The following is a 72,089-nucleotide window of genomic DNA, read 5'->3' as shown; positions in this document are numbered from 1 at the left end:
GGAACAAAAGGGGAGACATGATGTTTGTGAAGAATCCACATTTTGCAAAAAAATTCACTTTACATACAACCGCAAAGCGTTTTTTCTAGTCAATACTGAACCACGAATGAGAAAAATTTCTTTTGAGCAGAACACATGGTGTGCATCAGTCGTTTCATGTATTCCACTGATGTGTTCCTTCAAAGCAACTCTTCAGTGACTCACAGTTTAGAAAACTTAACTTAATAGAGAAGCTTGAGGTGAAAGCTGGTGGCCCATGTACAGGAAAACAATAATGACTTTAGACCACCCAAGAAAATTTTAGGAAGCTTTATTTTTAGGGCTGTTTTCACATCTGTGCTTTTAGTCAGATTAAAACTCATTTTCCTCTGCTCCTCTTTCCCTGCTGCAATTCGTTTGGGCAGGTGTAAACAGTGATTGCACTTGGGTGCGGACCAAAACAACTGTACAGAGACCCTTTTTGAGGAGGTGGTCTCGGTCTGGTCCCAAACAAGCTCTGCAGTTCATTTGTAATACTCTGCAAGTTTGAGCTAAACGGCTCCTGTAGGCAGGTGTGCTTGCATTCTGTGATGTGGCGGACCCACCCTGACTCATGAGTGAGTGTAAACTAAGGCCGCACTGTAACAACAAAGAAATTAGTTGTTTTCAGTAATGCAGTTTCTGTTTTTTTCTTTTCTCATGAAAGTCGACTACTGTACTTGTTGTTATACAGGAAAATGCAAGTCATTGTTGCTCTACCATTCTGCTCTTACCACCTGCCATCTGCCATGACATATTATGATTTACCATTAGCAACTAACAGGCTGTTATACTATGTTGTTTTTCTTTGCACAGAAATCATTTAAAGTACCCACTAAGTAGTGATTAGTCACAATACTGGTGGTGCCTGACAGGACAAAACACTTACAGTTATAGTGTGACTTGCTAATATTTTCCACATACACCAGCCACTAAAATAGATATATAAACAGTGATTTGAATCAGGCCTGAATCTGGACAACCTGCTGTCTCAGGGTTTCAGTCTCCTTAGAGCGGCTCGCCGTCTTGCAAAGTAACCAGGAGAGCTGCAGATAAAAAGGGTGTGTCCAACAATTAAACAATTGTCACCAGGTGCCAGATTTACACCAATAACTGGGAGGGATCTGAAAGTGTTCTCTAAGTTTTTTCCTTGGTAATTTAAAAAAAACATGCAAGTACAGCAGCGGATAAGTCACAGTGGATAATCTATAAAACTCTGAACGATAAAAAATAACAATATTTCAGAATAAATCAAGTATTTATAAATTTTGAATTTCTAATTTTGATCTCCAGTGTATGATGTGTCCTCTGTTCTAAATGTTTTGGGCATTTTGAATTTTATAGTTTTTTGATTTATTATTTTTTCCACTCAGCTTACGAGAAAGTCCATTACCCTTGAGTAAATATTTCAGTCAGTGTTCCTTATTAAGCTTAGAATTACTCTTTTAATCCATCTGTGTGGAACTAATCTTTAGTCAGTGTCTTCCGTCCACCCATTCGTGCATGTTTCTATCTCTTATTCCAATCATCATCCGTTGGCCAGCTCAGAGGATCTGTCCATCCATTTCATAGCTGCTAGTTTGGCACTTAGATTGTCATGATATGATTAAATGTAAGTGCTTGATGTCACATTTGCCTTTGTAAAAGCAGCAAAAAATGTTGTTCACTTCCCCTCAGCGGACACGTCTACTTAAATCATCTCAGTGATTTAAACCAAGGGCAGCCTAACTGTTGTTTTAAGAATCCATTACATGATACTGAAGACAAGATATAATGACTTCACCCTGACTGGGTCCTCAACATTTGTAACTGACCACAAACATTTACGTGTGGAAAACCCCATTGACAGAAAAATGATAGCAGTTCATGTTCAAAATGGATTTACTGCATCAGTTTTAAGCAAATGCCAAAGAAAGGCGTTTTAGAACTCATGTTTCATGGCTAGTGATGCATGTAGTTCATTTTAATGAGTGCTATCAGTTCAGATTTTAAGCCCAACATAGCTTACTGACAGCATAAGCACCTTTGACCTGAGTGCAGAACTAATGAGAACCACTGCCTAAGTCCATTCATCATAAGGACACCATAAAAAAATGGACTTCATAATTCCTGGTCCCTGCAGACGAGTGTAGACACACACAGGCTGATTAGCAGTAGTGTTTTTCTCAGTGAACTCTCAGTGGGGATTAACCATTTAAGCTTATTAAATCAGGAGGTACCATAATCCATGTCAGTGAAAATGGCCTTAATTCTGCTGAATCTATGACAACATAGAAAAGTATGGCTTTACATTATGAAGTGATGTGTAGGATCACCATAGCAACTACTCTGCTGAAACTGAAACTATTGGAGAAACATTCTGTTTATAAACTTTTTAAAAATAGTTATTTCTAAAATCTTTTCTTCAGTCCAACTAGGCTTGGATGGTTTTTCATCCCTTCATCCCTACAGTGCTGTGCGTTTTTTTTATATGAAATTAGCAAGTCAAGTCTCGCTGAGTTTAAATACTTATGGCCTATAGAATAATGACTGTATGGGAAATAAATACCCTATTTCTATTCATTAATGCTGGGTGTTTAGGTGCGACGGCGGAAGCACCCTATCTGTACTGAAATGAGAGAGAGGGAAGTTGATAGACCAACAGACCGTTAAAGTCACCTATTCCATAAACAACTAAGATTGTCACAATACTAGAATTTCAAAGTCAATAACGATATCCAGGAAAATACTCAATACTCAATACCATTTTCGATACCATGGGGAGAAATTTACAAAAAAGCAAAAAAATTCTAATACAAACAACATCAAAAACAACATTATTGAAAAGTTGTCTGATGTAGTGAAAAGAAAAAAGAAAAGATGTAACTGTAGGGTTTATAAATATGACAAATATGTTCAAATACTCTTGTTGGTTTTCTTGTGTTGTAGAGCTCAGGGATTTCTGTGGACATTAAATTGAAGGCGGTTAAACCTTGGATTCAGTCGGTGAATCAGTTGTTGTTAGTCAGGTTCCTCCACAGTGTAAACAGAGATCTGCTCCATGCTAATGTATTGAGCTACAGTCCTGTTCATCTTCTGTGTTTCTGGTGACTTGGCACCATATTATCTCTGCTGATTAAATAGAGTTGGTATAGCAGCTGCCACTGTTTCTGTCTCGTTGATGGTTGACTTTTTGGACAGGTTATGGTGTCATCCTGTTAAATTAATGTTTCTTAACGTTAAACAGACAAGACTGATGACGTTAGCTGCTTAGCTCCACCATTAACATTACTGTTTATTATCAGACTATTCTCTAGCTTAATGAAAACTTAAAAGACTAACTGTAACTGTTTAATACTTTAATATTGTTAAAACAGGTAGTAGTCTATAAAGTGCTTCACCAACTTTGTTATGCTACTTGACTTCGTCACCACCACTGTCAGCATATCGGCTTGTACATTTGAAGCCTTTCCCTGGTCGTTAGCCTCGTATGCCTAATACTTCCAAACGTTACTTTTTATTAACTCATTTTACACTAAAACTGGTAGCTAAAGTCCCACAGCAGCAGTGCTAGCGTTGTTCAGTCAGCTCAGAGTTGGTTAACTTGACAAACCAGCATTCATGTCTCAAAAAGTATTGATACTTTTGCAAGTTGGTATCATATTTGATAATAATTTTAGTACTGATTTTTTTGACAAATCTATACACAATTGTATTTTCCTCATTATCTATGTGACATTTATCCATGTTATGTCATCGGGATCAGCAGAGCAGAACCGTAATGCACCAAAATTCGGGTTATATCTTCCTAAATATATATATATATATATATATATATAATATAAATATATTTAACGCCATGAAATGCATTCGAAAAAATCTGTGGTATCGCTGATTTCTTTGCTTCGGACGTAATTTCTACAGTAATAAATAAAAGGAATACACAGGAATAACAGTGCCTTACTTTTCGTAGGTATATGTACCTACAGTGAATGAGAACAGACTGAATATTGTAATGCTGTGTTACTGCCCAATTCTATTGCTAACCAAACAAGCCTCATCTGCTGCTCATGTTGCCGGAATTGCCAGAATTCAACTTCTATGTAAAGTGAGGATTGGGCCGTATGTTTTAAATCGATGTCAGGATCTCAGTGGGTTACCACTTCTGTTAAAAAATGACTGACTACTAGTCCCCAGAATATGATAAATATATAAATAGTGGAACAGACTGGGAATAATCAAAAAATAATATCTCTGTTGGTCAGTGAATACAGCCAGGAGCCTCTTATCAACAGAGAACATGCAGTACGCACAGGTACACATAGATAGTAACTAATTAATCACTGTTAATCACTGTTATCCACAAAGCAGGAAAATATTTGTATCTTTGCCCTTTACATGTACACATAAATAATTAGCTCTATCTATAATCCAAAGTGTTGCCCTGCTGACATGAACAGACCTGCACATCAATGGAAACACACTTGTGTTAAGCACACACACCAGCTTACACACACCACCTACTGTCTCCTATGATTATCACCATAATGGTTTCCTGTAAGAATGCGGAGCAGCATGATGACTAGGGGTCATTAGTGGCACAGGTGGGATCATAAATCACATTTAACACTGTTGAACTTTTCATTAATGATAACTGCATACAAAAATCAATACCGAACTGCATGTGTCCACTTATGCAACATGCTGGAAATCTAACAAAGATAACAGCTGAAAATCATCTACCACAGAAGACAGGTTTATTTCTGACCTTTTAATCGCAAATATATGCAAGTGAGATGGGAAAAACGTGCTGCATCGATACTATCCAGTGTTAAAGAAAGAATAACTATATATTCCTCCACCAAAATATGTTGTTTGTTTTTTTTGTAAATTGCAATGTATGTAATCTGCTCTGTTTTCTTAATCATACCCATGAGGCACTTTAAAAGTCAACACGACAATGCTGAATAATCAATAGCACAGATTCAACCCCCAAAAAATTAGACAACTGTCTCTACCTGCTAGAGAATTATAAAAATGTATCTATACATCTACCAGAGGTCTCCACTACATCATGTCTTTGTGCAAGAACCAATGTATTTCTCTTACTGCACTGTTGTTAATGTCATTTATTTGATAGTTTCCCATACAGAGCCAAAGCCATATTAGAATTTTAGACAGTACGCTCAGGTACTGTAATAATAATAATATTCATTTCTCAAACTTTGTACAATCAGGAAAACTATTTTGATGAATGATTACAGTAAAAAGCGAAAACGTCAAATATTTAACTTATCTATTACCTAATTAACTAATTAGATAATGAAAATGATAGTTATTTTCAGCCATATTAACGCACTAGTATTCTCATAACATTGGCAAAAAATGTTAGATGCACATTAAGTAGTGGTATAAGTGGTACAGGAGCATGGTGGCAGTTAAACCAGCTACAGCTATATTTAGCTGTCTGGTGTGATTCCTGTCCTAACTCCGACCTTCTAAATAGAAGGAGGTCAATTAAATGTCAGCTTAATCACTTTAGAATGTAAATAAAAGTATGTGTTTTATTAGTTAATTATGAGCAGTCCACAACATTTGTTTCTTATAAGAACATTTAGGAAGGCTTTTAAAAAAATGCACTTCTGAAGACTTGTATGAATATGAATTGTCTCCATCCTCAGATGTACCCTTTTTTTTTTCAATGAGATTCCAAGGGCATCTTTTTAAATTTGAATTACGATTGAGCCAACCAAGTTCAAATACTCGGTAAGTGGAAGACACTTCTGATTTAATAGCAGCAATCAGAGTGCAGATACTATGAGCATTACACTGAGGACCCTGTTTGATTAATCCTTTAGACTGAAATTTCATGAAGCTTTGTCACATTTACAGCTTGACCACAGTGATTTACGGAGAACATTGTAGTGTGTACATAGTGTGAAGTATGCATTAACTCCAGTACTGTACATGCTATGTTAAAACTCTTACATCAAAACGTGTGTGTTTACTGTTCAACCAAAAACATACAAAGCAGAGAAACATAATAAGAGAGACCCTGTTCTTATAATGACAAATGAAGAGAGCCAGAGTTCACTCATGATGAGAACAGTCCTGATTAGCAAAGCAGCGTGCATATGCATGCGAAAAACTGTCATGAACTCAAAGTGAAGTGGCCCCAGGAAACAATAAAACTAGCGGCAGAATGTTTGTGTGTTTGTATTTGTATGAGTCAGATTCATAGAAATGCGTACAAGAAATGATGTAAATGGTGTGTTTAGGTGCGTGTTGCAGTGCTGTAAATGTGTATGTCAATGTGTTGTGTCAATAAGGCCGAGGGGTGAGTGTGTTGACGTCAGCACGGTGCTTATGAACTTGCGCAGCAGATGATGTCATGGTTTTTAGTATGAAGCGCTCTCACACTGATGTGAGGAAACAGACAAACGTAATGTTTTATTCTAAGTTGTTGGACTTAAATTAAAATACAGCCTGTATTGTTTTTTACAATGTTTCTCAGAGAAAGTGGTATTTCTGTCAATTTGAGTAAATTGATGGTGGAATATTGGCTTGTTGGCTCAATGGTTACTCAGGACAATTGTTATTAGAATGCCACTTCAGGTTAGAGTCGAACATCCTGAACATGGTAATCATGGTGCCAAAACTCATCATGCAAATAGTCCAATAACAGAACCAGCTCTCAACAATTACAACAGAAAGGCCTGGGAGCTATTCTCTCTCTCTCTCTCTCTCTCTCTCTCTCTCTCTCTCTCTCTCTCTCTCTCTCTCTCTCTCTCTCTATCTCTCTCTCTCTCACACACACACACACACACACACACACACACACACACACACACACACACACACACACACACACACACACACACACACACACACACCCTTCTCCTACCTTCCCTTTCAAACTTCTCATTCCTGTCTCTCTGTCTCTCTCTCTCCCTCTCCCTCTCTCTCTCTCTCTCTCACACACACACACACACACACACACACACACACACACACAAACACACACACACACACACACACACACACACACACACACACACACACACATACAGACTCACATAGAGACCAATGTCTCAAACTTGTATATTATAAGATGGAGGATAATAGATCACTGTCTGTGTATATGACTGTTCGAATAAAAGAAGACTGCATGTTCTCATTGAAAAAAGAAAGTGAATAGAAATGTGCACTCAGTAGAGTGCAGATCTCCACCAGAAGGGTCTCCCTTTATATTTGGGTTTCACACGGGACCAGGCCCCAACCACAGCGACTTCCTGGTTGATCCAATACGGAAGTGCCGAAAAATGCAGTTCGCAGTGTGTCCACTAGGATTTTATAATAGAGCAATTTCTTATTGACCCCCATGTTTAACAGGCCGTTTTCACAGCATAATTAAACCTGTTTAAGACCTGGTACAACAAAACATTCTAGGCTGTATGTTAAAGTCATATTTCCATGACGACACTTAGGGGGTGCATTTTTTGTGGCAGGCTAGTTATTATATTATTGGAGGTTAGAGTTTATGAATAATTAGGGGAATGACAGCTAGCCTCTGGCCCTCACTTCTCCTTGAAGGCTAGTTATCAGGATTAGCATGCTAACTCCTTCATCTCAACCTGGACTGTGGTCATTCGTGTGGTGGTGTTACTATAAGTGACAAGATGGTTTGCTCTTCGATCAACTGAACAAACAGATGGTTTAGGAACACAACGTGTTAGCTCTGTTATACACCCAAGACGACTGGGATTGATTAAAAGAAAATACACAGAAGGGAGCTGTTTTTCCTCACTTGTCCCAGAATGTTAACTGTACTCGAGCACTGATATAGTGCTTTGGAGAACGATTTGGCAATGCGAGACTAACAAACAGCAGCAGACAAATGCAGCAACCTGAACACAGTGAAACATTAAGTGGCTTAATTGGCAGCTATTTCCCAAATAGAAGTTGGTGGAGACCAAAATAGAGCTAAAAGAGAGTGAGTATTAGACTGATATACTGTATATTATTATACCTGCAAACATTCTGACATTGTTCACTTCAACACTTACTTGTTGTTACTTATCTCAGGTTATCTGACAGCTCTCTGTATGTTAGATGCATCTCCTGCTATAAATAAGTGTGTGCTGGTCTTGCAGAGTTGTTGTCGGCAGTTGCCCATCAGAGTGGTATGCTCTGATTGGTTACTGCACGCACAATAGAATCTGCACAGGCAAATGCTGCAGTTTTAACCCCAAATATGTTGCGTAAAGACTTCAGACATCAGAGACACATATAGAGCACTATCTTCTGTATTTCCCTTTGCTTTGCCTCTCCTCTCTCATCCATTTTTGTTTCCTTCCCTTTCCTCTGTTGTTGAGCATTACAAGCAACCATAAAGATATTAGGATATAACCACAGGAGATAGGAACCATAAAACACCACACACATGCAGAGAAACATGTGACCCTAATGTGTATTAAGTACACAGATCAGCAGGATCCATCTGATATCCAGATGGCCAGAGAGGATGGCAGATAAGAAAGCCAACAAGCTTGAGTTATTACCACATTAAGTATAGATGGTAGACATGAAAAGCGTGTGTGTTGGTAGTTTAATATACAATAAAAGTATCAAGTTATCATTATTAATTGGTCAAGTTAGGATTTATTGAATGCAATTCAGATGTCACAGAAAATGTATTGCTCCCAATATACAAAATCTGTGATCATTAAAGTTGGTTGTTTGATTATATTGCCTTATGTAACTAAACCAAAACGTATTTTTTGTGTCTAATTTACAATACTTAAAAATGGCAAAAGTGTAGTGGGGACACTGTAATAATTACAGTGTATAATATGAAGATCTAATTAAGGATTTGAAAATTGATAACAAATGAAATATACGGCATCAAGCCACTGCTATTGATTACAACAATTACAACAATAGCATAAATAACAAGAACATTATATGTGGGATCTGTAAATTTTATTGCAGATTTCCCCTCTCCACGGCATTGGTCAGTCAGGGTCCTTGAAGCTTTAAAAGCTGATTCATCAGCACTTTACAAAACTTAAAAATGTCAGAAGTGCAGTGGTGGGGATCCAACCTATCTTCTTTTAATTTTGCACCATATATCCATGCATTTTTTCATCCCTGACAGTTCTTATTTTACACCATGTTGTTTATTTATCTAAAATTCAGTTTATTGATATTTAGGTTAATCGTAATCTCAGTCGTTGACACAGTGGTGATGATGATAAACAATATGAAGCTTTAGTGGTTCCTAAGACCACTTACATTTGCATCTGATGGTGTGAGCGTTGTCAGAAGCTAAATAGACAGCAACAATTTCCATTACTGTGAAACATTATGCACTGTGGGATAATCACAGCCCCTTGAAGTCTAGCAACTAGTGGCATTGGCCATTTAGCAGATGGAAGGTTGTTTTCAGATGAAGCCAAAGGCCTTTAAGATATTAAACTATACCACAATCTGCTCTGCCCTGAGGGTTCATTTGGGATGGTAACCACAATGCCTCTGTTTCTCGATTTTATGACCATCTAGCAGGCAACATCTCAGGAAGTACAGTTGCTAGTAAAAGTATTACACTTTTTTTACATTGTCTTATGCTACCTTCTTCAGTGCTATAGACTTGAGTGCAGCATCTATTAGATGATTTTTGTCTCCTGCTGCCATATCAGACCTGTGTTCCTGTGATCATAATGACTTTAATGCAACCTGGCAGCCCTGCCGTCATACCAGCACAGTCTTAGCACAGATATGGAGACAAATCTAGAAGGAGCTGGGGTTATTACTTAATACGGGAAATTAAATATCTCTCTTTTACCGTTAACACTGATTTACAAAAAAAATACTTACGTTTCTTGATGTGAATCAGTCTTCAGCTATATTAATGTTACAAGTTCCCCTTTTTTCTTCTTTCTTTCCAATGCTTTTGAATTGTGGGCTGCTTGAGAAATGGTGTGGGTGTGGTTGCGCTGGGTGTGTGATAAAGACATTTTGGGGGGTTAGAGAGACAGGTATTCGGATAAACGAGTGAGACTTTAACGCCGCAAGGAGAGGCTAGCTGTGGAAGATTCCACACATACCACCACACAGTTCCACACCGTTCCAGCCCATGGAAGCCTGCACTATTGTTTTTGAGGATCAACAGACCTTAACTGAGCTGAAGTAACAAAAAAGAGGTTGCCGCTCACAAGAGTTGAGATCAGCGCTGGGGGTCATCATCGCAGAGACGAGCAAAGCGCTAATCCAGCAATGGGCCTGCTATCTGGTAACCCTACTCTCTCCCCTGTGTAAAAGCGTCCCTTACAGTATGTGTGTTCTCCTCATTTTCAACTTCTTCAGCTCACTCCAGGTTAGGACTAATGGTAAGAGCCTTTAGCTTTAAACCCCTAGACCAAACTAGTTTTTGACAGCAAATACAAAAATTTGAGTTGAACACACAATAATAACAATAAAACTTTGTAGCTTTAGTATAAAAAAAAGCTCTCATCAAGACAGAAATGCTTTTTCACAAGTTCCAACTGTCCAAGTGTTCACTTACCATTTGTTATAAATGTGTAAACAGGTCTAAACCATGCGTGCTTCCTTCACTGCCAAGAGCATCAGTGGCACATACGGTTTAAGAATAAACAAAAACTTGTGAAATAATGGAACAATTTTGAATGTTACCTGCAGTGTTGGTAAAACAGTTCTCCCTTGATACTGTAACTTGATCATATCTTAAATCATGTAATCAGTATATAACATGTCTAAATACTTAATTGTGACAAACATAATCCCCCTCACACACATCAATAAATAAATAAAAGAAACTTCTACGTTTTCATGTCATGTCATCTTGCTCTGAATCCCTCTGATGACGCAGGTGATACCAGCAGAGACTGCTAAATATAACCTTGCACTGGAAATGTCATCACTGTCACATTCTTAATAAAAAAAATCTTAACACAGCCACACAAATAAACTGGTTACAGGCTGGCAGCCCAAAGTAAACTTTTGGATTTGCAACTGTGCTATGTATTATCAACATTGTCATCTGTTACTTAGTTTCCCCCTTCTACTTTCTATTTCTGATGTGTACTGTTTTATAATTTGTGAAATACAATATTGATGCATCATTATCATTATCAGGGATGGGTGGACCCAAATCCCTTCTGTTTGGAACGGTTCAACTAAAAGAGTGCAAGCACACTAGGGCTATTATGGTCCTCAAGGATTCATCTGCCAATTATTTCCTTAGTCTTTTTACATTTTCTGAAAATAGTAAAACGGGACATTTTCAAATTGTTTAAAACTCAATCAATAAATACAAAATTGCAAAGTGACGCAATTTTGCTTAAAAAATTACTTCAATAATTCAAAGATTCTTCGTTAGTTGCCATTTATAATCTGGCATTACCAGACAACGCTGGAGATAGGTCAGGCCACACAAGTTAACATCCTGGTAAAAGATAGGTAAAAACCACTGAGTTGTCTGCATCGGACTGCACTAAGCCCCAGATTGCAAAATAAATAGCGACAGGAGAATGCCTGATATTCTGACATCACTTAAAGAGATACTCTACCCATTTCAATCCAGGTCTGGCTTTTCATACAGACAGACATAATGCCCACATTGCCATGACACAGAACTGGATTGAAATGGATAAAGTATCTCTTTAAATCAGTCAATGAAAGATTCATGTCATTTTCTATAGGTCTTCAGTTTATTTCCCAGCCCTATCTTGGACTAAATGTAATGAAAAATACATTTTATAAATTAGATATTCTGCTTACTTTGGGCCTACGTTGATGTACTGTAAGTGATGAACAAATCTATGGTCAGGGTTGACAGTTGTATTGTGACCCTGGAACAGAAAAAGACAATGGGAAAAGAAGGATGACTATGTGACAAAAACACTTACACTACTTGCCAACCCTCCGACCTCTCCTGGTTTCCCCCCAGAATTGAAAATCTTTTGTATTTCACCTTCTTTTTAACCTTTTCATTATCACAACCTGTTTCTAGCACTGCACAGCTGTAGAGGCTCTGTGGCTCTAAAAGTTTCCAACAGGACCATATACAGCTATACCGAATGTTGTTTCCTAGTATGCATGTGAAGTGGAAGAGCCCTTCTCTCAACTTGAGAGAAATATGCATGAAAAGTGTACATTATGTCCAGGAGCGAAGACTTTGTCAAAGTCCGCTGTAAGCAACTCTAATTTAACAAAGCATCACATGAACGGCAACATCAACACTAATACCTCCACCACAGATGATAGCTCGCCAATGTCGGACACGGAGCAAAGTCGCACAAGCAGCAAAAGCTACATTTTTCTGCCTCACAACAAAAACCTATGACACAGATGGCAGTCAACCATATGATAGGCAGGAATGTGGTTAAAAATATGTTGCCACTATCGAATGTGGACGCCATGCACAAAGACGTTTGCTAAATACCTAGATGCTGAGTAGGCTAAATTAAACACAGAGTAAAAAAAAGTTTTGAAGAGTTTGACTTTCTGTCTACACTGCAAATATTTGGACTGCGCACAACTGCAGTTACATCAGCATGACTGCCCACTGGATAGATCCACACAGCCTAGAGCGAAAGAAAGCAGCCTCGGCCTACAGATAGTTCCACGGCCGTCATACGCATGAGCGCATTGCTACTGAACTGGACAATATCCACTCAGCCATTGGTATTTCTAACAAAATCACAGCCACAGCTGGTCTGAATACGGCTTTTTTTCTGGTTCACCTTTGTCAAAATCACAAACGGCCGACTTTTGGACAGAATTACGACTGATAAGGTCTTCTTGGTAGTGGCGTTACTTGCTGTTTAAAGGTAACGCTTTATAATTGTTGTTTTTTCCCATTGTTTTTGGCACCGTTGCTTCCTGGTTTATTCTATTTCCGGGTCAAAAGCCACTGCTGCGGAGTGGGGAGCATGCACAGACGTAAAACCGGACAATTATCCGTGTAAGATGTTTACATGCGTGAATAATAGGGGAACTGAAGGAGTTCTCTAGGTCTTTTAACAGGGGTATGAGAACCCCAATTTTAATTGGGGTATGGTGTTTACATGGTGTTTAAGAAACCGGGGTATGCCCTTAACACGAATATAATCAGGGTTTTAAACTGCATGTAAATGCACTGAGGTAGGCTACATGGGTTAGCCGGATACATGACGAATACATGAACAGATGAGTGTTTTGGAAGGACTGCATGAATAGGGAGATGAATATCTAGGACCTAAAGTTCAATCTTTAAAAGCACTCCATGTTGTTAAACTGTTTACTTTTTTTATGAAGAAAATACTTAAAATACAGTAGCCTATGTATGTCTTCCAGACTATTTGTCTCAGGTCGTGACAACACACTTTATATTGTCTAAGTGTTTACTTTTGAAGAAAATACTTAAAGAATGTCTACCAGATCACTTGACTGAGATTGTGAGTTTGATTTATTTAATCAAGACTACAGAGTTAAACACGCTTTTTTACACACTTTTTCTGCTTTTGTTACAAAGATAATACTTGAAGTGCAGGATAATTCTCTTGCTGTCTGTTGATGTGCAATAAACAAATAATAAATAAGTAATAAGTATAAATAAGTACCTGTCATTTCTACTCATTCCAACTGATTTGTGAAAACTGCTCAGAAAAATCCCAATTCTTTGACATATAGCAATTCTTTTTTTTACAGTAACACAAATAGTTACTTTCCCTGGTAACTAGTTACTTTTCTTATAGAGTAATTCAGTAACTTACTTTTTGGAACAAGTAGTGAGTAACTATAAGTAATTACTTACTTGTTGACTGTGCATTTTCCAGCACATGAGAAAAAATGCATGTTTCTGTGTATAATTCAATTATTCTACTGTAGTGGAGGATATATATTGAATTGTTTTATGTTTATAGGTGTTGCGTAATAATTTGCTTATCCTTTAGATTAGTATGAGTTTTTTTTCTCCAAAGCTGTCAGAAAGTGTTACATGGAAAACAAAATAATGTTGCCCTGAGAAGGCTGACAGACAGCCTGGGAGAAATGCAATTCTACTTAATCTGACTTGATTCAATTTGCTGTCTGGCAAATTCTAATAATCTAATGCAAATATGTATTAAAGTTAAAAATGTCACAATGAAAGTGTAATGAGTAGAGCAGGGGAGGAGGGAGGAGGAAGGGTGGAAGATCACACATCTCTCATTCAGAGGCCACAGCAGTAGAAAACATTCACTCTCATTTTGTTGTCCCTTCAGGACCTGCTGCTAATCGCATGAAGGATGTTGCTGCTTAAGTAAATAACAATTAAGATAGTTACCGTGTGCTCATATTATCTCTCAAACAATCACAATATTACAGTGATTACATAAAAGTGTGATAAATGCTCTCTAAAGATGCAAAAGTATGTTATGTTTTGCTTCTCACATAGTACACTGACGCGTAGTATCTTACTCAGGTATTGTTAATGATCAGTGTAGCAAATGAATAAGAACTTCATATCTGTCTGGGCTTGAAATCCCTAGAGGGAAATGTATGCAGGATACTAGTATGACTTTTTGAACTGATTCAATTGATTTGAAAAGCAAAATCTGATTAAAGGGGGATATTTGATGCTGCAAAGCTATACCAAAGAGGTGCTGACATCAGATTGAAACAAAAATCGATAAAGGAAGGTATATATTAGGGATGGGAGTGAGTGATCGATTCCTCGAATAGTCCTCGTTAGAATTTAACTTGGTGGCACTCAAGGTTTTTTGTGTGTGTGCATTTGTGTGCGTGCACAGCGCCTCCTGCAACTGCGTTTAACCCAAGATACAAACACCTTCGATTTTTGGAAACAGCACTTCGCCTCACCATCCGAGAGAAGTTGTATGACCTACATAATGGGGTGTAAGGCCCAGACGACATGAAGGGGGAAAGCAGTGATGTTTGGGATCCAGCGTCGCAAGGACAGAGGCATGGACACCCTCTTCGGGGAGGACTAGTTCGAAAATATGGGTGTCAACGAGCTAGAAGCTTGTTTCAGTGAGCCATGGAAAACCCCCACTGGAGTGATGGAAGTCCAACAGGCACCAGTACAAAAATTTGAGCGTTCTGGCAAAGCAGTACCTGCTGATACCCGCCACCTCTGTGCCAGCGCATGTTCTTTACAGTGGGACTGATCATAAACAGAATGCAAACGCAATTTTTTTTTTTTTACTTTTTATTTATTCCACAGGTAGAACACATGAAGATGTGCAAGAAAATAAAAATAAAATCCACACCTGCCTCAGTCTACAACCCACTTGTATGTGGTTCCAATATGCATATCATATTACCTTCAGTCATCAATACAATCCGCAAAAGCAGATTTATTTAAGTTTTTTTAAGGAAACAATGTTTTGAAGTTGTGGCTGTTTAAAATAAATCCTTAAAGGGTAACTGTGACTGTTTTGATTGAGAATAAGCATTAGTGTTCGGTAGGCTGTATTGCTGTGCATCATTATTCCTGCAGGAAGACGTAAAAATAGATTTGGAAAAACGAGTGGTCTACTCGATTTGCCCTCGAGTAATTGATGCAATCCCTCGATATTGGAATGAACTACTCATGACCATGCCTAGTATAAATAGAGCTATTGTTAAAATATGTCAGTTCTCTGGAGCTTTGAAACACAGAAATAAAAAAACAAATACATTAATATAGGACACTTAGCTAATGGCGTATACCGTGGTGTAGTAATACAGTTAAAGCAACCTCTTTGGCAGTACGATGTAATTGCAGTCCGTCCATCTTGTCAGGTTCACGGTCCCTATGGTTGTTGTTTTTTAAAGTCTTTTTTAAACTTTATTGACATACATTCACCTCTCTACTTTGGGTCCGTCCCCTATATGCTACCCTCTTAAACCCACACGCACATGTTCCTATTACACTTCTGCACTTACTACAAGCCAAACTCAGAAGTTGGAAGTTCTCGATTTCAGAATACAGTTAAAAGCAGAATAACTGACAGTGACAGGATCCACCAGCAGACCAACCGCTGTCATTAGCATCACTAACATGGCGGCCTATTTACATTTCCCAAGGGAATGTCGCCACAGACGCTCAAATTGGAATACTCAGCAAAGAGGAAAGTACAAGCTCTTTCATTAGTGGGTCATCTGATCAATCACCATTGTTTTAACTCACTCTTTGGTAGATATGAACTTAAAAGACAATAAACTAGATGAAAATCTTACAGAGTACAACTTTAAGAGACTAAAATGTCAAAGTGTTAGTTTTTAAAAGAGAAAAAACACGTTCTTGACCAGTTAAATACACTATGGGATTTGTTGTGACAGTCTTATTTGGTCTGGTCTGACCAGTAGCTTGTGGTGGCCAATGTTAGCTGAGGGTACCTAGGGCTGACGTCCTCTGATTGGTTGGTCTATATGCTCTAGTCTTTGGTAAAGCATATTTTGAGTCCATCTTTATTATACAGCCTATGGTGGACACAAAACGCTACCAATTGCACCAATTGCACCATTTTAGCTTATCTAGAGATGCAGATTCATTTATCCCCCATCGACCAATTAATTGCTAGAATTTTAGTAGATTGTTAGAATTTCAAGATTTTCTTTGGTTGACTATCTCCCTATTGTTAACAAACATGATAAGTATAAACTTGCTTTAAGACTATAAAATCTGTTCAGTAGATACTGTAAATATTAGCACGTAAACTCTTGGTTGCATTTCAACAGCCACAAGCCAATTACATGATTATACAGAATAAAAGATGACTGGCACTAACAAAGTGGCAGCCTTGAAGTGTCTTTACAGACAGGACAGTGAATATTCAGCTGACAACTTCAAACTTGTCTGGAGGGCTCTCATTTAACGGGGTTTAGAAAATTTTAAGTTGAAAGACATTGCAGTAAAAACATAAACAAGCTTGTGAATGGAGTAGATCCACCATATTTCAGCAATATAGAGGTACTGTTACCATCATCCTCCTTGGTCTCCTGCATGCTTTTCTGCCCTTATTTTCAATAATTTAATTGAGTTGGTTGTTTGTCAGCTACAGCAAATGGCTGGATAACCCATGGTCTGCTGTGTATTAAAAATGCGTCATGCTGCTGTAACTAATCAAATAACGTGTAATCCACTGCAATATATTCAATAAATGGCTGCCAAAGGGAAAAACCAACTAGGAGTTGAGTCCCTCGAGCTGGAAGAGTTCTGCAGCAAACTTACAGAATGAGACACATAAATATGAATGAGGTAGAGGGTCTGACTGAGGTTAATTAAAATGAGATCTACTACTTCTGGATATGAATAGAAGTAGGTAGTGATTGCAAAAAGAAGCCTTATTAATGCTCTAATCCAGTTCAGTAAAAGTACTGTAAAGTTTATTGCATGTTATGTTTTGAAAATTAACTTATTTGAAATGTGTTATTGTAAAAATCTTAACTATCCGACTTCTTGATATCTGCTTTGACCTCGTGCTTTAATTGACATTTTTGGAATCTGACTGACAGACCTAATCTATAGCAAATCTGAAACAAGACGGAGATAACATGTGACCAAGATTAATAAAAAACTTAAATGTAAACACCTAAATAAAGTCAACAGATTGTTGGTCAATGCTGAAACTTCTTCAACAGCATAGAAAACAATCTTAGCCTACTTGTTTATCCATACTGCAGCTATACAATCATCATTTGATCATAATTTTATACATCACACACATATACACACCTAGTAAAAAACTGACAACCTTTGTGTTAAGTAACATTTTATGTAATCTATTTTAAACTACATACTGAGATTCAGTTTCTTCATACTGTGTTGTAAAAATAAACAATATATTTGCACTGAATCATTTGTATCACTAAAAGAAACTGTGTGTCCAACAGATTTATTACTTCCGGTTGTCATGAGGACATATGTTTCCTACACTATGTTTATACTGTACTAGAAAACCTCTAATGGCTGCACTTTAAACCCTAAAGCTGGTCTGAATGTGCTGTGTGGGGGCGGGGAGCGAGAGTCTCAAAGAGAGACACAAGTCGATTTTCTTTGTAGGCGCGGTGGGTTTTAGCAGAGCTGTGATGGTGCTGCAGGTGTCCCTGCAAAAGGGTCAACATACAGTCTCTGTGTGCTCCACACAGAGAGGGCGAGTTTAGAAGCCTTGTGTCGACCCTGACTCGCTCATCTCAGAATAGATACATTTTCATTTTATTAAATATATTGACCCACACCTGCATTTTCACCCGCTGTATAGGCCTATGTGTTTAACCCATCTACAATGACTGATTCAGTCTGGGTGTCACTTCCCCACACTCGCTGTGCTGGGCGGGGAAATAAAGTCAGTGAATCAGTTAAACACTGTTGTTTCTTACCATGGAGCCGACATGAAAACTATTTTGGTTTAGTAAATTTGTGTCAGTCAGCTGGTAAAGGCAGGTTATACAGCTACTGTCAGTGGGCTCAGGAGCTGCTGACAGACAGCAGAAATCAAAATGTCCTCTTAAATCATCACATACGGAGGCTTTGGGTTTGTCAGGTTGGATGACTGCTTACATGCAAATACTGCGCCTATGTAATGTAACCTGATGTTTAAAGGTGCGAACACACTGGATGTGACAGGCACGACACACGCAACACGATTACATACAAAGTCAATGTACATTAACGCCATTGTACAGGCATTTCGCACGACAAGATGGACGCGATGTCGCTTCACTACAAGTTGCGCGATGATGTGGCGATGTCGTGGCATAACTACAATTGACATGTTCTGGGCCTTAAAACACAGGACAAACACATTCTTCCCCTCCTCCTTGTCATGCAGAAGTTCTATATCTGGACATGCAGCATGTTTACCTCTGAAAAACATACAGAGACATTGTGCATCTCTGCATAAGCATGATTCACTGTATGCCTTGTGATACAAACATGCTCTTTTGTTGCTCTATTCTGTGAAAGAACTATGACTAATGTTATTGTCTTGTTTGCATGCAACTGAAAACCCTGTGATATAAATATGGCACTGCTCCATTCACTCAAATATCTAGTATGACTAAAGGTACTGCTTCATCACTACGTCACATCAGCTGCTGGGACTTTTGTCAGTATAATGATTTTCCCTCTGCACTTAAACCCGACTGTCCTCACATTCTGGGCCTGTCTCTCCAAGCCTTTATTGCATGCATACTAAAGGCAGCCCTTTGCTGTAGGAAAGTCTTTGTATTAAACTCACACGGAAAAGCCAATCTTTTGTCTTTCATCCTCACTGATTGTCTTTTTTCCTCATCATTGACAAATGGCATCCCAGATGGGACCTTGAGTTATGAGGTGCTCCTACTTCTACTTCGCCACAAATTCAGGTGAGACGTGAGGGCCTAACATCCAACAACCAGTGTGTCCCTCTCACTGCCACGGTCCATTAACCTGTGGGAAGATATCTTAATACCTCTGTAAGTTTCTTTTTTTATGATACGGTTTGAGCAATTTCCTAAGGCTGTGTACTGTAAATTATACCAGTTTTTGTATGTTCTAGTGGACTTTCCTGCCCGGCTAAGGATTTGTTCAGTTTTTGCTTTGCCACTTCCACTGTCTGTGTTTGTAACTACTTGTCCAGCTTTCAGCTTAAGTCATTCACAAGCAGTATTTGAGTGTGCTGATGTATGAGGGGGCTTATTGTTATCCTCAGCATCTTCATCATTTGAGGGTGCCTCTTCCACACTTTCATTTACAATGTCATTTTCATAGAGTCCTGTTTCTGGTAATGTAGCATTTTCAGTTCTCATCAACTGATTATCTCTTTCTCTCAACACAGAGCCATCAGCCTTTCGAAGTCTGGATTGATGTACATAAACATAAGTGCCCCTGTGGCGAACAAATATCACCACATCATCTTGGCCGATGACCACACCTGGACCTTTCCACTCTGTAGAATCCACCCATTTGTAGTTCACCTTATCCCCCGTTTCATATCAGTCAGCATAAGGTCGCAGTTGTTTACGGGCTGAAAATCTGGGTAACTGCAGATGTCGCCACATCATTTGCCTGGAAGTGCCAGGTATATACTGGAAAAGATGCTGGTGGAGCTCCGGAAATATGCCAGGGAAAGCGAGTCACCCTATCCTTCAGGATTATGATGCACTCCTCATCAGTATTACCTGAGCAGGTCAGTAGTTTTTTTTTAAGTCTGTCGACTGAGGCATGTCCAAAGTGCTTGTGCAGTTTCAGTAGCACTTTTTGTTTTTCTTGTTTTGTCATGTTTTCCGTCACAATGAGGATGTCGTTTTCATTTTGGATGTCACTTCCACCTGGGGTATTCTTATCTCTAGAGTTCACACAAAAATGTCCTGATGATGTCAGTTCAAGTTTCACAGGTTGCTTGAACATTATTGCTATGTCATTCTCTATATCCAAAAATGTTTTGCTTAGAAGCAAAGGGATATCGGCTGGAAAAACTTCTGTTTCAATTTGACAACCACCGAGGCTTGCTTTTTTTTTTTATCCAAGTCACTAACAGGTCTCCAGATTTTGACTTCATTTTTCCTACCTTCACGCCAGCAGAACTATATAATTACCAGCAACCATCCTCTGCTACCGATGTTAGCTCAATAACTCTGACGACAACTGTCATTTTAATGACTTGACTCCAACTCGTGCACGACAACAACAAAGACTGACCCCGCACTTCCTGACTCAGAACACACAAAACATTTGCATATACACAGTGGTAAAAGTAGCACATAACAACACTGAAGATCCTACTATCCATCCCATCAGTGATTGGCAGAGATGCTGCGCTACATTCCAGCACCCTCCAGCATGGTGCCAGGGCCCAAAATATATGCCGTATCGAGAATCCACGATGCATCATCCTCTTTTGACCTTTTCTTCACTCCTGACATGATCCAGCTGATTGTGCAAATGATAAACCTATACGGGAAGCGTTCAGTTTTAGGATGGAGTAATGTCGATACCCCAGAGATTTTAGCATACATGGGACTTCTCATCCTGGCAGGTGTGTACCAGTTCAAAGGGGAATCTACTTACAGCCCGATTCGATGACTAACCCACCCGTCTGTCTCGATACAAGGAGAACAAGCTTTCTGCTTTCTGGAATATCTGGGACAGGTGGACAGAGCGCCTCCCACTTCTGTTCAATCGAGTGGAGGATATCTGTGTTGATGAGCAGCTCGTACCCTTCAGAGGCCGCTGCAAATTCTGGCAGTACATACCCAGCAAGCCAGCGAAGTACGGGCTGAAAATCTGGGTAACTGCAGACGTCGCCACATCAAATGCACCCACTACGTACAGCAGCTGCTGCTGCCATGGTGGCGGGGTTGCAGACCACTGTTGCTGCCCTGGCAAAAACTTTAAACACGACCACTGCCACTGCTGCCTTATGCCCAGGCCTAAAAAGGAGGTCCGTTGCCTGCTGCACCAAGTGTAACAGCTGCATTTGTAGAGAGCACAAGGTAACATGCTGCAGGACATGCTGGTCTGCTGCTGGAAATTAACTGAACACACGCACACACACACACACACACACGCACACACACACACACACACACACACACAACATTTTTTCTTAGTTTAAGGATCACAGCTAGTGTGGAGTGCCCCACAAAACAATAGGGAAATGTCTCCCACATGCTGCATTCGTTGTAACTAATAGCTCTTTGGTAAACATCTTCAGTTCTGTAAGGCTGTAATTAGCCACAGCTGGGCCCTGACCTAAATGCTAATGTCAGTATCATAGACGGTATTAAAGAGGTAGATGTAGCTTCGCGTTTCCCGGGCCCATATTTCCCGGACCCTTATTTTGAAAAAAAAACGGTCTGATGTTCCCAGCTTGTCACGAATAGATCCTATGTTTTCTTTGTTTGTTGGCTCTGTATCACACATTCTGTACCTGAAATGGACCTTCTTTCCAAGCTGCTGTGGATTACTCCGTGCCTAAGAGTCTCTAGGGTAATCTTGGCTTTGAATAGGAGAGCCAATGGAGAACCAGACATGTCTGTAAGAGGGTCAGACCGTTTGTATGACTCATACTTCATGGATCTGTTGAGGTTAATTGCCTCCGTCAAGTCAAAAGAACTGTACCTTGTCTTCCATGAGATTTGTTCCCTAGTTACGTTTTCTCTGACAATTTCCAAATAATTGATCTGAAGACTGCATCGGCCGAGTGCAGCTTTACCTTTAAGTCTGCTGCATTCTTGTTGCTTTATCTGATCACCTTCCTCCACAGATGACAAGATACAATAGACTGCCCAAATAATAATCTCCACAGAGAAATGACATCACTAGACAAGCTGACCGAGACATGCCAGGGAAACATAGTTCTGTCCTGACTGAATCAACTCTGTTTTCATTTCCCCTGTGGGAACACACACATCTGCTAGACCCCACTAAGCATCAATAGTGTTTTATAACCATTAAGTGCTGCCTTTATCCATCTGGCTTCTCTTCATTTTCATCTCCATAGCCCGTAGTCTTGCTTTCCGTCCTCTGAGTTGCCTCTCTGTCATCTCTCACTTTGTCTCAATGTTTTTGCTGCTTATGGTTTGTGAATCAATTTATTAGGAAAACGGACATAATGGCTATTATCTGATACAGTAGATAACAAAAATGATTAACCAGAGAGCCATAACCTGTTTCCTTTGCATCATTAACATTAGTTTATAGATAAAGACAAGAGAGTGGTAGTGCAGTCAGTGTGGTGTTGTGTCTGATCCTCTTCACTGAGATGCTGTAGGAAAGACAGGATGGAGAAGCCTGAGACAAAGATCTGCTGAGCTTCATTGTGAGGCCAGTTGGGCACATATGAGTTTGCTAGACCAACACTGGGTGCATTTCTTAATCTTCCAGGCTTTCAGTTGGCCGTGGTTTGTGTTTACACCAGCTGTCAGTCCTGTTCTCTGATGCACACTGCCTCCCTGTGGAATGAAGCTTTAACAGGAATCACTAGTGCTACAAAAGTTACTCTGTGTACTGTAGTCTAATGTGCTATTCAGAGGAACCAATAACCCCATCAATATATTGTTTTATGTTCATGAATTGGGAAATTTCGTTAACCACAACAGGAAAAGCAGAAATAAATGCTGTGATTTAGAATGGATAAGGGTGTTGATGGTTTGGGGAAAAAATAGGTGTGAGGGCAAATAATAGAGTGACCGTGAAATGCCTTCATGGTGTGATGCAAATCTATTTTCACTTTGCTCATTTTAGTCACCTGAGACTTGTAATAGGTGTAATCAGTAACTACGCTGCACCAATAGGTTGTTATGATGGGTCCAGTGATAAATGCTGGTCTTGGACCCACCTCTACATGCACACAAGTACAGTACCACCTTGTTCTTCAGGCACAAATTAACAGCCATATGTATCAAAGAGCATACAACATGAAACATTTTCATGGGATCTTGGTGTTATTTGCAGATGAGTCAACAAAGCTGTGGGTGTAACTGTCAGTGGCATGACAGTGGACCCGTTTACCCATTATTTCAGGTTGTCCGCCAGTCCGTCCCATTCTTGTGAACGTGATATTTCAGCAAATTACAAGTACTGATTAGATGTGTTGTTTGACCTCACAAAATGCATTTTTGTCCATAACTCAGTAAGTCCTATGCTAATTATGACATTTCAAACAAATGTCTAATAAGCTAAAATGAGGAAGTGATAACATTTTACGATGATAACGGACACTAATCTTGAAACTGTGGTGAGTGTATAGATGTGTGTGACGCATCCACGTTTCACCAAAAAATACACTTAATACCTTTGCATTCAATTCCTACAAAGTCTTCACTACATATTTTATGTAAGTCTGGATAGTTTGAATGTCAACTGCAACTGGACTGGTTGGTGGAGGAATACAGCATGGAAGCAGTATTTCTAGGTCAGTCTTTGCTTTGTTGTAACCAAAGCGGATTCACTTTCAGAGGAAAAGGAGTGCAATGGTCACGTCGAAGTGTAATGTTAGACAACGTGTTGTAAGTATGAAGGAGTCATTGACCTTTACTGCACTGCATCCTCGAATGCACAGGGAGCCACAATGTGAATGGAGTAATGGAGCGGTGTGTGAAAGCTTGGCATAGTTGAACATTAGAGAGGTCTGGACCAGCTGCAGAGATCTGGGGCAGACACAGAGTTTTAGTAGTCCAGACAGGAGCCAATATTCAGTATTATCCATCGTCTTATAGTGGGATTGCATAGGGATTTCTGAGCATTTGTCATATTGTGTCATATAAACGAAAAACTGTTTTTATTTATGCAATACTGATACTTCCACCATATCATTCAGCTCTACTATTGGGGATTGACTTTTGGGTACTTAATGGCTCATCACCACTACTTAATCCAAGGGCGCACTCACACTGTCAAAGTCGAGTAAAGTTAGATTCACAGTAATTTAATAGATTATAATGGATTGGATTTATGTAGCGCCTTTCTCAGTACCCAAGGTGCTTTACAGAGTCCAGGTTCCATTCATTCACACAGACATACATGATGGTGGTAAACTATGATAGTAGTCACAAGTTGGTCTGTATGCATTTATTTTTATTGACGGTACAGTCTGTTCTGTAGAATAGAACAGCAGTTTCTTTCCCTGTTTACTGAAAATAAACTCCCTGTATTTTTGTTCTACTGTTACAGTTTATCTTGAAAAAAAAGTTAGCATGACTATATGTGTTGCATACATTTACAATGTAATAATAGTTCCCCTTCTGAGTTTAACACAAACCTAATCAACATACTGTACACAAATATATGGCCTTACAGCAGGATGACTGTAATTACTTACATTCAGATGATTCTGTTGCAAAACAAACCCACCAACTGTTTGTAGCTTCAGTCTTAGCACTTGGTATTCTTAAATACAGTAAATAGTTGTTTTTTTCTCAATTAGCAACTGTTATGAAGTAATGGGCAGCTTGTAGAAAGCTAATTGTACTCATTGTGAATGAAGCTAATGTACTAGCGCCACAGAAATGTTTTTCATTTAACCAAAATAAACTGTGCAATGAAAATTGAAGAAAATGTCAGTGCAACCGTTAAAAATATAAATACAATCTGCAAAAGTCCTTCACTTAAACATGTACAGTGGACATTCAGTTATATGCTTGCTTCTAATAATTCAAGAATGACATAAATATTTCATGATTATTTATCTCCCAATAACATTGCTAGTTTAACCCCTTAATCATTAAGGATTTCAACAAATCACTTCCAGCATCAGAGCCAGCCATCCTTTCCATTGTCAGTCAGTGGCCCAGTCCCAATATCCAACTGCAGACTTTAATCGACACCAACATGATCAGCATGAGGGCGCAAGAGATACATCTTAATGGGTATATATTTCCAATACGGGTTAATAAAACTTACTGTTGCTTTCTTTTCAAATATAGCCCAGTGTACAAGATGTCTGGGCGTTCCGAAGGACACTGGAACTGGGTCAGTGAAACCAAAAACTTTCCTTAAGCGACCAACTGTGATAAAAGCTTAGTCTCTTCCTCTTTAAAACCAATATTTGGAAATTTCAAGTCACTCCTTTTACAGTTACATTCAGAAACAGAAATGTTTTATAATGCTTAATATTGCTATTTTTATCCAATAACACACTTGTTTAATTTTGACAAAATAAAGTATAAGGTGCTTCATGTCCCTGTGGGTTATAAATGAATATAAATGATGTAAATGAGCATGTATGGGGACACTCAGCAGGTTCAGATGCAAATGATACATTAATCTGCACAGTTATTCTCATTACTCTCTCTACTGCATGAAAATAATCAAGTAATCAAATAATACAAACCCATACTCCAATGAGATACAGCATGTTAGCTATTTTTAGGCACATAACAGTAAGTCACAGCGAGATCACACATTAAAGTTTCAATCTGGATTGTTTTTGAAAATACAGATGACATACAGAGAAGAAAAAAAACAGAGTTGCTGGTAGAAAATAACCTCTTGTGCCAATGCCCCTGTATGTGACAATATAACTTCAATCCAACTCCAGTGCAATTAAGGGCTTAGAGATACCATAGTGGCCCGAATATAAGATTACAATATTTTTTAATGTGAATGAAAGAAGTTTGTAAGATTAACTATATTTGAATATGTTGCCAGATTAAAATTAAAATACAGACATGACTCACAAAATAGTCACTTTATGAACTTTCAGAAATGTCAAATATTGAATTCAAAGCCAAATACTACAGACGTGTTGTCTATGACGGTCTTCAGTCATTCCTGGAGATTTTTCTGTTGCAGTTCCACAGTAGAAACTTGCTAGCCTAGCGACATTAAGGCTACATACGAGCCATGATCCATCACTATCTTAAAGTGCATTACCAGTAACATCTGCTGAATGAATGCATAACTGTGTAGCCTTGGAATAAACACCCAACCATTTCTTCATAAAAAACAATGTCATATTCGGGCCAGTATAGTACATTTAAAATGCATGTGTTGCCTTGTGGGCTGTGGGAAAACTCTGCAGTATTTCCAAAGTGGGCCTTTAATATTATACTAAATATGACGCAGTATATTGCATATACAATATACGGTTAAAATAGACAGAGAAAGGCAACATACTCCATCACTGGTCTGACAGTATTTGACGTATAACACAGTGTATCAGTGTCAGCCACTACTGGTATATTCACCATCATTTTATTCAGATTACATTTAATACAAATAAATCTGTTGGAGTCGGTTAGGACAGATGATGCTGAGTCTGTAGGTGGACTGTACTGTTCATCACTCTGGCGGTTTGGTCTGGGGATACGCTACAGCTAAAGGTGTACAGCTGTTTATGGTCATGTAGGATATTTGGTTTTGTAAATAAAGTTGTTTGTACACACATGTAGTATGTGTATGGTACTGTAAAATGTAAGTTGCAGTGTGTTGTTATATGAGCTATTACACTGAATATCTGCCATTATGTCCCAGTTTCATCCTCACTGTGTGGGACATGGCTTGCTAAATGCCACAGTCCACCTTTTGGCCTGGTGTGTCTCTGTTTTACCGTCTGTGATGTGACTGTTTCCAGTTCATGTAGTGTCTGTGGTATGTGTATAGCCACTGTGTGATTTGTTTGCATTTTGTCCATTTCCCGTGTGTGCACTGTGTGATGGTTATGTGGGGTTTGCATCGTATGTGGTATGACTATCTCTGCACTGGGGGGGCCTCCTGGGTCTTTCATAGCCATACTGGCACCGACCATTGCAGGATAGCTTCGATTCCTCCTCAGCCCTGCATTCAAACCTGGAAGCCCCCCACCCAGTGCACTGTTCCCCAGTCCAGTAGAGCCAAAGGGGGCTAATAGAGTACTACCAGATGAAACGGAACCAGCATGAGGGGAGAGGGTGCGGAAACGTTTCAGTTTGTCCACAAGTCGCAGGTTTAGCTTCTCTGTTTGGCTGTCATCGTCCATTTGCCCCCCTTGCTCCTTCTCCGCCTCCCCCAGCAATTCCCTAAGAATGGTGCGAGCTGGCTTAGAGGCGAGGAAGGTGTCATAAAATGGTGGGTCCTCAGTGGAAGGGCTGAACTGAAAAACCGGGCGGGTATTTGAGGAAGAAGCAGATTTGGAACGGGGGGAGTTGGGTGGGGTGGAGGGCTGGATGAAGAGGGTGTCTGGGCGCTTCATCAGTCGTCTGGGTTCAGTCTCCTCTGGTGGGTCGGTGATCCTCTGCACGGGTGTTGAGGCTCCACTGGTGTCGAACCCTCGGTCCCAGCTGCGGGGGTCATACACTGAGGCGGAAATCCCATTCTCCAGCAGGAGGCGCACCAGGCCAAGGGAAGTGCTGGTGGTCTTGGTGGAGTCCCTAAGGTTGGTGGAGGACTCAGCGACAGAGAGGCGACGTGGGGTGCAACAGGGGGTATAGGAAGGTGTAGGTGGGGTGGAGAAGGGTAAAGGAGAGGAGGCTGGGTTAGGGGTGCCGATGCAGGGACTGCTCTGACAGGAGGCTAGAGCGGAGCTGGAGATGGGAGAGTAAGGGGAGAGAAGGGGGTGGAGAGAGGGAGGAGAGAGGGAGGAGGGAAGAACGGGAGGGGGGGGCATCGGGTGTGCATGGAGCATGAGAAACAGTATGGGTGATGAGACAGAAACGAGTGGACATGAGTTATTAAGTCTTAATACTTGGCTTTTAGTGACAATTAAGATTCATTAAAAGTCACACAGAGAAGACCTAAAACATAACCATGCAGGTATTAAATCTTTCTTCTATTTGGGAGAGATGTGGAGATCATCCAAGTCTGCATCGAATCACTGGTTATTTGTCAGACAACCCCATGGTTGGTGTCAGTCAACATATTTTAAATGGTAATCAGGATGCAAACAGTCAGGAGCATCAAGGCTGACAGACGCATTTTACACAGTGCAGTTATTAGAGTAGTTACACAGTGAAAAGAAACTAAACACAAAAATACACTTCATCCAGCAAGTGGAGGCGACTCAGTTGCTCACATGACCTTTATTCAGTCCTTGGGTCACTTGGGCAAAGAGGTCATATACAAGGAGAATGTCATTACTTGTCTGTTGATTAAGTCTCTGGTCCTGGGTCCTCACCCTTTTCCCCACAGTAGGACCAGACTTCTTGGTACACCAGCAGAGGTCTTAAAGTGTGGAATGGCTTGTTGTAGATGCTGATTCCCTGACATCCGATGCCAGAGTTACACTCTGCATCCATCTTTACAACAACTAGGGATATGAATCCAGAGCTGGTAACCACTTGGAATTGGTATTGTATGATTTTGATCTTATCAATTCCTTTTACTGATGCTGTCATGTTTTTCTGACAGGCTTAGCTGATTTTTACTTTGACTAAGAAAACCTAAATGAAAACAGATGCTGTACAAATATTCTCTCTTTTCATCTACACTATGTTCAGACTCAGTTTCAGATGCTGCATCCTATGCCGGCCTTTTTTTCCCAGAAAATTGATCAGGGATTAAAAAGGGAATCGATAAAGTATCAGACCAATAAACAGAATTGATCAAATAAAATCATATCAATTCTCACCCCCAACCTGACCAAAGGACCAGATGAAAGTCATGTGATGACAGCTGAGCCAGTTCCTTTCACTGAATTAAGCTGCTAGGTGTAGTTAAATTCTCAAAGTTTAAAGTTTTTAGGACAAGATTGGGCATCATGCTTGTATCCTATCAGAGTGAGATTTGATCAGTGATTGTAGTCACAGCGTAGTGTAAGAAACTGAAATGTTAAGGGAGCATTAGAGGTAAACTCCATGTAGGCCCACCATGATGTGTGGAGTTAGGGCAAACTGCTGATGTTATTTTGGTTTACACACACCAACAGTCTTTAGGAATGCACTCCCATGCATTGCCTCACCCATGTGCACCCCAGTAGGTGCACTCAATGGGTCTGCTCTACTCCGGCCATGACAACCACATGATACAACTCCACTTCCTCTTCCTCCTCACATGACCTGCCAAGGCCAATCAGACAGCAGGGATACAGAGAGTATGAAGTCAGCCAGGTGCTGTGGCATCAAAGACGCCCTGCCTCAAAATCTATTGGAGTGGAACAAGAGGGGAATTGCTGCTTGTCCGAGAAGCAGCTGTTTGATTTACAGTACACAGTGGAGATTTTCTTCATTAACTGCTACTACAGCCGCTCGCCATTCAGATTACAGTAGATTTAGCAGCAGCTCTCTCTCTTGAGTGTACCATTTGGTAAAATGTTGTTGCAAAAATGGAATCCAGCAACACAAATAGCTCTATCTACCGTCATGCGCTCATTATGATACACTACGCTCAACTGTACACACCAAGGACTTAACAATATTGAAGACAATTTAAGAGTGAATACAGTACAACCATATTAAAAAGCACTCTGGTACTGAAGATGTTTACCTTGGGGTCACAGAGGTCAACTGATCAGAAGGGTGGAGAATCCTGCAGGTGGTGAAGGTGTATGTAGAGCTAGTGTGAGACATACACTTTCCTGGGAAATTAACTAGAGAAGAAGGAGAACAGAACAGAGGAGAAGTTCATCAGTACTGAGAAAAGGGTATCAAGCAATACTGCAAAAACACTGTACAACGTGGAGAAGAAAGAGATGATGATTGTACTATGAAACCCAAGAAAATACACCAGCATATTAGCTCCCTAATTTGTAATACAGTGAAGTGATGATAGGATGTGCACTGTGGGCACCCAGAGTTTGCCAACATCGTTTCATGGATATTTTGTTACTTACAATGACCTATTCCTCCTGTTCATACTTGCAATTACAAGCAAGTATAGAAAACACTACAAATTGGGAGATAGCCACTTGAACGGATGAACCCGGACTGATAAAGCTTTATATTAATGTCAGATAATCTTTGGAATGTATTCTTCAATGGAAGAAGGACATCACGTACACTTAAAGCTCAGGAGGAAACTTTAAATGGCCAGTATGAACAAAGGGAATTGATCATAACAAGCAAAAAGTGTTTGACTATTCACCGGAGAAGAACAAGACTGAATGATGATCCAGAAGCAAGAAAATACAGGAAAAAACTGATGCACTGAAATAAAAAGCCCTCCAGTGAGATGGAATAGCAGATTGTGGGAAGGATGAGTAGTAATTAGCAGCTAAATGCTGAAATAAAGTCCTTTTTTTTTCAAGAATGTGTGCTCTAGTGAATTCAAATTCGGTTTGTTTGTAAGAAAGTGTGTGTAGTCCTTGTACGATAAGTGCTTAAATATTGTGGAAGAGTACTGGTAAACTGAAGTTTCCGTTTTACTTTTTGACTTTTCTGTTAAGAGACTTGTGTCTTTGTTGATGGTGTCATTTTGATTACACTTGTTCTGCTTGGTATAGTTGTCTGACAACAGCATCTTAGAAGGTGAAGTAAAACAATATTATTCTGCAATATTAAATACATCTCCTCTAACTCGTGTTGGTAATGATGGATATAGAGGGGAATGACTTGTGCAAGTACCACACAGGATAGAATAACAGAAGCTGCATCATACGTCTCAATGCTTGAGTTCACAGATTTTTTTGATTATTTATACTGGTTTTATGTTGTGAAATGGCTTTTTTTCTAGCATGTAGGAGCCAGGTCAGGAATTATGGGATAGGATTACAGATTAATGGAATTTTCAGACATCAAATTGTTAACTTTTACATACATACAAAAGTGTTATCACTTTAAAATGTTAGCCTTGGATTTAAAAAAAATCCTTAAATAATACCGTATCATATACGGTACACATGAAGGTGACCGTACACCAAAGCTACAAGTCAACTCTTATACGAGTGTTATGGGCTCATGTGACTACGACAGCTGCACTAATAAACCTGATATACACGTACGTGTCCACATACTGGACTTAGGCCACGTATTTCTGCATGCATGTGTTTGTGTAGTACACTGGTGTTTTTAGTGTTGAGTGCTAGAAGAAATTAAATGAATAACATGAGTGCCAAAATATTTTCTAAATCAAATTTCTATGAACTAGACCAGAACATAAAAAACTTACAGGCTGCAGGTCACCACTCAGAGAGATTGAGATTAGAATAAAAAGAGGTGTTGAAGAAGATAGTTATGTTGCAAGATTGAAAAATAAGTGTGATTGATGGAAATAGTGTGGCAGTGAAAGGTGTGAACTGAGAAGGAAGACTATGAAGATGTAAACTGAAGTTGATCTATGAACAAAAAAAACATGTACTCTGTTTTGATGGGGTTCGATGGCTGCACACACAAGGGCTGCTGGAAGGATGGGTGGGCGTGAAGGTGTGTGCACATGAGCGTGATCGTGCAGGGCGGGACGTCACATCGGTGTTGTGAGATGTCCAGTGAATGCCTTCCCCCATCCCTCACCCTCCCACCGCTCGTCTTCACCCCCCCTCCCCTTTATCCCCATGCTCCAGGGTTACAAGGGTGGGTGGATGCAGTGCAGTGAGCTCAGCTAAGTGCTCCCTCACCAGGCAAACGATCCATTGTGGCGGGCTGTAAGGCCTGGAGTTCCTTGGGGTCCACATGCCCATTCATCTCGGAAGAAGAGGGGAGAGGAGGAGAAGAAGGGGGGGAGCTGGAGAAGGAAAGGGGCATGTTTGCAACATGTCCATCTTTTACTTGAAACACTTCTCTAGCCCTGCCCATTTTTCCTTGCAATGTTTCTGTTTGGCCGTTGTCACAGATGTCTCCGTTTTTGTTGCAGCAGACAGAGGGAGTAGAGGTAGAGTGAGGCAGATCAAAGCGAGCGGGGCTCTCTCCTGACAAGCCAGTGAATGAATCACATGAAACTTCGTCCTCCTCTGGTTGGTCCAGGTGCCAGCCGTCTTCCTGTTCCTGCTCGTGTGCTAAAGTGCAGAAGCCCTTTGTGACCACACCGGGCCGATCATCCAGCAGAGCACCCATGTGGGGTTGAGCCAACTGCTGCCATGCATGGAGAGTAGCAGAGCCTGGAAAATAGTGAGAGAAAACCCCATTTATTTAAATCTGTGGCAAGGTTGCATCTCTCATGTATTGCCGTCAGAACTGTTGCAGTGTTGGTGATAATCATGAAAGCTGCCTCAAATGTTGAAAGACTGTTCATACCACTGGTCTACAAATTACTAGCTATTAGCTCAAGCACTTCTACACTGTTCTTAGATTAGATAGAGGTATATCTAAAAATTGGTTTACAATAAGTCAGTCCAGTTACTATGCAACTATAATTGGTTGTTGGGGGGTAAAATACCTTGCTCAAAAGGGCTTTCAGAAAATGAAAAGGAAGGATCACTGCAATACTCACTGAACTAAATCCTGCTATCAAACCCAAATCACATCAGATCACAGGATGATGCATCAGCTAACTGTATAAATATCATAGGATGTATCCAAAAAAGAGCATTATACTGTAGGTAGACATATTTACATAAAGAGAATAGATGAAAATATACTTCAGCTGTTTACTGCCAGACATTACACTGTATATAAATACATACAAGGGCAAGCAGAGAGCAGAGACACACGCGCACACACACACACCTGAGGGGACAGGGTCATGCATATAACAGTCACGCAATCCATGTGACATATACATGTACTCACACAGACAGCACTGACAGGCAAAAGCATATTCTGTGACAGTGAACGTCACAGTAGGCCATGTCTGTTTATTAAGTGTCCTGCCCCTAGTGAACTGATCTAATTTCAAGCCCAGTGAATGGTTGTTTTCTCACGAAACATGAAGGTCATTGGAGAGATGTCAGTAAATAAACTCATAAGACTGCCACAAGAAAGATGAGGAAAAAAAGGAAAGGTGGGGAAATTAGTATGATTTTATTCCAGAAATCATCAGCAAAGAAAACAGACAAGTTGGACAGAAAAAAAGAAGTACAAAGACAAGACAAAATCAAAGTGAAGAACACAAGAGGAGTGAAAGGGGTGGACAGTACAAACCGTAGTATGGCACTAATGTATCAGGGGAATTATTCTACATTAAAGGCTCACAGTAAGACTACTGTCAACACTCAGGATATTAGTTTCTTTTTTAGTTAATTTCTGTGTACCTTTAAGTGACCAGGATTATTATGTGTGATAGAATTATGAAGGCAGAATACTGCCATGTAAATGATCTGAGGTTACAATTCAATACAATTAAAATCTGAGAAAGATTCTAGATTATTTATCCCAACCATCATCATACTTAAAATCTTTCATTCACTCGCATCATGCAAGTGGTGTAAATGAGTTTGAACACTAGGTGGTGCCACAAAACAGGAAATGCCTCTCTGACAGCAGTTTTTCGTAACTGTCCTTGTTTGGACATGAATTCTAGAAAGGATAAAAATTGCACATTACAATTTCAAAAAATATTTCCAGGTTTAGGCTGTCTTTTGGGATTGGATAAGGGGGGAATATCTTAACTTCTCAATTGCAGTTTCCATTACAGCACCATTGTGTAGATAAATATCAGCAAATATATCAACAATTCAAGTCTATAAACTCCACAACCAATACAGTATGGGAATAAATAATCATAGGATAATAAAGATCCTCTATTCATTTTGTGTTAAATGTGCCATTTAGTGTACTACATATTGAAATGTAAAACTCTTAACACTTAAACTGTGCTGACATTATGCCGTTTCAGCCCATATGTCTCCCTTTATGGTATGCTATACACTCTTCCAACGTGAGAAACACAAACACTCAGTTCTGCTTTAAAAAAGGTATACAGCACAATTCTATATGTAAAACATTAAGGGGGGTTGATGACTAACTATAACTAAAAACTATATGCTTCAAACTAGCAGCACACAGCAGGCTGTCTAGTATTCTATATTTCAAACCAGCAGCGTGGCTGTGTGTGTCTGAAGTAAAACGAGTGCTGGGGATTTAAATTGCCTTCCTGTCGTTCCACCACTTCCAGCAGGCCTGTGACTAAAGCCAGCGGCGCTCTGAGGTGACGTTGTGAGCTTGGCAGGCTCCTCAACTCCAACAAACTAGAGCTCCTCTGCAGGGTCTTAGGATCCTGTGAGGCACACTGACTATGGTGATGAAAAATCACATATTGATTCTGCAACTGGTTCTGAAGGGCCTGGCTTTGGCTCTGTGATTGGGTCTGACTTGTCTGCGTGTAATTCTTGGGAGAATGTAGAAATGTACTATTTGGATTTTGTGCCAGGCTGTGGTTTTGATTATGTTGAGAGTTCTGAAAAGGATTATTGTTGTTGTGCGAGGCACTCTCTTTTTCATAATCTGGAGCATTAGAGGACTGGTGTCTCTGAGAGGAATAATCACCTTCTAGCGGCTTTACAATTTGCAGCTTATCCGGCAGGTAGGATCTCGCTGTGAATGAGTACCCCGACCAGGCGCTTCCTAATGAGGGATGCGAGCATAGCGACAACAGGCTCTCCGTCGGTGTCCCTGGGCCTCCACTACTCCCTTCACCTCCTTTTTCTTCCTCTTTGGCCAGGTAAGCCTGCTTTCTCTCCCTCTCATCCTCAAAGAAGCGTTTTTCTGAGAGGTAGTTGTCGCGGCGGAGAGACAGACGTCGCAGGGCCGCCTCCAGGTCCCTGCTGCCCGGGGTCCCTGGGGTTCCAGGGGGCCGCTTGTTAGAGTCCTCTGACCTGAGGAGGGGGACATAGATGACACTGGTCGGTTTCAGTAAAGAATTTTAAAAGCAGTATGTCCCTAGCTCTCAGTTTGTAAAGCTCAGTTGATCCATGTTGTGTTCAGGAGCAAATGACTGAAACCTAAAACATAGGCTGGAGTTACTAGGCACCAAACCGGTAAACACAACAGAAAAACCTAACATAATCCATAGCAACACAAACACACACAAATGTTACTGATAAACAGTTCATAGAATGAGAGGCATCCCCTTAGTTACTAGAGACAGGAAGAAACTAGAAGTAAATGACAAAGAAAGAACTGAACATCAAATAGAGAAAGAGCTAAACAATAATGTCTGTACCCATCGTCTGGACCCTCCAGGATACTGCTAGTCCTGTTGTCCAGGATGAACCCACTTCCTGTCTCGCTACCATAGATGGAGTCGGAGCGCGGCGTGCCCACCCTGCTGGAGCGCCCTGAGGTGAGGCATGATGTCTGATTGGAGCCTGGGATGTTGAGGGGGGAGGGGGCTTGGGATAAACGCTGCTGACGCATCAGGTTCAGGTTTTTCACTGTCTGGAACACTCGCTTTGGTTGCAGTCTGGAGAGACATGATCACAAACATAAGGAGAGTTTTAATATATCAACCCTGAACATTTCATTATGAAGTCAGTAATTAACAACCCTTTATATAGGTTTTTATTGTTTACCTCTGCTCTTCTACATCTGGGTCATCCATCTGTAGCTCCTTCCTCATGGTGCCCTCTATTTCTGCTGCCAGAGAGTCCTGGAGAATAAGGCGAAGAAGGTAAAAATGATTATGTAGCAACTGAGGCCATGGTGATGCTGTGATACTGATGGGCAAGTTAATGAATATAAGCTCACCATTGGGAACAGACCCAGAGAATGGAAACGCCTTGATGTGCTGAGTGGAAGAGTTTTATTTCTCAGGTTTTTCAACTCTTCCTGGGCCTCGTGAAGCATCTCCATGCACTCTGCATACTTATCTTGTATCTCTCGCAACTGGAGAAAGGGAAAAGAAAGATCAAGAGAGACAAGATGGGAAAATATTTAGAAAAACTATGCAAACAAACTGTGCTAAAACATGCCTGTGTAGGCTTGTTTCCATCATGGATTGAATCAAAAGCACTTGGTAATATAGTTATATATCTGGTGTGGAGGTTCATTTTCACTTGTCTAGTTTACACACTGGACCACACAACACTACTGCAATTGTTATATGAAGGTCTGAAATTTGCTTTTAATAATCATGTCATATACAATATTTTTATTTATTTAACCTATATTTATACAGGTAATCTCACTGAGATAGATACTGGTATATCATATATAGTGCTAGAAGGGTCTATCAGGTTATATTGATAGTAGTAGTTGGTAGGTACTATAGTCAGCAGGTTGTGGTTTGCCTTACTTCAGCAGTAAGTTGTCGCTGGGCGTCTTTGGCTGCTCCTAAGTGCTGAGTCAGCTCCTCGTTCTCCATGGCATACTACGAACATCGACAACAAAACAGGATATAAAAGACACTGTACCCAATATATTCAGTCTCTGCTTCACTGCAGTGCACACAGGCCTTAGGGCGCACTAACACTGTCCTTCCGCACCGCGCCCGGGCTTTAGGGTACTTGTACCCCCTCCCTCTTCCCCCGCTTCCCAGGCCTGTTTGTACTCACACTGCCTGGGCCTCGCGCAAATGCTTCTTGCTGTCCATACGTCATCACGCCATAACACGTCACACGCATTGATGACGTCATCGCGATGCGTCGTTTTGTTTACAAATCTTTCCATAGACCTCAGAGTTTTTGTGCGTCTTGTCGACTGTTTTTGAATATTTTCATCCGACCAAATCTGCAGTAAACACTCCACCTCTGCATCACACCAACGTGAACCTTTCGCCGCCATTGTTGTTGTTGTTAAATGTCCTTGCATGGTCCGTCCTTCTATTTTCTATGTCCGAACAGGTGCACACATAAATTACGTCAGAATCGTCGTAGGCCTCGTGCTCGTGCTCGTACATGTGTGCACGCTCGTGCTCGTACATGTGCAAACGCGCTCTACAAAAGCCCACCTCTCTCAGACGGGCCGTGGATGGCCAGGTGGCCGCAGTTATGCGCGGAGCGGTTACACTCACACTGGTCAAACGCACTAGGCTTGACCCGAAAAACCTGTTTTGACCCGGTGCGGAAGGACAGTGTGAGTGCGCCCTTAGTGTTAGACAACATGTAAAAATGTATATGTGAATAATATTCTTCAAATACTAACACCTGATATTTAACATTATCACTATGAGAGTTGTTGGGGAGCGGGTGGGGGTGTGGTAATACCATTTTAGCCTTCTTCTGGAGGTCTACTATCTGAGACAGAAGGTGTGTGATCTCCTCCTGCTGTCTGGAGGCGTCTTCAGTCTTCCTGGCCAGCTCTTCGGCCAGAGAGGAAATCTGCACGTTGGCATCACCTGGAAACATCAACACGTGTTTAATAAAAATGTCAGAACCTACCACAAAAAAAAAAAATTCTATACTGCCTCCTGCCTTTAGAGAGTGAGAAAGTAGCTGGGAATATAACCTTGAGCATATTATGACTTCAGTAAGTCCAATACTCACGTAGTTCTTTGACACAGTCATTGACAAGTTGCAGCTCCTTCTCCTCATAGGAGATTGTTTCTGTTTCCAAATGACTGGCCTGGAAACATAAAACAGACATTACGAATCAATACTACACAGAAGACATAATTAATCACTACAATAAATAGCTTCTCCTAACACATATCCAGAATGGCACTATAGATTGAAGACATCTAATGAGACAAATGAACAGTGAATAAAACAAAATATACTGAGTGTGTTTGCAGGAGCTTAGGTGTGAATGTGTGTGTACCTCAGATCGCAATGATTTGTTTTCTTCCTCCAGATCTTTGAGTTTCTTCTGCAAGGAGTCCAGGGGGAAAAGAATAGGAGTTGACACATTGTTCTCACTGGGACGCACACTGTAAACACACACGAGAGAATCGTCAGCAGGTCAAGCAATCATCCATTAAAATGCTACAAAAAGCATTATATTCAGTATTCACATTTTACACAAGAAGACTTGAATACTACTCAGGGGAGGTGAATGTAGGAGACTTACGGTGTGGAGGTGGCAGACTCCCCCTCACTTTCCTCAGCAGCACTGGTATAGAACTGTAACAGCTCATCTTTCATGGACAAGTCGTGACGCAACTGAGATACCTATATGTGGAAAAGTTGAAGGAGACATGTAGAAAGGAGCCAGTTAGAAAAGAGATGGTTTCAACTCTGATGTTGCACTGCTCCAATCCCATGAAGACCATTCCAATGATTTTGCATGTTTGAAGACATGCCCAACCACCTGTACGGTTCTATAAAAAATGGCAAATGTTTACCTCCTCTCGAATGTGCTCCACTTGCTCCTCCAGCAGTTCATTCCTCTCACTGAGGGCTTTGTTCTTCTTCAGCAGCGACTGTCCAATGCGAGCTGCTAACTCCAAGTCACGCTCTTTCTGCACAGAAATCAAGCTTTGATTAGTTTTCTCACAGCAATACAGTAAAACATATTAAACAAATCATTTGATATTTTGAGAAAATGTGTTTAATTGCTTTCTTGTCGTGATGATTGATACCACTCTTACATTTAGAGCAAAGGTTTCCAGTCTTTATTCTAAGCTATGACTGCTGGCTCTCGTTTCATATTTAACAGACAAATATGACAGTAGTTTTGATCTTTTAATCTTAATAAAAGTGATTCCAAAAATGTTCAAACTATTCCTCTAAAATGATGGCAGTGTAAATGTGTCCTCTAAGAATAATGCATTTGAAGGACATGCAGAAGCAGCAAGTTTAAAACGTGCTGTATTTAATCATTCCTCACCAAGGTGTGAAAAGGTGAAATGAAGCTATAAACAACAGAGGGAGACAGAAACACAACACGATGTCTACACGTAACAAGGACAACTGTGGTGTCTACAAAAAGGACACTCAATACCTCAACCTGTTATTGCCCACAACGTCTCAGTCATTATTGATCATCACTAAGTGCTATGTGCAACTGATCAACACAGAAGCAACTGGCAGGGCCATACCTATTTTGACCATGAGGTTCAGCTTAGTGACAATAGTGAATATTATTATATTAAGGAACCAGAGGAAATTAATACTTTTCACAGCAATGGAGGTCAGTACAATGATCTTTTACAGGGAAAACTGGTTTATTTATGGTAGGATATCTTTGATTACCATGTTTATTGAGTAGTTGGCCTGGATGACGGCCTGTTGAATTTCATTGTTCAGTAACAAGGACAGTTAAATTTTTTGTTTTTTTTACTTATGCAGAGAAAACCGGCTGGGCTCGTCACCAGCAGCTGATGTGGATCACTTAGATTTGAATATCAGCTGCCGGCAGCTACGTGTACTTTTATAATGTGGTTCCATCAAACCTCCTTTGCCATGAACCTCATAAAGAAACCTGTATTTAGACTATCAGACCACATAACAGTTGACCAAAGGGCCTCACAGACTGAATATAAAGCAGCTGTGTTTTTTCTACTTTAACAGATCTTACCTCTTCCAGCAGTCGAGTGACGGCATCAATGTCACTGTAGGTCTTCGTCATCTGGCCAACTCTGTCAGCACACAGCACTGCACAGACACAAAGAGTCAAAGACAGAAAAGGTCTAAATACACAACTCTCAATAGAAGTTGAATTACTCAAAAGTCGATTCACTTAATAATAGATCACGACAGTTAACCATATATTCAATTTGTATCACAACAGCAACTTATATAGACCCCTGTACAGTATTTAAGTGTGACGGCATCCCCTTGTTGTAACCCAGTCAATGTGCTCCAATCAAAAATGTGGTGACTACAGGTGACTGAAAATATGCTGCCTGAGCCGGTGTGTGCAATTATTAATGTCTGTAGCATTGTAGTAACCAAAGGAAGGAGATGTATCTCATTTGTAAAGGGTTAATCTACCTTTTATCCAACAGTACAAAAGGAAAAATTGAAAAAAAAGAAGTAAAAAGTAAAGAAGAGGTCATGGGGGGCTGCCTATCTCTCACCCCATTTCCTGTCTGTCCTACATAACAAAAAATAATCTTGAAAAATAAAAAATAGAAATAAGAGGTCATGGGACAATCACTAAATCATGCCAAATTCACCTATTTTAAAATAGGCGAATAAACACACCACTTTTTCCATCACTTTTCACCCAATGCTTTTTGAAGTCAGAAGTCATCTTTGCCAAAGATGCAAATGTCTAACAATATTATCAAGGACACCAGAAGCACGGCCATTTTCCTCAAGCCAGCACTTAGTGATGGCCTTTTTACTTGCTACCAGCAAAATCTTTAAGAGGAAGGCATCATCTTTACTTAGCTTGTTAGGGAAATAACCAAGACGGAGAGATGTGGAAGTTGTACTAATATGTTTTTGAAATAATTGATGCCACTTCTTTCCAAAAATATGAATAGGTGGGAAAGATTAAAAACATGGGCATGATCGACCAAGGTCTCACCATGGCCCCTCCAGCAACATAGCTGGGTACCAGTTTATTTAGACTTCTGTTTTAAAGTGAAAAAAGCAGATGAAGTTTTTCCAACAGAAGCCTCTCCATGTCTGTTACCTTGAATTCTCTCCCCAGGGAACAAAAAAATAATAATATAAAACTTGTGAAATAATAATAATAATAAAAAAGTGGAGGAATGGAAGAAAGACACACAACAAAAAAAGAGTAATTGATATTATTGGAAAATAAACAGAGCCTGTGCCTGTTCTTCTTGTTTTCTATTGTCCCGTTTTTTTTATTTCATGAGCAATATCATATTCTAAGTACACACCCACATACTGTACAACACACACATACACACCTTACAGGCCACTATTCATCAACCTTCATACCTAGTGATTCAGAAATGATAAGTGGTCAATTTAAGTAACCACGCCCCAGTACTGCTGTTTCAGTTACATGAGCACACGTTATCAACTCTCTGTCTTCATACAAAGCTCTGACTTTTAACAAATCACTTAACAATCCGCAGTGGGAAAATGATTCACCTCAGAGGTCAACATTAAAACAGGATGTGGTTGACAGGATAAATCACATGCACTGCAAAACACCCAACAACTCAACTATTTTCTCTGCTCATCAAGACTGACTGGTTGTATTGGTTCATTAGAAAATGTGTTGAGTTGTTCTGAAGTTACTTTTCAATGTCAATGTAGATACAATGACTGGGTGAAGGTATATCGGAGTATGAGGATGTTTATTTTTGTCTTGTTGGTCACATTTAACACTGTCAGTTGGAGAGAGGTGTGGGATGCTACAGTCTGGAGGTGTAATGCCCAACATCGCATAACGTGTCATACAGTACTTGGAGGCACACCGAGGCAACATGACACACACTATTATCATGAAGAGACGTAACTATTGCAGTTTCCACAACTTCTATTTTAATCCAGTTTAGAAGGACCAACGTCATATCAGGCTCATACACAATAGAGCTAACACAGAGGCCTCCCAGAATGCAAAACACAGTTGGCGAATGCAAACATTATATTTTCATATCCTCATACGTCACAGGTGGTGTACTGCATGGGTGATGGACAAAAGGCTATGATTCAGTTAAGGATATTCCCATCATTATAGTCAATTATTAGATAAGTTACGGATTTACAACCAGACTAGGTCAAAAGAACATGTAGGACACTGATAAACTATACAGAGACATTTTGTTTAATTAAATAAGAGCAACTCTGAATTAACTTGTTGTTGAATTGTGCTAGGGCTTCTGTGGTTCCAGGTTTTCATTCCAACCAAGCAAGAACACACCTGACTAGACATATTCAACCAACTGAATCGCCTTCACACAGTTGATTTGTTGGATCAGGTTTGTTCTTGCTCGGTTGGAATGAAAACCTGCAGCCACAGCGGTCCTTTACTGGATAGTTTGAGGCACCTGTGCTATACAAATAATAATTTCCAAGGATGTCTGGGATTAGAACGGTTTCCCTCTATAAAACGCATCAAACATACTTGTAATGTGTAAGAGAGATTCTATTTAAGTTTACTAGCTGGTCTGAGCCGATACTTGGGCATAACATTACTTTAAGCTAAATGCATGCTAACATGCTGCTTTTTATCAAGTATAATAAGGTTTACCACGTTCACCAACTTAGTTTAGCACATTAGCATGCCAACATTTGCTGAATAGTACCAAAATGACTAGTAATACTACTACTAATAGTTTTGCAAGTGTTTGGTCTTGATACAGCATTACAGTAAAGATACACGGACACAGACATGATCATGCAACAAAAACACATGCACACTCATAACCTTCTCTCCTGGGTGAGTTGTTAAGGCACAGAATGTTACCGAGGGAACAAACCGGCATGGGGCCAACCAGGTAACATGCACATGTGTACATGTTCACAAACAGAAAAAAATGGACTTCTTGTGTCTGTTTGTTATGTGGGCTATAATGAGATTGTACACTTGATACCACAGGGTGCAGGCAGTTAACCTGCCGTACTGTATGTGTGTGTGTGTGTGTGTGTGTGTGTGTGTGTGTGTGTGTGTGTGTGTGTGTGTGTGTGTGTGTGTGTGTGTGTGTGTGTGTGTGTGTGTGTGTGTGTGTGTGTGTGTGTGTGTGTGTGTGTGTGTGTGTGTGTGTGTGCTTTCTATAGATCAACATGCTGGTTTATTTCAATGGTAACGCTCCCCCTAAGTTAGATCAATAAGGAAAAATAACCAATGGAAGCTCATATGCCAATAGAGAGCCTTGACAGTGGACATTTCACTTCACTTCCCTTGTTGTTATGTAAAGAAAGTACGCAGGCAAAGAAGGAAACAACAGGGAAATGTTACATTCTCTAACTAATGTAATCTTAACTTTAATCTTTAACTTTATTACTCTACTTTGGTCATAAATGGGCAGTGAAAGAAAAGATGAAGACAGGTCAGAGAAAGCAACCTGTAACCTGGACTACATAGAAGGAGGTGTAACTTAATATTGGAATGTGATCTGCATGTTTTCTTGGTATTTTATACGGAGAGCAGGTAACTTAAGACTGACACACTCACTTGGTCTCTCTCCCCCTTTCTTTTTTGTTCCAGGAGGATGATAGAGCAGAGAAGTCAAATGTTTAGTCTAATTTTTAGTACCCATCTAGATCACAATAGGTGTAATGTGAAAAAAACAAGTGTATGGGTTCTGCCTTAATCGATACATTTGGTGTCTCAGAGGTCTGAGTTGAAAATAAATTAGCTTGGTAAGAACCTATTTGCACACTCCTGGTTTTCTGTCTGTCTGAGTTGCATCAGGGGGGCTGATGGAGCCCGAGGTCTTGAGTTATGGCTCCATGTGCCCTCCCTGTTGCTACTGAGCAATAGACAATACACAAGTTCAGGGACAGCAAACTAACACCAGTACAACAGGCATTGTTATACTAATCAATACCCCAAACACAGTGTCTGTTGAAATGTAATATAATGAAAGTATGTTTCATGGTGTACCATTTCCTGATTGGATCCAGGTCAGTATTCCTCTTAATTGCCACTATAAAAACATTTTTATACCACAGTAACTCATGTGTCTCATGCACTGACCCAAATACTTCAATTACTTCAAATACTACAAAGTGACCAAACGCAGTTGTTCAAAAAACAAAACAATTTCTCTTCTATTCATGCATATTTTGTAAAAAAAAAAAAAAAAAAAAAGAAGCTCACTAGCAGTTTGCTCAGTTGACCAGATCACGGAAGTCCTCTGTTTTACCTGCACAAGACTGTAGCTTTAGTTTATGTACAGATCTCTAAAAATGCTCCTTCTGTGTCCTCATCATCAGCCCCTGTTGCTATCTTTCAGCTGCCTTTCTAACCATTATGTGTAGGTACTCAACCCTGAAACAAATCCCTAAGTGATTAAACTCAAACTAAAAACCTAAATATCAAGAAAGAATGTGTGTGCATTAGTAAACAAATATTAAAATGTAGTACTAGGGGCTTAAATGACAGCTGGGATAACGAGCCAAGCCTTTATCTGAACATATCAAATTAGGAGGCAGCTGGACCATGCTGTGCTGAGACAAACACAACAGCAGGGTTACACAGGTATCCAAGAATCCACATAGATTCAGAACAAATCATTTAAGATGAGAGAATTCACACTAGAAAAGGTCAGATACACTGGGGAAGGCTGCACACACAGACTAGCAATCCCAAAGAAGGAGAGCACAAATGAGATGATACCCTTGATTACAAAGAAGACTACCTTCACACAGAACCTGTTGCTCTTCATCCATCTCTTCTTCCTCCTCCTGCTCTGTGCTTCCTTGACTGGGAAGACAAACATACTCATCTTCCTCCTCCTCTTCTTCCTGCTCCATGCTTTCATGACTGGGCAAACAAACATATTCCTCGTCCTCTTCTGGCTGGTTGGAGTACTCCAGCTCTTCTTCAGTGCCAGCAGCTGTAAGCAGTGCCATCCTCCTTTGGCACTAAGGCTATCCACTAAACCACAAAGCCTGCAGGTGAGATGCCATGACTCCTACATGCGCTGTGTGCATTAGTGGGTGTGTGTGTTTTAATCTATGAATCAATACCTATTCTGTGTTCGCCCAGATGTGAAAGTAAACACCTAACAAAGTATTCCAAAGAGGACAGTGGGTGTGTACAGTGTGGACTGCATGTCTCTCTAAACTCTCCATTTTACATGACTGGCAGAGTCGTGTCTGTCTACATCTGTCACCAACCAAATTGTGTCAGCTGAGTTTCTTAAAGTGTGTGTATCATTTGTCCCCTGAGGTAGCTCTGCGAGACAACCAGATAACCTGACTCCTCCTCCTCTCCCCTGTGAATGGTCAGTGAATGGCCTACTCTACTTTAATGTAGACAGGGGGGAGTAAACAGACACACAGTATGGAGGAGGCTGTCCATCAGCATTTTTAAAGTCATTGAACTATGTTTGAACAGATTTAACACATCAACTGAGAGCATTTAAAGAAATCTGTAATACTTATCTTTATCCCTGTAGTCAATCATTTACTGTAAGTGGAAAAAAACTGATATGGGTCAGGCTGTCACCAACAGGAGAAAATCAGAGCTTAAGGAAACGCCTATTTCTCAGGTAGACTTCAAATCAATTTTTACAACCCCCACCCCCTCAAGTGAAACTGACTTGGTACAGTCCTATTCAGCCCCTATGCTGACAATAAGGCAGGGCAAACAATAATAGGCCTGCCCCTGTTTCAGGGCGTGCCAGTCACAGTGAAACCTTTACGGGTGACTGTTTCTGTGCATATTTAACCTCCGACCGGTATCATCAGGTGAGATTCATGGGACAGCAAACTTTATTGGCTGGAAAGGTGGCAAACAACCATATTAGTAAAGGAATATTCGAAACAAGTTTTAATATGCACCATACTGGGGAAGTCATAAGGGACAAACATCCGATAGAATAGACCGTTTAAGCTTTTTTTCCTCCCCAATCACTCTTAATAAGATATAATGTGAAACAGAGGAGCAAAAATGTTTGCTTTTAGTTTAAAATCAGAAACATGTTTATCTTGCAATTAAAATTAATTAAAAATATAGTCCACAGTATATCTTTATTCAACTACAACCAAATAAAGTGACTGTGCACCGTGTTCTCTATGAACTTCACAAATAGGGTGAGAGCTATGATACAGGGCTGAGTTCACCTATAACACTCACGTAATTCCTAAAGTGGAGATGTAGAGGAAGTGTATGTTGAGACAAACGCAGCAAGAGCATGTATAGTCCAGACAGACGGGCCCTGAGTTTGGAATCAAAAATCCCAAAGCTGCTTGCTAAAATTGCATTCTGTTAACCACTGAGCTAACCCTGAACTGTGATGAGACAATATCACAAATGTTTTGACAAATGACAAAATCAAACAAGTGGGATAAACCAGTGATTTAGTCATATGGACTGAAGTGAAGAAAACATACTTTTCAGGAGACTACAAATAGATATTAAATAGATAAATCCAATGAAAATTAATTGGAAATACAGAAAAGGCATTTCAAACTACTTCCATGAAAACTGGCTCAAAAGGACTGTTATTGTCAACTCGACATGTAACAAAAGACACAACTTGGACAAGTTTTCAATCGGGGTTTATTGAAAATGGACGCAAAGGACAAATCTAAAGCCAAACTTAAAAACCTGTCTCTACACACCTGTCTCCCTACTGGCAAACTTTAAAACTATGTGTTTTGATATCGAAAGCATTCTGGAGTCCATTTGTAGTCACCGTCATTATCATGTTGTCGTCAGGCCGAAAGCTATTGGGTCCCAAGATTACATCAACATAAGGCTTATGCAATCACTACTCAGTCAAAAAATCATAGTTCATAGCTCGCCTGTGTACATTTTAATAAACTATAATAAATGTTACTATTTTTGAGAAATGATTACCAAAATATACCTTCATGTCTTCCAGGGGTTTCTTTCACATTCATAAAGACAGATAGATGTCTATCTCTATCTGTCTTTATGAATGTGTGAGTGTTATAGCCACAGTGGGAATTCTATCAAATTCTGCACGATAAAAATAACAGTATTTTAGAATAAATCAAGAATTAATACTTAGTTCTCTAATTTTGATCTCCACTGTACAGTATATGCTGTACTGTATGTCAATGTCACATGTCCATTGAGCTGAGCTAGTACCGATTCTTCATAATTGAATATGAGCTGCATCAAAGCCGCCCAATTGTCTGCCCATTAGTCACTGCTCAAGTGTTATAATTACTGTAATTGGTCTAGAAAACTCATGCCAGCTCAGTGCTGTCCTGTATGCTTGAGTAACTCCCCTCAATGGTCCTTTGGATGTAATGCTGCAGGAAACAAAAGGAGTCCTGGACAACGCCGCTCAGAGCTTCTAAGCAGTTTTGTCCCTCTACCGTTGCCTTTCTGTTCACAATCACTCCACTTGTTTTTTCCGTTTTCCTTTTCATACACTCACCCGCTTTTCACCCCATTTGTGTATTAAGTCTCTGTTGACATGCTTTGTAGGCTAGTCCTAAATTGGACCAAGAATTCACACAAACAACATGTATGACAGTTAAACGTATAACTGTTGAAAGAATAAAAAAAATCCATTCAGCTAAAACAATGATTTGTATTGCTCAAGGCTCCACATATCTCTTCTTGTGTCCTTGGGGCCTCTGCCCTACTCACTGCTGTTTTTGGCACAGAAACTGTAGCAACATTACCAACAGAGCAACAAGGACAAGGAAACAACTAACCGTCCCACTTGAGTTTGGAAAACACAGATGGTAAGCCTGAGTAAAGTTAACCAAAACTTCAAGATCAAATTATTTTTAAAGTGATAAATTTAGACTCTAAAAGCAAAGGTAAACAATAACGATTTGAAAGCTATTACTTGGACTTAGAAACAAACAATTTTATTTGCAAAAGTTTAAATGCTGATGCAAAAATCCATGTTTTGCCTCCAAGCTTTATTCTTGTTTCCTATAATTATCCCTCCACCCGGTCACAACTCCTCTGGAAGAATAGTCTGCCCTCTTTCTCAGCCCCAGCCCTCTGTCCTGGTTGCCATCCATCCATTTGTTTCAAAGGCTGCTAAAAGTGCCAAGGAATATTTGGCCGGCTGCTATCAACAAGGGTGGCTTAGAGCAGCATGCAAATCATTGGGCTAAAAATAAGCCAACCTACTTCCACATCTCTCCTGCATATGTCTCAGAATAACACCAAACCAGCTGCTTTCTATTCCTGCCTCTACACTCCACAAGAAGATGTATTAAATAAACTGCATGTGCCCCCATCATTTGGTTATTTGATCATTTCAGCAGCATTTAACAGTTGAAAATCTTGTCTGTGTGTAGCAGGAAACATGTCTGTCTCCAAAAATCCAATGACCAAAGACTTGAAATCAAACCTGGGTTAGCTGCCACAGCTTAATAATATTGCAGACATTTAAGCTGCACAGCTCTTATCAGGGAGTTGCTGAGCCGTTATGTAAGAATCTCTCCAGAGCAGCCCTGCCACACATACATAATACAGCACACATAACAACCAATAGATCACAGCACCAAAAGGCTTGTAATAAACCAACCACTGCTATAACCTGTTGTCACCACATGTAACCTGGCCAGGCACAACCAGTCCTCCATATATTTTGTGTGTGTGTGTGTGTGTGTGTGTGTGTGTGTGTGTGTGTGTGTGTGTGTGTGTGTGTGTGTGTGTGTGTGTGTGTGTGTGTGTGTGTGTGTGTGTGTGTCCTCTAGAATCATTATCCACACAGGTTACTGCTGCTACTACAAGGCAATACAACACACTGCCATAAAAAACTGAGTAGCATTACATAATGCACATCACTGCTCCTAATTCTGCTCTTAATGGGTAACTTTACAGTTATCCAGTCATCTTCTATTCATTATATCTTGCTTTGTTTTTTACATTATAACATTATATTAAATGTATTGTTTTACATTTACATTAGTTTGTTTTGTTTCACTGAAGTAGAGATTATTTCAATGCTTTCACTTTCTCTCGACAGACTTAGCTTCCTTTCACTCAGTTACTTTGTCACTTAGTCTGCCAGCTGCCTACATATTCATAACATATTTATTCTCACAATAAACCGTTTTCCACCTGTGACTACCATGAGTCTCTCCAGGTCAGCCGTCAGCAGCCATGATAAGCAGGTAGCTAACATAAAAACAAACAACTGACACTGGTTCACAACCAGTAAAGAGGAACCATCTATCCCCAGTCCCACACCTACACCCACAGCTAGTCACATAAGCTACTCTGAGCCTATTTTAGTAGCCACACTGACTCAGCTGTCTCACAAAACTACTACCTACTGTATCGAGTAGACACTGGCTGCTGTAGCTACAGCTTTAATGCTGGCATTTGTCCTTAATGTAACATCTGCGTTGGTATTTTCTTGTCTTGTAAATGCCAGTCCACAAGGTCACATTCTCTGGGTTGTCTTAGATGGAAACTAGAAGAAAGAAAGCAGCTCAAGCTGACTCCACAAGGGGTTTAGTCAAAGGGCCATACAGGTCTACCCATTCGTTCTCTTCATCAAGCATGTTAATGTTAATCCTGTAACCACCTCTCTCTCTCTCTCTCAAACAATACCTGCTTTTTTGTACTCATTTTATAAAAAATGACTATTTGTATGGTTTTGCTCATAGCCTATCCTCGCAAACATTCTTCAATTTACGACGTGTGATCTCTTACCATGTCGACACAGCCTGTAACATCAGTGAGTAAGAACTAGATGTCACTGCATACTGTAGCAGACTGTTGTCTTACCATCAGTACACTCCTCATAGTACCAGTCCAGTTCGTAGTAGTCTGCCTTGACAAACCTCTGACCTCTGGTCAGGCCTCGTCTGTTCATCCTTTTACTACTTTGACAGACAGCTGTATTGTTTCCAACGTCCCAGCATGCTTTGAGACAACCAGTAGTTGCTGTGTTCTTATGACTTGCTGGTAGTGTCCGTTACTCAGTCACAGTCCAGTTCTGCTAACCCAGCATGCTTAGCAGTTACCAGCTGGCACACAGTCATTACTGGTGACGGTCTGCCATTCTCATATGTCCTTTCTTCCCCACACTCATTAACACCAAACCGTCAGCATATTATGCTCAGTATTTGTTGTGTTGGTGGTGCCATTTCTGCATGTCATCCCACAGAACCGTTACTTGCGTCATCAGTTGCCAGCTGCCACTTTATTTTTGTCCATAATTTCCATTTAAGCAAATGTTTCCTGTCAGTCTGCACTGCCTCTGTGTCCTTTGGTCTCTGTCTGTCTTCTTCTTTTTCTGTCCATTAGTTTTCCTCAGTCACTCCAAAGCTTCAGCAAATGTGCCAGATTCTATCCTCTCAGGTTTCCATCTTCTTATCCTGCATCCTCTCAGTTCATCTTCCTGCGCTCCTGACAGCCCATCCTCCGGCCGGATCTTTCAGAGGTCATATTATAACAGTTCTCTTTTGTTACATCCCCTGCTCAGTGACAGCACTAGCTCTACACATGGCCCACCGCATCTCTAACAATGACTCAATAAACACAGAGATAGAGAGAGTGAGGGAGAACGAGCAGCAGCAGTCACGGGTTTTGCAGCAGAGAGGATGACAGTCATGACACAGTAGAGTGGGTGGGGCGAGAGGATCCCTACAGCCAATCAGAGGAAGCAGGATCACTAACTTGCTCCCACCCTCCATTCGCATGTAAGCATCAACCCCCTCCTCTCCCCTACTGTGTCCTTCTGTGAGGTTGCTATAGTAATGGGCTCAGACTCCAAGGCCTGATGGCATAGCATGTAAAAGCAGTTAGCTACAAAGCAGTTTAGTGTTGGCAGAGGTGATGTGGCTCACCTAAAATGAATGAACACAATGGGAATTCAAGGACTGGTAATTTTATCCGGGGGAGATGAAATAAGCACATACACAGTGCATGAGAGACAACAATTATGTGTCACAAAAGCTAAATACAATCTATTCCAATAATAATGCGAGGAAAATTTGATGTCAGCCAGCTTCTCAGTGCTAACAGAGACTGCCACAATGCATATTATGGAGAGGTTAACTATTTCTCAATACACTTATACATAAGGCCACAACCAAACAGCTATCATGATAAAGGCAGACTCACATACTTATACATAGTGGGAGCAAGTTGTTACCTCACTGTATGTAACATATTCTGTTACAGTTCATCATGTGTTACTACTGTATAAAAATACAGGAGATCCAAGATGTTTCATGTCTCTTTTATTCCATGTGTCATTAATCTGAATAGCAATTAGCACTCATAGCCGCAGTCCTTGCACTTCCCTTTCTTATTTGCCAATCTGCACATTTGTACCCTTGTCCATGCTTGTCAAAGATTCTGGATTTCCATTTCATTTCCTGACCTCTGTAATTTATTGAGTCTTCCTAGAGGGACAATAAAGATAATCTTGAACCTTAAACAACTGGTAACAATGCTATATATATTCATATTTTTTAAAAGTAAAAACATATATTTCATGACCACTGTTGGCAACTGCTACACCAAAAAAAAAACACTGAAGGAAGAAGCAATATTATCCATGTAGATACAGATGCTATTTTTTATATGATTGTCAAAGGTGACCACCAGCTACCTTTAAGCTAGCATGGCTACGGGAACATCAGTCAATGAGACAACCTGTCTCCTCCATTTAAATACATGTGTATGTGATGTCATCACAACATGAAGTTGAGCTCCAATGGTCAGACGGCTCCATGTCATCATGTCCTCCTCATGTAGCAGGTTACAGCTTTAAATAGATCCATAACCACCTCGGTGATGTAACAGTGTGCCTATTACACTGTTCCACTATTTAACCAGAGGGGGCTCCAAACACAGGAAATACAGTTCAGTAAACATATGCCTACATACTATCACCTTGTATGAAGCATTTGATTAGAGAGGAAACAACCCCAGACATCCACACTGATCCTGTGAAGCACAGCTCTATGACCAGGACGAAAGCAATATGGCCTATCCCTCCTCATTCATGGCCCTTACAGTGTCAATACCCCGCCATCTGTATGAGGCAATACTGAGCAGCATCTTACCTGGGGGGTTAGGGTGGGAGGTGGGGGGCATGTTGAATATTTAGCAAAACACATCTTGCAGAATGTCTCATACTGTTTCTTATGCAATATGACCTTGTCATTGCCTCTTAGCCTGGCTGGCTACAATGAATGTCAAGGCCAAAATGACTGTCAGCATGGGGCAACAAGGTGAAGTTACAGTTCTCAGTGATGCCTATTTAAAAAAAGGACTCTTGATCTATTTTAGGCGCTGTTTTTAACCCTGAGTCACCTTCCAAGTAGATGTGAATTAGAACTGAATTATTAATGATGAAAAAGTCCACTTTACAATTCCTTGGTCTGTCGTGTGTCTTGTGCACATGTGTTTGATGTGAGCTTGTGCAAGTTGATTTGCTTCCAATCGTGTGCAAATGGGTGTGTGTGATATACAGTCAGCCACAAGGCAGCTCTTAGTTTGATAAGAGCAGACACGTGCATAAATACACAACGAAGGGCTGAGTGCAAGGAAAAGCAAAACATCAGCCAACAGAGGGAGAGAGACACATCATGCACGTCTGTTGTGGAAACCATGGTCAGCTGTGGCAACCATGGTCAGCTGTCGCGCCACCATGTCTGTCTGTCTGTCTCTCTCCTTCCCTAGGTTAGAATATTTCTTAAATCTCTCACCTCTAAATCTTAAATCCTTATTCTATCACCCAATAACAATTTCCTGAAGGTTAAATCTACTTACAGTATCTGTCCCCAGTGTTTGACATAGATTTGCTGTTGAGAGTATTAACATGGTCATTTCAAGAACACCTGTATTTTGATGCTAATATTTGAGAAGGGGGCAGTAATACTAAGAATGACGCTTCATCTTTGTCTAATGTGGATTCATAAAACATTTATAGATTTCCCGTCTGAACAGAGATGGTTTGCTTTAACAGAGTTACATTTGTGTTTTAGCAAACCTATCTTACTTCAACAATAGCCATCATCATATTTAAAAGAAAGTTGGACACTTTATTTTTACATAGTCTAAATCCACAGTATGTAATGAACTTACAGAAGTATTTGAGGGTCTCCTCTATCTGTTCAGTAGTCAGGTCGAGGGAAGAGTTGGGCTCCACCAGTGGCGTGTGCAGCCAATCATCTTGGTCGTAGCCGAAGATGGTGTCGGCCCTCAGCTTGTAGACTGGCAGCTGTTCCTCCAATAAACTGATAATCTCAAGCTCCGGCAAATCAGTACTGTTACACACATCTGCACAGAGAGAAAGATACACTGTAAAGTTTGCTCTTTTACTTGACAATAGAACATTTTTAAAGTCATGGTAAATAGGCATTCCATGTTGACACTGGACAAAGAAAATGTTGTCTTCAGCAGGGAGAAAGGTGTATGATTGTGTGCCAAAAACAATGTAACAATGTCACTCCTTATTTATAATCCAGCCCACCAAGATATTTCATCAGCCCATTCCAGCTGAATGTATAGGATGCCCTCTAGTGGTAAGAAGAGGAACTAAGCCACCACTCCTTATATATATTGTGCAGCACCAAAAAAGGAGTGTCAATTTGCATCTTCAGTTAAATTATCCAAAGCATTTCTTGGATTTGGGCTTTACAGTGCATCCCCTTTGGTTGTATTATACTGCAACAAATGAAAATAGAAACCTACATGTTGTGCCACGACCTAATCTGTTACTGGCTGCCATCTACTCTGTATTTGGGTAAAATAATAGAGATTATACAGTGGAGATCAAAATTAGAGATCAAATAATAACTACCTGATCAATTCTGAAAGAATGTTAGAATAGAATATCTGCTCTGGCTATACCACGGCATGTTGTCCAGATGAGGTTGGGCGTTCCAAGTCTGTGATTTCAAGAATATTGAAACTTTACAAGGACACAGATTAATTTAAGTCCCTCAAAAAGGCCAGTCCACGTAAAACAAGTGCACGAGAGGACGGGTTCATGTGAAGACTCTCAATGGGGAATCGGTTCAACACTGCAGATGGAGTTGCTCGCCAGTTCCGTGCTGAACAGGGCAAGGATCTGTTTCAGCACACAGTGTCTTACTGTTAAAGACAATTTGAACTGAAAGCCCACTCTGCAGTGACCAAACCTCTCATCAGCAGAAAGAGTAAAAAGGGCGAGACTTGCCTTTGCTGAGGAGCAGGTGTGTGGACAGAAAGGAACTGGTCCAGAGGGAACTTCAGTGATGAGAGGACGTTCAATTTATTTGTGTCTGATGGGAAACATTATGTTTGGGGGATGTTTTCTGAAGCAGGATTTGGGCCTCTTGTACAGCTACATGTCAGGGTGAATGCAAATGTTTATGTGATTGTATCGATTCTGCAATATAAATCAATATTTTGTTTCCATAGAAAGTATACATTTTTTGGTCGCAAGTATCGATACATTAGGTCCCATTAAAATCCCCCTGGCACTTTGCTTGCTGCCCATTTCCTTCCCTCGTTCGCTTTGCAGGAAGAGCTACATGTATTAATTCCGCCAGCCGCTAGTAGTCTAGCTGTCTGTCCAGCAGAGATGGGGACTTGAGATGTGCGAGCGGCCACACTCTGCAGATGACACAGAGAGCACGTCACCTGTTGCTGCTGCAGTCAGATTACCGTTTGGCTTTTATAACTTCAAGCACAGCCGAAACAAAAAATCACAGAATGCAACGTCTGTGTTAAGCTCTGCTACACAAACTATCAACGTTAGCTTGAAGTCATTCGAAGCAAGGGCCTCTACACTTCCTAATCATTTTTTAATCCTAAAGCAAATATACATCAAAATCGGGCATAATCATGAATATATAATGCAGAATATCTACAGTCAGATGTGTCTGCCTCCAAGTTATTATCAAATGTCTTCAAATCCTCCAATGAGAGCAGGACCTGGAGTTTCAGGTGTGTCTGTAATTAGTTCAGGTAATGGGAGCAGCAGACTTTCTTTATTTACACAAGATTATAAACTGTCTGTTGGGATTTTGTGTAATTATACAATATGGTTGAACTTCAACTCTTTTATTATTTATTAAAACCATAAGAGACTTAATTAGGACTTGCTGCTTCCCTCAGAGACTTGACTCGGACTTCCCCTCAGAGACTTGAGTCTTGACTCGGACTTCCCCTCAGGGACTTGAGACTTGACTCGGACTTCCCCTCAGGGACTTGAGACTTGACTCAGACTTCCCCTCAGAGACTTGAGACTTGACACGGACTTCCCCTCAGGGACTTGAGACTTGACTCGGACTTGCAAAAAGTGACTTGTTACCATCTCTGCTGTCCAGTCAGAGCCGTATATTGTGTAATTGATTCTTTCAGTTTTTATTAATTCAATCCCAGTCAATGGAACACTCACAAGATGTCACCAAAATCACACTGTCCCTTTAAAATCTTTCAGTAAATGATGTAAGTGTATCGTATCAAATCGAATCATATTGTTGGATGAATATCATGATATACTGTATATTGTATCATGAGCGGAATACCGTGTATTGTATCGTATCGTGAGATTAGTGCATCACTACTGCCCTAATGTTAACCTCCTTCGGCAACATGCTATACCTTCACTGTAATTGTCAAACCAGAGCAGTGTGATAAACTAGTGATGTCCTGTGGGCTCAGATGTGCTGAAGTCATTCAAAGCTGTGGCCTCTACACTTCCTGTTCATTTTTTAATTCTATAGAAGAAATCAGTGTTTAAATCTCTTCTTACACAACGGTTACTGTTCTCTGATTTTCATCACTGTTTTTTTTCACAAAATAAAGGTTTTTGTTGAAATGTCTTTGTTATTTAAGAAAAAAAAAAACATGCTAGTACAGCAGTGGTAAAGCCACAGCAGATATTCTATCAAATTCTGGGCGGTAAAAAAGAACAGTATTTCAGAATAAATCAAGTATTTATATTTTGTTCTCTGATTTTGATCTCCACCGTTCATCTCAATAAGTAATCTGTGACATGCCAGCTAAAACCGGTCTACAAACTCTATGTACCTGCTTAGCAAAGTCAACAGCAGCCTTCCACTCAAAAACACTGAGCCAACCAGAGAGCCACATTTGTTTGGTGCAGTGGAAAACCAAATAATCTTACCTAAGCTTTCAGCTATGTGCCTTTCTGTTCACACATTACTTTAGTGTCCTATAAATGTCATCCATTTAGAACCATCGGTATACACATTCTCTCTGATAACACACAGAATTGAGGTTATGGTCACTTTTTCTTAAAAAAAAAAGAAAAAAAAGAAAAGAAATGTGGAACTAAGTAGACAGAATCAGCACAAACATCGAATGAGAAATAACACAATAAAAAAATAATAATGTCCTTTGTTTTCCTGTTTCCCTCTGTTTCTGTCACTCTCCTCTGCTGTCTCTCTAACAATGCTGTCTCTCACAGTTTGCTAATCCAGAGTGAATGACTGACTGTGCTGAAATAGGACACACACACGCGCACACACACACACGCACGGACGTGCACACACGCACGCACGCACGCACGCACGCACACCTGGGGAATCAATCAGCAAGCACAGCCAACTCTGTAAGTGAGTACTGGATTGCATTTCATTCATGGAATCGGTGGTGCCTTCTGGATAATAAAAAAAAAAGTGTTAAATCCCAAACTTTTACTCCTGAAACAAAATTATGAAGCTAATAAGCCGGATCTCTATTTCAATGAAGTCCCCCTGTGAAGCCAGAAGCCATATTGAGTTTAATGTAAAGTCTATGGATGTTTCAACTCTGACCATAACCCTTCATGAAGCCATATAATATTTGCCCAAACATAATCCAAATGAGCAGATTTCTGGTCATAATCATACATTGATTACGCTGTCCTTCGAGCTGTACTAACACACAATCTTTCTCTGCCTCTCTCTCCAGAACAACACACTGTAGGTAACAGCAGGCAAACAGCTGTTTGTACCATTTTACCGTTTGTTGATCAAGCTGCCCCCAGCAGACGGTTTTCTTGATAAGATAATCCTTTTACCCTTGTTCTTGGATTCATGCACCACCAGTGCTGACTTGTGTCTGGTAGAAACAACCTCTGAGTATTTCCAAGTATTGGATGGATCCTGATGAGGATGTTTTCAGAATTGATTTAATTGATGAAAAATCAAATTTGTTCAAAAACACAACTTTTCTCCTACTGCTCATGGCTGCTGCATCCTCTGTCTGAGTCACTATGTTGCAGCACCTGTCTCTTTTAGGCTTCCCTCCCGAAAAGCTGATTCTGTTCTGATTGGTCAGCATTTCCTGGTCTCTGCCAAGACTAGTAGAAAGAGGCTGAGTCACCAACTGAGTAATTGGGGTATAACACAATAACATCTGGCCTCTGCAATTGCAGAGAGGCTCAATAGATATGAAATATGACTAATGTACCTCAGCTCCTAGAATGACTAGACTAACGATAGTATGTGAATGAGGATAATTATAGCACAAACCCTTCCACGTTAGGAGTGCTGACAAAAGGTCAATGGAGACAGCAAAAAATGTGTGTGTGAGTGTGAGTGTGTGTGTGTGTGTGTGTGTGTGTGTGTGTGTGTGTGTGTGTGTGTGTGTGTGTGTGTGTGTGTGTGTGTGTGTGTGTGTGTGTGTGTGTGTGTGTGTGTGTGTGTGTGTGTAAGTGTGTGTGTGTGTATGCTCTATGGTCAAACAGTCGATGCAATTTCTCTTTTTGGCACATCAGTAGAAGTTTTCAATTATCTAGTTTTCATTTAGTTGGAGATTATTTTCACAGTTAACAAATGGAAACTTGTCGCTAAAATAGTTGCAAGGAGTGCAGAAAAACTTAACCAGGACTGTCCAAGGTACAGAGTAAACAAAGTATCACATGATGTCGTTTACAGACCATCAGTTATGAGAAACACAATGACTACTTTACATCAAGCAGGAGATAAGTAACACTTATTTTTCACTCTTAATACTGAATCAATGTATTAACAAGGAGCACCCTGTAGAAACCAATTAAGTTTTAACTTTTGACTTTTTGGATCAACAAACAATATTGAGCCATGACCAAGAGAAGTTCAAGTTCATGTCCAATATACAAATGTAAATGTAGGCGGCTGGCATGAAGAACATAACCTGTAGGGTCTTGCCAACATTAGCAGCTAGAATCAAGAGCAACAAAGTTCAAGTTCAAGTGTAAGAATAGTCCACTGTCAGTCTGAGCAATAACACACCAACATGTGCAGAGGACACTGACAGACAAGTGAAAAATTCTCATTCTGTAGGGTATACAGTCAAAATACACACTAAAAATGATCTGTGAAGACGTGGTTACAAACACATGGGCTGGATTCATGTTGCTAAACAGAAAAGGGCAAGTTTAAATCCTAGTGCAATGTCCAACATGGCCGCCTCCTGTAATCGATTACAGTACAGTAGTGCTACTTATGGTAAGTTGACCTTTCTACCAATAAATTCATTGTAAACTTTTAACTTTTAAAAACAATTCATATAACTTACAATGTAAGATTTAACGTTATATATATTCTTCAGACCTTTAAACATAGGCTTGAAAAAACAAACCGCTAACAAACCCCTGAAGGCAAACCCCCGAAGCTCCCTTAATTATACAATACAAACAGCTGGTTCACAGACAGACAGGAAGACAAACAAACAAAGGAGAGATAGAGATAGAGATAGAGAGAGAGAGAGCGAGCGAGAGCGAGAGAAGATCTATCTCACTCTATCCAGATATTAGCCAGGCTCAATATAAACTTGAGACCAGCCCAAACGGGCAGATTCCCATGCTGTCCACAGTGTACTCACTCATGGTGCCTAGAGCCCGACAACCACCAACTCTGCTGCCCTCCGATCACATTTTCCACTGGACCAAGACAGGGCAAGGTCGCAAGAAAAAACACAGAGAGGAGAGAGAGAAAGAGCGTTGGGAGGGTGAGAGACAGGAAGAAGAAGAGAGAGGGTGCAAAAAGTTTTAGAGGACGGCACTGAGTGTAAGAGACAAAAAGAAAGGCAGGAAAAGGGGAGGGAGGAGAGAAGAGGAGAAGAGACCCGAGCCAAACTGGTTCGTCATGCCTGACATGCCAATGACGCTATCCGCATGGACCGCCCCGCAGCTTGCTCTCCCCCGCTCTCTATTCCTCACTCTGACAGCCAACAAACCCAGCAGGACTCTTCCTTCGAGCTGTACTAACACACAATCTTTCTCTGCCTCTCTCTCCAGAACAACACACTGTAGGTAACAGCAGGCAAACAGCTGTTTGTACCATTTTACCGTTTGTTGATCAAGCTGCCCCCAGCAGACGGTTTTCTATATCAAACTCACACATGGAGAGACGGGCCTGATGAAAGATACTATGTGATTGAGGAGAGAAAATGCAAGTGTAATACATTAACTGCAAGAGCAACGGGCCTTCAAACAGATTTACCAGTTACAGCAGTAATCATGGCCTGTACAACACAAGTAAAGCTGCAGCAGAAGAACTGCCAAAAACCCACTCAGTGCGATTTTCATGAAATCCTCCAAATCCCTGTGTGTTTGGCACTGAATGGCTCCTGATAAGAGTCATTTTGTTCCTACAGTAAGCTTGCACACTACACTTATCTGTTTGTAATTACTAGTTACAAAACATCCTGATTATTTGAGCGGTTAGGGTGTTTCACAAGTATGTTAAACCTTGAAAAAATAGTTCAAAGTAAGACATCGACGATCATTAGCAACTGCACAATACCAATATCTCTGTGCAATAATGTGAATACTGTGTAGTTAACCTTCCGGTCTGTTTACTCCTCATAATTTGCTCTTTACTGTTTACTGTACTTACTTGTTAATTTGCACTGTTACTGTTAACTTTTTTAAGTTACATTACAGTTGCAACACTGTTGTTTTTGTTATTTGCCCTATCGTCTTTGCGGCTGTAACCTTACAAATAGTCACTGTGGGACTAATAAAGGATTATCTTATCAAGAAATGTTGTAGAAATGTTTATATGAGTTTTAGTAACAATTGGAACTTGTTCTTGGATTCATGCACCACCAGTGCTGACTTGTGTCTGGTAGAAACAACCTCTGAGTATTTCCAAGTATTGGATGGATCCTGATGAGGATGTTTTCAGAATTGATTTAATTGATGAAAAATCAAATTTGTTCAAAAACACAACTTTTCTCCTACTGCTCATGGCTGCTGCATCCTCTGTCTGAGTCACTATGTTGCAGCACCTGTCTCTTTTAGGCTTCCCTCCCGAAAAGCTGATTCTGTTCTGATTGGTCAGCATTTCCTGGTCTCTGCCAAGACTAGTAGAAAGAGGCTGAGTCACCAACTGAGTAATTGGGGTATAACACAATAACATCTGGCCTCTGCAATTGCAGAGAGGCTCAATAGCTGGTGCACTATCATAAAACATGGGATAAAAAATGGGGGGAAAAAAGAAAGAAAAAGAAACGGCCCAAGGCCACCCAAGGATCACCTGTTAATGTGTCATACCCCAAAGATCAGCAATTAATTTTTTTGGTGTCCTAGCCTCCTTCCATAGCCTTGGTCTCAGCAAAGACTAGTTGAAAGAAGTGTGAGCTTTTGGGTATGACGGATGTAACCGGAGCTGCGCTGTTGAAGGATGGCGGCAGATGGCGCTACTAATAAAGGGATGGTTTCTGCTCAGGTGCTCTTTGGGCTCACTCACTTTCTAATGGATGGCAGATATTTACATATCTTTACTTTTCAAATACAATATGCTCCGACCCGAGGCCAACTGCAGACGCCTCAGTAAAATTAATCAGTCACCCCATGCTAGTTTATTTTTTCTCAAATTTAAATGAAAAGATTCAATGTAAACATTACTTTTTTTTTTTTTTTACATATTCCAGAGTTATACACAATGCTGAAAGTGTATTTCTAAATATAAGTAAAAATAATGATAACATACATTTAAATGTAAAAAGACAATAAAACATAAGGAATGAAGAGTAACAAAAGCGTATTTTGGATAGTGCGGAGCTATTGAGCCTTTCGGCAATTGCAGATTTTACTCTGCATGTGTCATACCCCAAAACTCAGATCTATTTTTTTGGTTTCCTAGCCTCCTTCTATAGCCTTGGTGCCTGCTCCACTATTCCATCGCCGTATTACTGCAAAGGACTGAGTGCAACTTTATAGTCAAAAGTCACAACAGCCTGCTAAACCAAACACAAGACAACCGGACATGTTGCAGCCGTACTAAGCTACGCAATTAGGTAGCAATTAATAACAAGCAACCAATATTTGCAGCTTTGTCTGCTGTCAGCATGTAGCTACATGTGGGGGACTAAAGCAGGATTTTCTACCATCAGAAATCACAAATAACGCTTTATAAACAAAACACAACACACCAGGACATGTTCCAGCAAGAGTGTGATACGAAGATGGCTTAACATCAGACTGCCGAGAAAGTAGAATAAACTGTCTGAAAGGAGGCGTTGACAGCAGTCTGAATCCTGAGCAGCTCTGCTCATAGGCTAGACTGCTTACCCATCAACACGTGTACCTCATTATTTGAAACTTTTGTCACGTTTAGCAAGAACATCTGACAAAGAGTTTCAGTGACATCATCGGCCTTGTGAGAGGTTAAATACCTGGATCTCACACCAGTTAGTTGGACCAGTCCCAGCCTGGTCAGATGCGTACATGAACTGATGAAGCCTCTTGGATGAGAGGTGAAACGTCTTCCTAGACAAATAACCAAGTCCAGTTGCTTTTGACTGAAATTGCTTTGAGGACGAATGAGAACATTCACAGGCTGACATTATAGCAATATATATATATATGACAGAAAATATGGAAAGTTACAATAGGTCCACATTAATGTACCTTTCATGACAAAAGTCAACGAAAAGAGTGGCCTGACTATAAGCTAAAATCTGCACTGAGAACCAGTTTTCTCCACTAGAACCATTCAACCAAATGCTTTTATAGAGTTCTGATGGAGCTACAGCACAACCCTGTCCAGAATCAGACGGGGCTACAGTTGAAAGCTGCCGCTGGTCACAGAGGGTATGCGCATGAAATACAGGAGAGTATGTCAACGTGGTCAAATATCACTGACAATCTACAAGATGTGTGTGTGGAAGGCTGCACCAAGGTGTTCAAATGTCACTAACCCTGTAAATCTCAGTCTAATATGTGTGTGTGTGTGTGTGTGTGTGTGTGTGTGTGTGTGTGTGTGTGTGTGTGTGTGTGTGTGTGTGTGTGTGTGTGTGTCTTTACTTACATGTTGGCTTTTAGAAATTGTAGGTCAGAGTGGAAGTGAAGTATTTCACAGTATTTGATTATTTCCAAACATTTTCTAGGCACTTTGTAGATATTTGGTCATTTGACAGCGTGACTGTGGCCTGAACTCTGTATTGTAATGACACACAGCCATCTAGAGTCAATAGAGTGGATGCTGGACTCAATCACACTACCAAACATGACAGTACTGCTGGTTAGGTTACAACAACTAGCAGTATGATCCCACAAGACATGGTCATGTGCTGATTTTGTCAATTAAGAGTCAAGAGGGAACTGACTTTTGAGCAAAGCTAACTATTTGACCTCATCAGACATCAGACTTAACATATTTTTTTATTTTTGCATGACAATACAAGAAGAGTGAAAACGTGTAAAATTAAATATAATGAGAACCTGCTAACAAGTTGTAAAGGTTTTTAAATTCTTGTTTCAATAATGAGCTCCTGTTGTGTAAAATAAGACATCTACAAGAGCTGTAAACTATCAAATGAGAAGGCATGGACATGACCATATGGCCATATCAGATATGTAAACATGCAACGTCACATCTCAACATCACCGCTTTTATGAGCCTGAAAGTGAGCCAGAAAAATACAGAGAGAAAACAATCAAGGACCGTGCACTTCTTTGTCAGGTCAGGGGGAAATCAACCTGGGTACATTTGTCAAAAACTGACACAAAAGTCAATGTTTTCACTAAATTATATGCAGATGCAAACTATTATTAAATCATTTCAGTATTATTATGCAGCCTATAACTAAGGTAATGCAGTTCAGTCTGTTCTGTGTGAATTATTGAGCCAGCCTGACAGATGATTCAGACTTTCCATGTACTAAACACTGTATCCATGGCAACATGTGTGGCCTTACACTGACAGTTCAAGTTTTTGTGTGTGTGAGTGTGTGTGTGTGTTCATACAAACAGGAACTACGCTCTGCTCTAAACATTACAGCACAATGGATGTTTTTCCACATGCTGTGGTTTGATCAGTCAGAAAGCAGACTCAGCAATTTGGATTCTACTCTGTTTGACCACTTATGTAACTTTGCCTCTTTCTCACTCAAGTTCTCTGTCTGCCTGGTTGCTCCTGATTTCTCTCTCCTCGCTAAGCATCCAGTAATATCCACAGTTACTCAACTCTTTACATCACTGCTGGCTGGTAACCACGGAGAATTAACCTCACGCCCAGGAACTGCCCCATGGCAATGAGCTGCTCTATTCAGCTCTTTGTGTTCATTCATCCTCAAAACACACACACACACACACACACACACACACACACACACACACACACACACACACACACACACACACACACACACACACACACACACACACACACACACACACACACACACACACACACACACACACACACACACACACACACACACACACACACACACACACACACACACACACACACACACACACACACACACACACACACACACACACACACACACACACACACACACACACACACACACACACACACACACACACACACACACACACACACACACACACACACACACACACACACACACACAATTAAAGAGACAAGGTATAATTAATATAAACATATTATAGAGGGCCTGTGAATGGTCTCATTCGTCCAGGTCATCGTTATCCTCAAAGCAATTTCAGTCAAAAACTGATTATTTGATATGATATTATAGAGGACGGTTGAGATTGTTATAGTAACCCTATGGTGCCAGCAGATGGCAGCACTGACCTAACCTGTTCAACTGTCCTGTCCTTGAATGACTTCATGTTCAGACACATGACTACTGTAGATATAACAACAGCATGACATTTCATTATCCGATTTTGCAACAAAAAAAAGTATTACACTGTTGGTGGTTACACTAACATGTTACCAATGTGCCTCTGTTTGGTTCAAACAGAGAATGCTTTGAAACTTCCAAATACATATATTTAAACAAACAATGTTAAGCTGGAATCTAAATAGAGTTTCAGCAGCAGAGAAAGAGAAAAAATGAAGCACTAACTGGAATGCAATGCTATTCTCCTCCCAGGTGTATATACATAGCTAAATATTAAAGTTAAATATTGTTCCAACACTGAAAAACAACAGCTCACACTATATTACAACACAACAAATAAGGTCATACATTTCCTGCCAAATGTATCAAACACTTGACACAGGATCATTTAAATTGGAACCAATGAGCTTCAAAAAAGCTTTGCAGGGTTACTGTTCTTGACTAGACTATACCACATTTTACTGCACTATGTGGTGTTTATTTGACTTAACTTGCTTACCTAGGAAGTAGACTTTAACACACTGATCCTGTGACCATAGAGTACCAGCTCTGCAAGATTTCATCCATGCAAGCCTTCACAATGGTTGCGCTAAACGTCAAAAACTTCCCCAGCTTTAAGAAACTGAGACGACAAAGCAAGAGGTTGGTTTTCTCCAATTGGTGAACTGACAAACTGCCTATAGTAATGAATGTTTATCTATCTGTATTTGTAAGCCCTGAGATAGACTGATGACCTTCCTGGATTTTGCCCATGTTTTGCCCTATAGGACTATGTGAAAGGATAAGCTGGTTTGCACCGAATAGCTGTATGGATGAAGAGTAGAGATAAGAGAGTGCTCCATCAGAAGCTCCAGATTTCTTATTGCCTTGCTTTTGAGGCTGTAACGGAGTAGACGATGAAGGGCCTTTGGTGTTGAAATAATATAAGGAACTGAGGTCATGGTCAATGGTGGGAGGGTGTGCGCTATAGGAAACTACAGGAAGGCCCTTTTTCCTGTTGTTTGTCTCAATCACTGCTCAACTCAATCGCCGTACTCTACAGGGGAATTGTTGGGTCTATGTAAATCATAAATAAGTCATAGAGTGTGGTCTATACCTAGTCTGTAAAGTGTCCTGAGATAACTCTTGTTATGATTTGGCACTATAAATGAAATTGAATTGAACTGACTCTCGAGTCTGGTGCTGGTAAAGTGCTTCGCAACCCTTGTGGCCAGGTTAAAGTGGCTTTGGGCCAGGTTGTATTAATCTCCCTTTCCCTTTCTTTGGGCCCCATTCCTTACGGTGACAGCTGTCTTTTGGAGTTTCATTCCAAGAGACACACGATGGTGTGCTGGACTCATCGCCTGGTACAATGGCTATGCATTGCGTGATTCGATTTGACTTTCAATTTTAATGCCATAATACTATTCAATTTTCAATTAAAACATTCTTTTTCAGCACTGACAGCTTTGCCATTGTTTAACCATTGAGTCCTGATTCCTAAAGACCAACAGGTATTATGCCCGGACTACTGTGATTTACATATTTCTTCAAACAGATATATAGATATTTTTGGGGGGAATTCCCCACACAAAGGCAATTTAGTCAAATAAAAATAGTTTATTTAAAATGGGGAAATTGCTTATCCTGCTTTTTATTTCGATAATTAAAATTGAAAGCTCATTTTGATCAATTTTTGAAAATTGAAATTGTTACTCCCATAATGCGTCAGTGTTTGTTTTCCAGGTTGGGACAATCTAGACTGCTGCGTGATCAGGGCTGCAGAAAAAAAATATCAGAATCAATATCCATTTATCTTTTATCCCTTCAGTTGTTCAAAGTGTCTGCCAAATACTTGGTCCAGACAGGCTCATTCACACTGTAAAGGGAAAGGAGATGGGCCACAGCACAGCTAAATTGTGACCACTGGAGACGAGACATTAGTGTCCCTCTGCTCCCTTGGAGAGAAGGATGAGTGGTGAGAGAAAAAGAGAGGGGGAGATGAATAAAAGAGTTGATTGAGACAGTCCACTGGGAGCTCCTCTCACATGCTGGTTTATACACAGAGCTGAGGTCCCCTGGTGCTGCTTTACTGACAGGATGTGGCATTAGAAAGGGGTCACAGAGAGGGACAGTTTCTCACAGCTCCACATAACTCACTCTCACCATCTTTCTCAGCCTGCAATGTTACTCCCAGCTCATTCCAAAACCATTAGAGATTGTGGGCTGTTTTTATTGCATGCCTTTAATTGAGTTAAATTCTGATAGGTCTGACGTCGGAAAGCATTTGACAGGTGAATTATACATTTATGCATCTAGTGCTGATTCAACGCTGCCAAATGGATTCCAGTAAGTTTTGTCTACCTATGGTTATAATGTATGCATGTAACATTACCAGTAATGGTCTCTGCATCTCTGTAGGTGGCCGTGAACTCCTGCAGTGCAGTCGGCGAACTTGCTTCACTGACATAGTCCTCCTCTTCCTCCTCTTCACAGGCCGATCGGAGCCCTGGGTCGTGTAGCCACACTGTGTGTTCGGAAGACTGTTTAGGGGGCGGGGCAGAGGAGCAGGATGAGGTATAGGGAGGCGACGTCTTCGGTTCCAGCTTGGCGCCGAGTGGTTACTGATTTAAAACACGACCAGCCATGGAAAAAAACTTGGATTCGCCAAAATAGCAATGAGAAAAAAGAAGCATTTGTCTTGTGTGAATTATTGGCCTCGAGCGGACAGAAGTGGTCAGGAAGTCTAGAGCTTGGGACAGGTGGGAATTGGATAACCTGAACCACACACTTGGATGTACAGAGGTTGTTCACTGCATACCTGATGGTGAAAGGAGACAGCAAAAGACAGGAGAAGACTCAGTTTGTATTCTTTTTTTAAAATCACAAGTTGGATGTTAAAAGATGCATAAAAAAGCAATACAGCATTCCAAATATGTTGAGCATAAAAATAAAACAACACTCTTTCATTAGTTCAATATTTATATCGACCAGAACAGAAACAGGATTTAACTGATGAAACCATTTCTCTTTTTCTCACTCAAAGTAGTATTTATAGACATGGTGGCACCCTCATCTGCATGACAGCTGATTAGTTCATAAAAGGAACACATGAGAAAGTTAATAACTTAGATAATTATAGACTTGAGTTTATGTTATCAGTTTATAGGTGTGTAATACAACCTAGTACAACAGTCCTGTCATAAATCATGTGTTTGAGAAGTTCTGTTTGTTGACAATGTGTCAGAAGGATGTAAAGTAGATTGTTATTTTTAGGGCAACGTTGGTTAGGTGTGGTTTTGGTTAAACTGCATTAGACTGATTGCTGTTTCTGTAAATTGGGCTGAAACGTACTATTTATTTTACTTATTGATTAATCTGCATAATGATATATTTTTGTCTACAAAATGTTAAAAAAAGCAAAGAAGAAATGCCCATCACAACTTTTGATTGTTGAAGGTGATATCTAAAATGTCTTGTTTTGTTTGATTAACATTTTAAAAGTCAAAGACATTGAGTTCATAAAGATATATGACAATAGAGTCTGAAACTAGAGTATGTTGCCACTTTTTCACATTTTTTTATTCAAACAATTATTCCAATTATTACCAAAATAGTTGGAGATTATCGTTTCTGTCGCTTAATCAACTAATCATTTTAGCTTTACTGTCAAACTTGGGGGCGGTTGGGGTCCTTCTGTGTGGAGTTTGCATGTTCTCCCTGTGTCTGCGTGGGTTTTCTCCGGGTTCACCGGCTTCCTCCCACAGTCCAAAGACTTGCAGGTGTTAGGTTAGTTGATGACTCTAAATTGCCCGTAGCTGTAAATGGTTGTCTGTCTCTGTCTGTTTCTGTCTGTTTCTGTGTGCAATAGACTGGCGTGCTGACCAGGGAGATCCCCACGGCCAGTGTCACCTGGGATCGGCTCCCCCAACGACCCCATTAGGGACAAGCGGTTAAAGATGATGGATAATGATGGATCTCAAACTTGTGGGTGGATGAAATTTGAGAAAAACCTCAACACCACCAATTAAGGCCTCAAAATGTTCACGCAAATGAATCAACACCTCTATGACACACTGACAACCAAAACTGAACACATCAGCTTCACACAGATAATTTATTACAACGGCGTTGCATTATAAAGATGCCCCTAATAATCTTTGAACTTAGCTTACTTTTCAATCTAAGGGAATGGCAGAGAGGGTGCAATAGGAAGCCAGTGCATATAGTCACCTAAAGCACATGAACATTTAATTAATGCGGCAGATTTAGTAAAGCGTGGGTTTTCTCCAAGTTCTCCGGTTTCCTCCCACAGTCCAAAGACATGCAGGTGTTAGATTAATTGATGACTCTAAATCACCCGTAGGTGTGAATGTTTGTCTGTCTCTGTTCGTCTCTATGTGCCCTGTGATAGACTGGCGTCCTGTCCAGGGTGTACCCCGCCTCACGCCCGATGTCAGCTGGGATCAGCTCCAGCCCCCCCCCGCGACCCCGACAGGGACAAGAGGTTGACGATGAATGAATGAATCAATGTGATTCAGTAAACGTTCGTATAGATATAATGGACTACATTAACACAATAAATGAGACTTAGCTAAAGTGTCAAAAATACAACAAACCTGTCTGACAAGCTAGTAGGTGGACAAAAGTACAACACAATCATATCACATAGTAGGCTGCCTGTCAAGCATTGAAGAGGAACTTTCTATTAATAGTCAACCTTTCAAAAAACACACACACACACACACACGCACGCACGCACATTAAGTCAAGCTGCTTGATCTGGACTCACTATCATCATTTAAGACACATCTGTAAATTTTCCATCTCTTTACTTTGTGTATTACCTCTACTTTCTATGTACCATCTTAATTTCTTCTTTACACTCTGCTTTTTCCAGCCTCCTCTCAGACATATGGAGTCAGATCCTGGTGCCTTGCGGAAAGCAGGATTTAGGTCACAGGGTTTCCATTATTTATGAGTGAAGGACATCCAAACACTGTTGCTAATGACAACAAAACATACAGTCACTGCAGAACATATGGCAGGCTGCAATGACGCGCTTTTTCTACAGGTCAGTCAGTCTTTCTGATGACTGAACTTGTGGCTGGGAAAGTAAGATAAGATTTATAGGGATTTAAAATTAAATTTGACTGCAAATCAAACACCCCCAAACCTTACTAATTAAGAAGTAAAGTCGTTGCAGCTCTTTAAAATGGATCCACTTAAAAGCCAGTACCCTGACCGAATAATGTCATTATAACTGCACTTAAGTGAAGCAGGTCAAACAGTAGTGAAATTTCATAGTTAAAGTTCAGCAGCATCAGGATGAAAAGCACCAGTATCTAATATGTTATGGCCACAACATTCCCACCCTGTCCTGTTTTGCAGCAGGGCTCACAATAAGAGGGTTGGGTTGACTTTAGAGGAAGTGGAAGCTTTCAGTGGGTTGATGGAGGCACTGCTCAAGAACAGTAATTGCAGTTTCTCTCTTGGGGATAAGGTGTGGTTTTCCACTTTCTTTCCATTTATTTTCTTAAATTACGATTTGAAAGTTTCTGTTTTTTGCAGTGTTGGTTCAGTGAATGTTCATGTTTTCAATGTTTTAACTGCAATGACATTTGTCCAACAATTTAATTTATTTTTCGATCATTTCCATAGATAACAGCTGCTATCGTACAGTTCAAAATAAGTCCCATGGTGGTCCACTTAAGGGGGAGGGACTTCATATGGCCTAGTAGTCCAAACAGAAATATGTTGTGATTTTTTAATTGGTAAGATAAAATTATTCATCAAAAAATAAATAGTAGATCAAATCAGTTGAGTTAGATAATCACTAGTTATTTTCCCCAAATAAGACTATGTCTAGTGTACGGGCAACAATGATGTATCCTTCCCACAGATGATTTCTCAATGCGTTCTGTTCATCAGTTGCTCCTAACTGTGCAACAATATAGAGGTATTAAAACACAGACCACAAACATTAATTCTCATCCCCTAAAGGTAAACCATTGCTGCATCACCCATCTCCTTGAGACTTTAAACTGTAGATACACACAAACATCTGTAACAGGCCAATATCTTTTTTCCTATGTGTTTTCAAACTCTGCACTGTGTTCTTAATGGATTCCCAGGGAAATAGGGCCATGATACATAACCATTTTATAAGACCAATCCATCATTCATATCATCTCGCTTTAAATCATTCATGAATGCCAAATTTGATGCAATGTCATGACATTGTCACAGATCCAACAATATGTCGAGACATGCACACAGAAAAACACAGCCAATGTGCAAACATACAATAACAAGTGGAGAAAATCAAGTGTAACTTGATTAAATCACCACATCTGCAACTTTCAACACGCATGTGAGTTTTAATGTGTGTGAACTGCAATAATCACAACAGTCTGCCTAATGCTCTGTGACAGATGTGACAGCACCAACATCTCACAATAGTACCGAGTGGTGTAGAGTTGTGTGTTCTCCTCTTTCCTGACATGCAAATCCTCTATATCTGGATCTACAATTGATCCTCACTGATACGCTAATTTAATATGAAATTAAATACATTTTATGTGATAATATAAATCATAACAGTATAATGCAAAGTAGTTATTTTGATATTGTATATTCTGTAAATGTTATATCTAACAAAGCAATAAACCACCTAGTTATCCCTCATGCTGCAACTTTCCAATTTGTTCACCGTTTGAAGCAGTTAATCCTGAAGCAGGAGTCAGTACAAGATAGCAAAATGATGGGCTTGCATTTTATTAGTTGGCCTGTGAGTTATGGGTTTCTAGCCAGTTTGCGCAAATTTTTTTTAAACATGAGCCTGTCTGCTGCTGGGCACTATGACAGTCAATACATCCATTCACAAAACATGCCTCTGCAGCACTTTTAGCAGCTGAGTGCTGGGGTTTGTCCTTGCTGGAGGGGATTTCCTTTCTTTCAATAGTTGATAATCTGGAGCACTTTGACTTAGTGCTGTTCAATACTTGTGTGTCCTGGCTAATGGAATATAGAAGGGCACGCTGTGGTTATCTGTCTGTGAGCAGGACAGCCACATGCTGTGACTGACTATAAGCTGGAGCTCTAACACAGGAAACACTGTTTACACCGTAAAAAACTTCCGCCAAGTGTTCTTTGCCATGAAACACACACTAGGTATTGTGTCAGTCTGCCCTCAGAAACAGGTCAGAGCCTTAGTGACAGATGGGTGACAGGTCTCCCTATTTCTGCTCAGTCAATAGTAGACCCAAACTGATTTTTTTTTTTACAGGTTTTAGGAGTGAGTGAGAATAAAAAAAATGCTTCTTTTTTTTTGCCTCTGCTTACACTGGAGATGTTTTAACAATCTGAGTTTTAATTTGTATTTTTTTATTTGTGAAAACTCAGCGGAGGTGTCGTCATAATAATGCGCCCACAGATTCCGTGTGGCCCTGGGCATTAGAAATATGTCAGCTGTAAACATGAAAAAGTTGCCTCCATAACATCACCATGGTTAAGAAGGCCAACATAAAGATATCCTGCCATAAAATTACCAGTAATTGGAAGCTGATATAGATCATAAAAGTAGAGTAAACATTGGTTGCTACTAGGGATGTCCGATAATATCGGCCCACCGATATTATCGGCCGATATTGAGTTAAAAATGTAATATCGGGAATTATCGGTATCGGGTTTTTACAACCGATGTTAGTTCTGTAGGCTTCAGCATTTCCGAGTGTACCTGAATGCAACACGGGCCGTAGGCTTCAGCATTTCCGAGTGTACCTGAATGCAACACGGGCCGTTTACAGGCGCGTGCTTGATGACGTATAACAACAACACGCTTCACTCGTAGGTTGCTAACCGTGGCTAACAAGCTTCAGCTCTCCCGGTGCATGAGATGTCCGTGGTTTGGAAGTATTTCCAAGTGTCACCTACTAACAGTAAATGTGCGCTTTGCAATGACTGCAAGGCGTTAGTTATGAGAGGAGGAAACAAGGCGTCTTCCTTTAATACATCACATTTGATCATCCACCTCAAGAAGATTCATGCGGAGTTATACGCTACATCTGTGCAGCAAAGTGATGAAAAGAAGCAACAGCCGACACCGAGAAACAAACTTTTTCTATCGTTCAAGATGCCGGATTCACCAAACGTGTGGAGTTCCTCGAGCCCCGTTATGTCTGTTTAACGCCCAGTCACAGGTATTTCTCAGACCAGTGCTGAACCCGAACTGTACAGCGTTGTTTACAGTCACGTCGAGAAGCTAATTTCTGGTGCTGTATCCACTAGATCCAATACAGGTTAGCATGTTGAGCTTGACTGCTGATTTATTGATTGTATTATTTGCCAAGTTACGGCTCAGTCGTTCCTCAGTCTGGAAAAAGAGAACTATGTTTGTTTACTACTCTGGACTGAAGCTATGCATCTTCCTT

General features: G+C 40.3%; 1 protein-coding gene across 6 annotated transcripts; it reads right to left on the bottom strand.

The window, feature by feature from the left end:
• Window positions 1–24,536: 24,536 nt before the first annotated feature.
• On the bottom strand, window positions 24,537–66,241 carry trak1a (trafficking protein, kinesin binding 1a). 6 transcript variants are annotated; one of them, XM_083919212.1, is made up of 17 exons: window positions 58,435–58,603; window positions 52,717–52,911; window positions 39,646–39,722; window positions 38,471–38,587; window positions 38,197–38,297; window positions 37,948–38,056; window positions 37,674–37,752; window positions 37,395–37,525; window positions 36,485–36,559; window positions 35,938–36,075; window positions 35,763–35,839; window positions 35,414–35,653; window positions 34,738–35,066; window positions 31,932–32,411; window positions 29,867–29,969; window positions 29,343–29,439; window positions 27,858–27,969 (listed from the first exon to the last, which is right to left on the bottom strand). In XM_083919212.1, exons 1-16 carry the CDS (start codon window positions 58,436–58,438, stop codon window positions 29,367–29,369), a joined length of 2,328 nt encoding a protein of 775 aa, XP_083775338.1. In that variant the 5' UTR covers window positions 58,439–58,603; the 3' UTR covers window positions 27,858–27,969; window positions 29,343–29,366. The 6 variants fall into 6 exon arrangements, 5 of the variants coding, with proteins under 5 accessions (XP_083775336.1, XP_083775335.1, XP_083775338.1 ...); XR_014593318.1 differs by having other exon boundaries at window positions 27,917–27,969; window positions 29,343–29,524; XM_083919210.1 differs by lacking the exons at window positions 29,343–29,439; window positions 58,435–58,603 and adding an exon at window positions 66,053–66,241 and having other exon boundaries at window positions 24,537–27,969.
• Window positions 66,242–72,089: the final 5,848 nt, after the last annotated feature.

The sequence above is a fragment of the Echiichthys vipera genome, assembly GCF_963691815.1.
Source record: "Echiichthys vipera genome assembly, chromosome: 8".
Taxonomy (NCBI): domain Eukaryota; kingdom Metazoa; phylum Chordata; class Actinopteri; order Perciformes; family Trachinidae; genus Echiichthys; species Echiichthys vipera.
The sequence above is the reverse complement of the archived record's forward strand: the minus strand, read 5'-3'. Positions and strand labels throughout refer to the sequence as shown.

Bases quoted from the DNA above. Each gene is read 5' to 3' on its own strand.
- trak1a (XM_083919209.1), bottom strand. The intron at 36,076-36,484 runs GTAAGGCAAACC...CCCTTTCTCCAG, and splicing joins AGCGACAACTTACTGCTGAA to TTGCGAGAGATACAAGATAA. The intron at 29,970-31,931 runs GTGAGGGAGCAC...CTTCTTCTCTAG, and splicing joins CACAATGGATCGTTTGCCTG to TTAATTTCCCAGGAAAGTGT.